Source organism: Wyeomyia smithii, chromosome 2 (genome assembly GCF_029784165.1).
Source record: "Wyeomyia smithii strain HCP4-BCI-WySm-NY-G18 chromosome 2, ASM2978416v1, whole genome shotgun sequence".
NCBI classification, from domain to species: domain Eukaryota; kingdom Metazoa; phylum Arthropoda; class Insecta; order Diptera; family Culicidae; genus Wyeomyia; species Wyeomyia smithii.
This window is the reverse complement of record NC_073695.1, coordinates 64380357-64442131: the sequence shown is the minus strand read 5'-3', so window position 1 is coordinate 64442131 and position 61775 is coordinate 64380357. Positions and strand designations below refer to the sequence as shown.

At 38.4% G+C, this 61775-nt stretch overlaps 4 protein-coding genes across 4 annotated transcripts in view; 2 read left to right on the top strand and 2 right to left on the bottom strand.

Moving 5' to 3' along the window:
* Positions 1–1132: 1132 nt before the first annotated feature.
* LOC129719460 (transportin-1) lies at positions 1133–19007 on the bottom strand. Its single transcript, XM_055670789.1, has 9 exons — positions 18847–19007; positions 18249–18661; positions 16968–17816; positions 15781–16911; positions 15554–15725; positions 15399–15494; positions 6058–6133; positions 5626–5800; positions 1133–5565 (listed from the first exon to the last, which is right to left on the bottom strand). The coding sequence occupies exons 2-9, from the start codon at positions 18345–18347 to the stop codon at positions 5458–5460; spliced, it is 2706 nt and encodes a 901-aa protein (XP_055526764.1). The 5' UTR covers positions 18348–18661; positions 18847–19007; the 3' UTR covers positions 1133–5457.
* A 9174-nt stretch (positions 19008–28181) lies between these two features.
* On the top strand, positions 28182–29486 carry LOC129719463 (vesicle transport protein USE1). The gene is made up of 4 exons (XM_055670793.1): positions 28182–28565; positions 28633–29026; positions 29089–29230; positions 29299–29486. Exons 1-4 carry the CDS (start codon positions 28423–28425, stop codon positions 29340–29342), a joined length of 723 nt encoding a protein of 240 aa, XP_055526768.1. The 5' UTR covers positions 28182–28422; the 3' UTR covers positions 29343–29486.
* Positions 29385–32230, bottom strand: LOC129719462 (electron transfer flavoprotein-ubiquinone oxidoreductase, mitochondrial). The gene is made up of 4 exons (XM_055670792.1): positions 31832–32230; positions 31410–31523; positions 30216–31350; positions 29385–30162 (listed from the first exon to the last, which is right to left on the bottom strand). Exons 1-4 carry the CDS (start codon positions 31860–31862, stop codon positions 29625–29627), a joined length of 1818 nt encoding a protein of 605 aa, XP_055526767.1. The 5' UTR covers positions 31863–32230; the 3' UTR covers positions 29385–29624.
* A 13921-nt stretch (positions 32231–46151) lies between these two features.
* The window catches only part of LOC129724992 (FMRF-amide neuropeptides), a 70963-nt gene continuing 55339 nt past the window's right edge, over positions 46152–61775 (top strand). Inside the window, exon 1 of the mRNA XM_055680337.1 lies at positions 46152–46410. Coding sequence (XP_055536312.1) covers positions 46377–46410 — 34 coding nt within the window. The 5' untranslated portion in view covers positions 46152–46376. The remainder of the gene's footprint in view (positions 46411–61775) is intronic.

Genomic DNA, 61775 nt, shown 5'->3' with positions numbered 1-61775 from the left:
TGGGCTTTGTGAGTCAAATAACTGAATGTAATGCATCCCGCCGAGATGCGGTATATTTTTCCATATCTGTATCATATTTCCAGTTCGCTCATTTTTCGCTTTCTCTATTGCACACATTGTCTGCTTAATGAACTTGAAGCTGAACCAAGCAATGTAAAATATGCAAAAATAACCCTGCAAAAATAAAAAAAAATAACTGTATGGGAAAATGTGGAAATCGAACAGAATTACAAAAAGTTGAAAGTACAAAAAATCATTTTTTCATAAATCACGTTTGTGCAAACTGAGAACAATTTTTCAGAAAGTCGAAATGCTCTACTAAAACACTATAGATAACATTATCTTTCAGTTTAAGGTTGAGCACCTTGACTCTTTCAAAATCGTTTTTTTTGGGACAACCTAATATAGTTACAATTCCAAACTTATTTTTTGAATTTAGCTTTTGTTGACTCGGTTTAAAACAAAAAAAAAGATGGTTATTTTTTTTAAATACCTTCAATACACAAAAAATACTTGCTGCAATACTTGGTCACGTACACCCGGACGGGTCAGCAAGAAAACGGAAACACTGTCGCTTTCCTTATCCGTTTGCTGGTCTCTGCTTCCGTCAGCCGCTGGCTCTTTTCTGCTTTCGCCATCTACTGCTCTTCATCTTTGCCTAGTTTTGCCACTGGTTGCTCGAAACCGCAAAGAATTCATCCACTGGCTGGTGATAGGAGTCGTCGCCAAATCGTTAACAAGTCGTTGTCGTGTACGCAGTGTCTTATTATTCACCCATTTATCAATTTCTGAAATGCCATTATTTTTCTTGCTACACTAAAACACGTGAATCTGATGATAAACGATCGAGATATAAATGCTCAAAAACTCCCATTTACCATGGTTATATCTCACAATTCCATTTGACATCTATATTTTCCTGCACTCACCAAGAAATGATAATTTATTTGAACTTAAGTATTCGTTTAGGTATAGTTTTTTCCGAATAAACTTAAATAAAGAAAAATGTGTTATGCCGATTCATCCACAAAAATCTTAAATTACGGAGATTGGTTACGCAATAGTTTTTAGAGAATACAATCTTAAAACTGTATTCTGTCATCTGGACCAAAAAAAAATGAATCAACCAAACTATCACTTCTCGTACTACTAATTTTATTGACTTCAATTAAAGCTACATTCCTATCTCAAACCCCAAGCGAAATGTTGAAATACCACGGAGTCCTGCGGAAACGGACTACACACCTGCCAAGCTACACGTTTCAACTAGAATTGAGCTGGATAGAGCTTCTCCTTCTTGTAAGTGGAAAGACATGCAAAAGTGTGGTACAAAAATTGAATTCTTATGTCGTTACTCTACTCCATGCTAACTTGCTCATAGTCTCGAGATGTATATCATCATTACCCACTTAGCAGTTCCAACTAACACTGCGACTATGAGGCGATTATGTGTAAGTGTATATGTTAAAGTTTATGTATAAGCAGCATCCGCCGGACTGTTTTGTCCAGTTTATCTATTGTTTTATGTTCTTCTTCTTCTTCTTCTTCTTTTTCTTCTAATGCTGACAAATGTAAATAAGTTGACTGTTGTTCAGAAGGTGTAATCAATACTATAAAAGAAAATATTGATCTTTGGATTTCTTAGGATATTCGGCGTTCAGAGTTCTGACGGATGGGACCAAAGGATAGGACTTTTGAGACTTCTGTTTGTAATCTTAAACCATTTTGTTCGCAAATGCTGACAACACACCCATTCGACTCAGTCACACTTGTCATACGGTACGGTACTACGGTACTTATACATTGATAATAATATTAACTACATTATAATAGCAATTTATTTCTCGTTTTTAAGTATAGATCGGCCTGTACTACGATAAAGAGTTTGGATTGCTGATGGTACTAAAAACCCAATCGCTGACAGCTTCCTGTGCGGCGGTGACCCCGCACTCCGGTAGCGTCCAATAATTCAGGCTTTCTGTGGCTCACAGCCACTATGCGCTATATTGTAAGTTTTTTTTTCACGTTAGGTGTACTGCTTTTGTTTCTTGTTTTTAGTTGTTTATTAGTAGTTTTGGAACTGTTTTCTTTAAAATACGATCACACGAAAACGCGACGAAAAACGCGACGCGACCAAGTCCCCGGAGACTGGTTTATTTCTTGATTTAAGGTACGTACGATTTTGTTTAGTATTTTTTTCTCTTTTTTCTTTCATTGTATAAACTGTGTAAAGCGATCAATATAAAGTTATCTGTTTTGTATCGTTTGCTATACGTTTGATCCTGAATCAGTAACTAGTGCTTGGTTTGTGTCCTTTTTTGTGTTATTGTAGCCTCACTCTAGATGTGGGGCGAAAATAGCGCAGATGAAAGACGAGAGGAACCCAGTTCTCAAGTAGTGACGTTGTGTTTCATCTTTGATTTAGTTTTTTTTTTGTTTCTTTCGTCTAATCTCAGTATGTGGTTTAATTTACGTGATGATTTTTGTGTGTGGTATGCATGTTGATTGCTGTTGTGATGAAACGATTGATGAGGTTAAAACTGGCTTCTATCATCGAATTGATTTTGGCTAGCTGCATTTTACAGCATTATACAACCCAGATAAACTAAAACGTCTGCTCCAATTAGACTGCACTCGTCAACAAATAGAACAGTGTATTATTTATTAAAATGATCATTTTATGATATATTTATATGTATTCTGAACCTTAAATCAGCTTTATTTTTTTATTAGCACCTTTCATTGTGGCATACGCGGCGGACCAACAACAGGGCTTTCAATACGTATGTTTGACGAACCCGATAGATGACGCGCGATTTCCTAAGATACATAACTCAAAATTTGTTAATTGAAACCTATAAAACAGAAAAAGATATATTATATATAATCTCCTAACAACGAACGAACACGGTTTTTATATCACAACGGTTTTCGGCGGAACGATTTCACGAAAAATACGAGTTTCACATTAGGTTTGTTTTCCCTGCTCCCGAACGCGACACGCGATTTGTTTGCTACAAATTTACGGAACGACCGAACGCGACGAATTCGGATAACGACGACACGATACGCGGCGATACGATTTCTAACGCTTAAAATGAAACGAACAGTTAAACTTTTTCTTTGTATACCACCATCTACGAATTGTATTGAACAGATATTACTGAATAAGCCTTTTCTTTCTAATATCGTTAAACTACTACTTGAAATATATATATCGCAGCTAAAAAAAACACAAATGTAAGTAACAGAGATTTTTGTTTCGATTTGAGGAATATGTTTTTTCTTTCACTTTCTCAGTCTTCGTTTTGTTAACCTAATAATGTTGCTGCACAACGGCGTTTGTTGTCAGTCAAATTTTAGTATTTGCATCTATATTTTTTGACGGTAAGTTTCCAGCTCTTTTAGTCCTTAAATTTGCTTTTTATCTATAATTTTGTATTTGTCTTTGATAAGTTGCAGGCTTCCTCGGGGTTTTGTATTATTTAAAAAACCATATTTGTTATAAGTTTAACTACCTAATGGCACCATTATGTATATATTTTATAGCATCTCTCAGTATGTTTCTTTTGCTTATTTTTGTTTGTTTGATCAATCAGCTGCAGTAAAGGAACTGTTGCAGTACTCCTGTTCAGATAGTATCTGTTCAACTTAAGTTTGGTCTTTTCTCGTTTCACGATTTGAACTAAAAAATAAACCACATTAGAACTAAACAGAAAAAAATAACAGTTAATAACTAAGACGCACACGGAATCCGCGGACCGGAGAACTATGACGACGGCGACGACGACGACCACGATTTTTAACGACGAACACGAACGCGACCCGAAATTCCCGATGGTACAAAATACTTGCTTACTATTACTATAAATGTCATACTAGCTGTCTTCTGATTTTCTTCTTGTTTTGTTTCAGTTTATTTGTATTTAATTTTGTTTCTTTATAGATAGTTTATACACCAAACGTTTTTCTTTTCAACACAATTAGAACGATTAAAAGGCGTAGTATGTTATACTAAAAATATCACGATTTGTACAGTTTCAAGGTAAAGGAGCGTTTCTATTGTTTTCGATTAAAGAATTGAGAATTAGAATTGACTTTTATGCTCCGTTATGAGTCATTTGATTTTAATTGGTTTGTTAGATTTCAGCTTCAGCTACCTATTTCAGACTAAGGCGAAAACTAGCCATAAATCACTACATCAGTAAGGAGAGCGAAAAAAATTCCCCGTTGAAAATCTTAGAAAATTGTACAGAAGTTACAAAGCAAATATACCAAAGAAAACAATTAAACAACTCGTTTCCTTGAAACTGACAGCAATTTACGATAGCGACCAAATTATGTATATGTCATTTCTAGAAATTAGAGGGTAACTTAATCGAACGAGAAATGTGAAAATAGCATGACAATTCTCAAATTTAATTTGTTCTTGCATGTCCATTTTCCTAGCGTTAACATAGGCAGAAAACTATTCACTCGAATTTTAGCACGTTCATTCATTCATCACAGGCGCATTCATTTCTCAGTTACACTGACAATGGTACGAATATACGAAGTGAAAATATTAGTCAAATTGATAGCTGTGCATATTTTTTTTCGTTTTTGTTTCAATATTCTCATCGCAGTTACGGCTGCGACTGCTCTCGCTCACTTCGCAAACCAGAACCAGAAGTCTCCAGCAAGGAGTCGTGTTTCGTTTATATTAATGCACACTGGACGCAGGATCATTTAGAAAGGATTTTGTGAGAATTCATAAAGAAAATTGATCGGTAGGAGTGGGTTGTTTTATCATTACGCAGAAAGACTGCCTTTTTGAGCTAGTCGATAGCCTACACTCATCAAAGGGTAAAGTTTGTTTTTGCAATAAATTCTCAATCGACCTTTGCGTTTAAATATGCGATTACGATAATATTTTGCGCTTACTGTTTACCTACCATTGTGATTAGAGTACATCTTAAAATTTGAAAGTATTTTATTTGTTTTGCGTTTCTTCAACGACGACCTTTCCATCGCCGAAGTATACGAAATACAAGGAGAGCAGGCTCCTTATTTCCGCATCATAAAAGCCCTACTTAGCGACATCGATAGCCTACAAGGCATAGTAAGCCCTACTAAATTTCGAAAAAAAAACATACTTTTTGAATAAAACAATGTTTCCCTACAAATATAAGCGAATTTACAAATTCAAAAATAATCAAAATTTTGCTCTGAAAGCAACCTGTTTTCTTTTTCATCACCATAGATTTTTAGTTGGGATATTTTTTTTTGCAAAAACAAAAGCAGACTTTCGCGTCATTGTTACTTATTTCGAAAGGATTTCTTTGGACCCTGTCTTACTTGTTGTTGCTGATGCATCACCTCCCGAACGCAACCGATCGTTTGCAAATCAATAGAATAAAATAATTTGCTACATACCGTCGAAACCATCAATACATACGTTCGGTTTCTTAGAATCACTTAGATGCTGTACATCACCGCTAGACGCTCGCTCAACTGGGGTGGAAATTGCTCCACGAAACGGGCCCAATTTTCCTCACCAACCTGGGTTTTGAAGCCATGCAGAATCTGTAAAATAAAAAACAAATCAATTGATATACACCGCACGGCAAAACAAAGCAAATAAACCTTTTGCAACATCTCGTGTAGATCGCTTTTTGGATTCATCCAAGATGCTGCCGCATCGCAGAAAAAGATAAAATCGGCCACCACCCCAACGGGGTTTACCGTAATCATCTGACACATTCCACGGAAGGCGGAGTCTTTCTCCTCGTTGTCGCGAATGTTGCGGAGTGAGGAACACCTGCAAAAAGAGAGTTTATCATCTTAAGCCTGCTCATCCGGTGTTCGTCCGAAAATGAAATGTACACACAGAACTTTTCACAGTGTAACGTGGAACGGAAACAACGCCAACATAATATTCACAGTCGGACAATTGAACTGTACAGAGAAGACTGTCTCGCGAAAAACTGTAGATAGCTAAACAACTAAACAACCAAGGTTACACATATGAAAAGAACACTAGAGTATGAAAGAATAGAAAGTAATTTAGTTACACACCACTGTCGCACAAACTGTTGTAACGAGGGAGCCACTTCAAGGGGGCACACAAGACCGAGCCGACCGATTGTTATTGCTATACAGAAAAAATAAACAGAATAAAGAAAGAAGAATACAAACAATTATACGAAACGTGGCTACAGTAAGAGCGCTGCAATGGAATACTATTTTGCAAATTTTGCGAATTGGGTTGCTTCGAAAATCAACGTACCCTTTGAAAAACCAAAATGTTCTTTGGAATAGGTATTAAAGAGATATTTTGTCCTAGTGCTTTTAAAAGGATGTTTACTTAGAGAATTTTTTTATGACTGCAAATATAAGGCAGTTTACAGTGGTTTAAATTAAGGATCAACTTAGGGGAACAAGGGGCAAGATCGCCATACGGGGCAGAATGGGCATATGTTGTTTCTAGGTTTCTGGCAGTAATTTTGGAACTGTTATAAATTTGAATCATTAACATTAATCTGAAGATGTAATTTTATTCAAAATAACTGGAAAAAACAAATTCGCTTTTACACAATATACAATTGTATCATTCATGCACGTCTTGCGTATAATATTATAGCTCACATGCGCGAAAAATAAGGGTTTTTGCATGCGTATATGTCGTTTTGGGCTCGAAAGTTTATTTTCGGTAATCGTTATTGATATTCAAACAGTTTCAATAAATAATGCAGTGTTTTTAAATGAAACATCATCTAAAAACAGCTCTTTTTCATAAGTGTTTCTCATGGGGTAGATTGGGCAGTGCTGGTAGGGGCAGAATTGCCATACCTATGCACGAAAACATAACCTACAAACCAGAAAGTGCTGTCAAAAAAGTAAACATCGTGCTAGCAGCAGTTAATAGTAAAATGGTTCGGAATTACAAACGGTTGTCGGGGCGCAAAAAATGGTCACAGTCATCATTGGCCACTGCTATAGACGCGGTTATTTCTCATCGAATGTTAGTGAACCGAGCGGTTATTGCACACGGCATTCCACGGCAAACGTTAAGCCGACATTTAAGGCTGCGTCGAACAGATTCGTTTGTTGACAATCATTAAAATAAAGTTACCTAAATTTAAATTTTGTCATGTTTTATTATTCCTTCATCCGCACAGTAGTGTTTTATGGACCAAAACCTTATTTTTATATGCGGGCAAATTCATAGATAATTTTCAAATTGAAAAAGGCTAAAAAATTACGCTGTTTTGGAGTATAAATAGTGAAACAGGGAAGGAAAACTTTGTTTCGGTACCTACGATTGTACGTTACATTGATACATTGTTTAATGTTTGCTTGAAATCGAAAAATATGAACATGCCCATTATGCCCCATAGGTATGCCCAATCTACCCCGTACCGCGACCAGCCTCACACTTTTTAGTGGCTTAGGAAATTATTCATAAATATTTAAATAACCTTTTTCTTTAGTTTCCAATGTAGCAACTCTTGAGTATTATTCTTACTCTATGTAGTAAAAATGTATTCAGTAGCTTTTTGCTCACTTTGCCCTAACAATTTGATAAGAAGCTTAAGGTGTTCATCTTGCCCCTTGTCCCCCTAAGTCTTTACAGGATAGACATAATACGATCTAACAAACTTGTTTATAGGGTACCTACTACGTACACAACTTCCATCTTCAACATCCCCTGTTAATGCTCTTAATCAGCCAATCAAAGCCAAGGTTCAAATGCTTTCGTGACTGTGTCTGCCAGCCCTTCGTTAGTTCATATTGGTTCCTTACGAAAAATCTCAGCTATCACATGGTCCCGCAAAAAGTTGTGCTTTATATCAATGTGCTAGGCACGTTTAAATTCTGTATTCTTAGTCATTGCAACGCATCCGTGGTTGTGCTCATCTAAGGTGAATATTTCGTTAGCTTGCAGTACACCTAGGTCCTCTAAAATACCTTTCAGCCATGATTCTTCGAAGCACTTAAAGTCACGTACTTTGCTTAGCTTGTTAGACATGAACGCCACAGTTTGATATTTTCCGTTTGCCCAACTGACATTGCAACCATAAACTTTAAAAAAGCCGCTTATCTATTTCCGATCTGCATGATTGGAAGCCCAATCTTCATCTGCATACTCTGTCAACGGGTCATGTGTCCGGTGCGCGGTGAAACTTTAGCATAACAAGTATCGGATTGACGCACATGTTGTACATAATGCTACCCAACACTTCACGAAAGGAATGATTTATGTTACAACTTAACCCAGGAAACACAAGACATTTCTCCATAGGATTTAAAACAGGGTTTTACATCATCCCGAATATCGCAAGAAGTTTTCTTAATGACTGCTTCTATCGAAGGTGTCAAGATTCTCTCATCTCGGTTATAACGAATTCGAATGCCGAGAAAATGCATCTAGGGTTCTGCTTGAGTCCGTACAGTGTCTTCTCCAGCTTGTATACCACGTTGATCGGGTCTTTCATTGGAACTGTATACACATACCTTTCTTCAGGTACCTATACAGGAAAAGGGTTTTAACTTCTAGTTGATAAACAGTTAACTTCGAGTTTTCCTTAATACCAGGCTGTTAACGTTTGCGGCAAAAAAGGGACAAAAATTGCCGATTTTTTATGGGAAACTACTCAAACATCATCAATCATAGTAACCCATGAGTTAGCAAAAAAAAATTGACAGCTCTATCAGTCAAACTCTACCTGTGATGGCGAAAAAAGTGAAGCTACTCCGTTCAGAAGTGTGCGCGTTCAAAGAACAGTAACCTGCCGAGTCAAAAACGGACATCGTGCGGCACTTTGTGGACGCCGGGTATGCCCGTTGCGGCATCTACAACATCTTGACACTCTTGGACAACGATCAGAGCATCGAAAGAAAGCCCGGTTCCGGACCGCCAACGACCCTGAGCGACAAGAAGCTTCAAAGGATGCTGAAGAAGAAGACCGAGGGAAAAGTGGCTAAATCGCTGCGTGCACTTGGTCGGGAGGTTGGTGCAAGCGGTTAAACAGTGAAAAAGTATCTGAAGAACAAGGACATACATGTCAGGAAGCGGCAGTCCCGTCCTCTGGTCTCGGAACTGCAGGCAATGACGCAGCGACAGCGGTTGAATAAGAGGGTCAAGTCGATTTTCCCGGCGAATCGCGACGTGGCAGTAGGGATGGACGACGAGACCAATCTCACCCTGGATGGCAACGATTAGCAGGGCACTTCGTATTTTACCTCCCCCACGAAGGAAGTGAGCACCGAGGTAAAGTTTATTTCACAGACCAAGTTCTCCAAGAAGGTGCGGCTGTGGCTGACAATTAGCTAGAAAGGGATGTCAAAGTTGCTGTTCTTTCGCTCCGGGCTGGCCGTGAACGGGGAGATTTATAGTACGAAATGCCTGCCAGAAGTTGCGTCGTTTATCAAGCAATACCATAAAGGCGAAGACACGCTGTTCTGGCCAGATTTGGCGTCGGCCCACTACTCGAAGCGATCGTTGAAGGAAATGGAGCGGCTGAATATCGATGTGGTACCGAAGTCGGCGAATCCGCCTAACGTCCCCCATCTGCGTCCCATCGAGAATTTCTGGGCAAACTTGAAGCGCAAGATCTATTCCAACAATTTTGTCGCGAAAACGGAGGAGAAATTAACAAAAAAAAAAAAACAAAGAAAGAGCTTAAAAACATGCCTTCACGCATGTTTTCGTCCGCCATGGCGAATGTTCCGGTTAACTGCCGGAAGGCCGTACGCAAGGGCGTAGATTTTTTTTGCAAATAAGATAATATAATTACCATTAATGGGAAATTTATCCAACTCAATTATGTCTTAGTTTTTTTTCATCATCATCTGAACAAAGTCCATTTTTTACCGCAAACGTCATAGGCTAGTCGTCCTTATCAACAAAGAAGATGATTGGTTTCTTTGTTCTTTCGAAGGCCATAACATAACTTCCGATTCACGAGATGATCACACTTTTCTTTCTTCCGCTACTTTCAGAACCCATGCCTTACCTTATCTTACCAGTCAGCTCCAAGCCGAGACGTCCCTTGCTGTTCGAAGATGTCTTCGTCTTAGTTTAATTCGGTCCATGGCAGTAGCTCGCCAGCCATGTCGTCTGCGGAGGCCGCGCAGTTCGTCCTCCACTTGATTAATAGCGAATTTCTTTATTTCACCAGCTCACCTCGTTTTGACCTGGAAGCGCACTAACTGCTGTCAAACCCCTTCTTTAGTCTCTCGATTTTGACCCAGTTTTGACCTGCCGTGCTGCCCGAAGCGCACTGTAAAATTTGTCAGCTCCAACCCATCACCGCACGTGCTAAATTCGTTAACAATTATCTGGCATCTCTTTCTTACTTGCGTCTTAAATGGCGATGACATTATATTATTCCTCGGCAGTTTTGCCCGCACACTATAAAGAAATTTGCTATAAGTAACCTTGCTCGCTGCGCACCTCGTCGCCTCGTTTTAGTCGGGTCGTTATCGAGAACCATTTTCACCGGTCCGACATCCTTACGACATGTCCAGTCCACCGCCGTCTCCCATAGCGCCGTTTGAACGAGTGATTCGTCCGCCTTCACCAAGATCCATCTTCCATCTGCAGATGGTACGTAGCACCTTTCATTAGAAATCCCCAAGGACGGGTTGGTCCATGTTATCAACAGTCAACAGTAAACCCAACTACACGAACTTGTCCACCACCTCGATTTCATCACTGCCAATCTAAATTCTTGCTTGAAGGTTTATTCTGTCTTTTATAGAACCTCTTCCGCTAATATACTTAGTTTTCGAAGTATTTATGGCCAGTCCAATTCGTTTGGCTTTAGCCTTCAGTCTGATTCACGTCTTCGTCATCTTCTCAAGGGTTCGTTCGAGGATCTCCTGAATATCGTGCCACTCGTGTCGATACCTGCCCTTCGTGTTACACCTTCCGAAGCGATATTAAATAAAAGGCACGGTAGTCCATCACCTTGCCGTGACGCTCTACGAGATCCGCATGGACTTGAGTCAATCCCCGAAACTCGAACTGCTCTAAACTCGAATTACCCGATTCACCGTCGACTTTATCAACCGTGTCAGTTTATACGGGAAACCGTAAGCGTGCATAATCTGCAATAACTGTTTTTGATAGATTGTCTTGTACGCCGCTTTAAAGTCGATGAAGAGAAAGTGTGTGGACACTTGGGTGGGGAATCGTTATATGGAAAAAACGAAACTTGATAGCAGAAAGCCAGAACCAAGCTTTTTTTTTTGTTCTTTTTGGGGCCCCAAACAATCCTGAATTTATTGGAAGTCGGTTGGTTTTGTCTCCGCTTGGCGCATTGCATTTTAAATTTATATGGAGATTTGTATAGAAAAACCAACTTTTTTGCATTTTCCATTCTAAAGAGCTCAAAATGGCTCAAACCATAGGTTTCATGACATCAAATGGTAGGTTTTTTAATGCCTAACAACTTGGTCGAAGACATTAAATAGCTAAAGTGTGCCAATAAAATACTAGAGCTGTTCAAATTTGAGTATGTCGAAATTTATGTTGCCGGTGTCAGTCAGATTTCCATCAGAAGTAACCTCTGAAACACGTTGTAGATTCTACATACGCCTAGAATATTGACGAAATTTGTTTGCTTGGCCCAGCTGAGTGTATAAACTCGTTACGACAGGTTACTTCTGATGGGAATCCAACTGACGCCGGTATATTAATAATGCTGGCAGAAAACAAGATTTTCTGCATTTAAATCGACCTACTCAAATTTGAACAGCTATAGCTCTTCTTAGGGACATTCTAGCTCTTCAGTGTCTTCTGCAAAGTTGTTAGGCATCTCAAATACTATACATAATGTAGTGCATTAATGTAGTGCATTATTAGAGCATTTTTGAGCTCTCTAGAGAGGTAAATGCAAAAAAGTTGGTTTTCTCATATGAATTTTCATACAAATTTGAAATGCAATGCGCCAAGCGGAGACAAAACCAACCGACTTCCAATAAATTCAGGATTGTTTGGGACCCCAAAAGGAACCAAAAAAACTTGGTTCTGGAAAATCGATCACTTTTCCCCACCCTAGCGGACACGTTATATTCACGGCATTTCTGTAGGACCTGTCCTGTCGTACTGCGTATATTCGATCTGTAGTGTCTCACGAACTTCCTCGCAAACGGTGATAGTCGACGGTACAGAATTTGAGAGAGCAATTTGTAGGCGGCACTTAGCAGCGTGAGTGCACGATAATTGCAGCAATACAACTTTTTGTAAATGTGGCACACGGTACCATCCGTTCACTATTACGGTACTACCTTCTCCACCCAAACTTTGGCAGTAATCCAGTGTAGCGCCTTAGCCAGTGCTTCGCCACCGTGTTTCAACAGCTCGCAGGGAAGTTGGTCAGCTACAGCTGCTTTGTTGTTTTTCGGCCGGCTGATCTGCTCTTTGACCTCTTGGCGGTCAAGGGCTGGAACTTTGTCTTCATCTGCGCCGTGATGGTGCTCGTCGTAGTACTGATTCCTTCTTTCAATCACCTCACACTTCTTCATCAGAAGGTTGCCATCCAGATCCCTGCAAATTTCGGCTTGTAGCACGTAGCCTTTGTGGGAACTGTTCAGTTTCTCGTAGAACTTTTGTGTGTCATTTACACAGTACTGTTCCTCCATCGCCTCACGATCTCGATATTCCTGCTGGCGCTTCTTATTCCGAACGACCGAGTTTTGCCTATTCCGTGCGCGTTGCAGCATTCTCGCTCGTGCTACATTCTTCTCTTCCACTAACGCATGAAGGCCACAGCTTTTCCATCACTCACCACTTGCGACATTCGCTCCAGCGTGGATCTTGCTTCGATAATTCTTGACCATGTGGCCTTTCTTGGTGAGCCGATTTCATTTACCTAAGAACTACAGGAGCTTCCGCCGATGACTAACGGATCGCAGGATTCTGTTAGGGTTACGAAGAGCGCCCTTCTTCTAGCTTCTCCCCGGCTAACTTCAGTTTCCTGATGACCTGGTCGAAAAGCTTTTAATGTTCCTTGACTGATCCATGTTCTGCCATTTTGATTTTCGAGAGCTGCTTGCGTATTTAATCTAAAGTGATGCAGATTTCCTTGGCCGTTTCACTCTCGCGAATCAAAACCGGGAAGTCATCGTGGATGAAGCAAATGATCTCACTTGACTGATATGACACTCATAATAACCCAAATTCCACAGTCCCGTAATAGGATTTTGTTCACTTCACTCTGATTTCACCGTGAAGTGACTCCCGTAATAAGCACCAATGAGTATGTGTGTCCAATCACAAATGGTGACTTCTCAACACTGTTAGTAATTTGTAATTTTAATTGTTAGGATTTGTTTGCTTTCGCAACTAGGACTTATCATTCGTAGGGATTTAAACCTACTATCATTCAATTTTATTGTTTATCTCTGATCACTGATTATAGCTCATAACTATCAAGCAGAAAAAAACGAAAGTTATTGGTGGCAATATAGTTGCCACTGCCTTCTAAAGGGGTAAAACAATTGGGAAAGATCTTGCGTCTTCACAGGACAACAGCTTCCACTTGTTCATGGGATATAACAAACTTGTTACTAGGGTAGTATGACCGCAACTTCCATCTTTAACACTTAACAGTAAGTTTCCAGAATGTACTTGTTCAAGAATTTGGGTTTAAAACTTAACCCTATAGTGCCCAAACCGAGCTTTAGTAAAATCACAATTAATCTTTAATAAATACTCGAAAATGTTTATAAAGATTTATAGTGATTATACTAAAGTCCATCTAAGGTTAAGATTTATTATGTAAGATCGTGTTTAGATGTCGTTTTCTAAATCATGTAAAATCAAACGGCAAAGGCTAAATCATTTAAATTTTTTTTCAAATGCCGAACGCGGATCCTAAATGTTCACTGATGGACAAATCAGTAAAACCACTGACGTGTATTTTAAAACATTAAACCGAGTTGGTCAGTTCTGTTGCGTAACACACAATTATTGCGCACACAAATGGACGAAACGCTTTTTGTTCATGCTTGCTTTGCGCCCACACTTGTAGCCAGCTCGCTACGGCTCAAGTGTGAACGCAAAGGAGTTATCACATTGCGTGCGCTCCATGCTGAACACATTCAAAAGGCAATTGCTTCAAAGGATGCAATGTCGGAATGCCTTTGATTACCGATGTTTTTTCACGAATAGATGAATTGATTTTTTCTCAGTGTCAGCACATTTATTTCCTGATGCAACTAGTGAGCATTGCTCACTGCGACGATAGATGAATTTCGTTAAGCATATTCAATGATAGAACAGTAAAATGAGTATCAAAGGCCTCGTAAATGATTCACTATTTTGAAATGATTTTAATTTTTGACGATCAAAATATCAACACGAGTGTTAAAGTTCATCCGTTCGGTGTTCATCGGTTGTTCGATTTCATGAATATCAACATTCGCACGGGCAGTATGATTATCAATATAAAAAGGCTGACAATCGCTGGTTTTGAATATCATGACAGTGAATATTCTCAGCAGCACTGGTCGGATCTCATCAACCGTTGTTATTAAGAGCCAAATTAGCTATCCCATATGTGTGAGCGCAGATTTAAAAATTCAGGGATTGCATTGCATAAACAGATTTTGGACTGGTCATAGTTCAATCTTCCGAATACACTAAAGAGTCTCTAAAAAGAAGAGTATTACGAACGAATCGGCTTTCGTCAACTTTGTCAATGCAAGAAGAAAAAAAATCCCTATAAAATCTAATGTGCTGTCCTGTCGAATTCTCAAGATACGATGTAGGTCTAACCGCCAATTGTCGTACGTTAAAATTTCAGCTTGGGAGAAACTGTTAGTATCAATAGGAATGTAATAAAAATTAACTTGTTTTTTTTTCTCTCGACTGCATCCGAAATGTATGCTCATGTTATGAGATTTAGCTATTAGAAATGCTACACTTCTGAACAACCGAAATGTATATCGTGATCCTACGACTACTGAATCAATAAGTAAAAACATCAGAATATTCAGGGCGAGGAAATCTTCCTCTGAATAAATACAAAATCTTCCGAAAGATCGCCAGGTTTGTACGAACATATTAAGGCACGAAGCATCGCAGCACTGTAAATAATTGCTCTAGACTCACTGCAATACGTAGTCAACTGACCAATATGCTTTGCATCATTTCTTACGCGGTTTGCTTTAAATTTCTCTCGCAGCTTAACAAAAGCTGCATGCCAGTACTAATATTTCACTATTTCCTTGGCAGTAATTGTCCTTCATATTATCTTTCAAACACGACAAGCACTATAATTTCATCATATTTAACCCAACACTTAAAATCAACACTTTAAATTAACTAACAAATAACAATTATTGACAAAAATCAAAGAACATTTGGCGATCAAAACTAAATGATGAGCCTTGGGCCCATGACTTACCGGTATTTTCCAGCAGCGTTTTCGGTGTGTTTGGATTGTTGATTATTTCGATCAGCTGTGCCAACACCAGCGGAATGTATGGCTTGGTGTCTTCGCCTAAAAAAACAATTCTTATTTAATAAAAACTCTCTCGGTCAATACTGAAATGAACTAACGCAGCTTAATACTAATTTCTCCGATCGCCCAAGTAGCATTGTTGCAAACGGAAATATGCTCTGGATTGAGATTCTGACCTAAGATGGGCAGAAAATCTCCGATAAAAGGATGAACATGCACAAAGCATGCTTTCGTCAAATCACCCAGCAGTGCAAATGAAGATTGTCGAACCTGTAAAAAATAGAATTAATCAACTGTCCTAGCTTCCATTGTAGTAGGTTCCAACCTCCGGCATCGAATCCTGCATACATTGATACAGCAGTTGCATTATGTTACTGCTCACCACCAGTGACTCGATTTGTCCGTCCAAGCCTTCCGCTAATCCAGACAGCAAGTCCAGGGCGACAATCATAAAATCCTTATCTGGCAGCTCGTACTGGCCAGGACTAGCCGTACTGGCAAGATCTTGGTTTAGCGTTTGCTGGATCAGTGAAATGCAACGCCTGTAAACTGGTTCACAGTACGGCAAAAATCCGGATTGCAGTGCAGTCGCCACACTGGACAAGCATTCCAGCAGCGGGAACAGATCCTTATCTTCATCTTTTAGCATGTTCCACTTCTGAATCAACGGTGGCATCAGCATGTTTATGTACTCTGGTTTGTTCAAATGATGCCCAACCGAATCCGCCAGTGTTCCAATGGCATCATACAGTATCAACAGGTTTTTGTGCTGATATTTACCAAAAGCGAATACTAAAGTTTTCAGAATAAAACCTAAATATGGAACCAATTCGGTACAAGCCTCCTCTTCGAGTGTGGCAAAAGCAGAGCAAGCTGCCTCCTGAACACGCTTATTAGCGTCGAGAATCCGCTTCAGTAACTCTTCCATCAATGGTTTTAAATATTGATCATGTGGCTGACTAACAACCCAGTGAGCATAACGAGACAACGTCCAGCAGGTTATCGCCCGCACTAGCGCTTTCTTATCCGACAAGCAAGAAATCAAAAACGGAATCAACTCCGGCAAATGGGGGATCATTCCATTCATACACCCTTCGGCAATAGCTCCCAGCGCCAAAATGCCACTCTCCTTGATTTGCCAATCCGAGTGGAATAGTGTTTCCTTTAGAATGGGAAGCAGAATCGGAAGGAAGTCGTCCTTGAAAACGTTCGCCAGCACATCGAGGGCAGCAGCGCTACATTTGCGCAAATTCCAATCGGACAGATTACTGTCATCGTCCATATCGTCGTAGGGATCATCCATATCTTCCTCCTCATCGTTCCCTTCCATCGCACGCGCTCCAACCTCTTGTGCGCCCATAATGCCCGCCTTTTGCGTGTGGGTGCGAGACTTATGAAACCGTGGTTTGATGTCTTCTTCCCGATCGGGAATCATTTCGTCCTCTTCCACGTCGCCCTGCAAAAATAAAAAATGATTAATATGCCATCAGGGTTTTCAAAATATTAGCTTACCTTTAGAATAATGATATCAATATCAGAGTACCGCATACCTCGAACCAGCACCGGGGCTAGTCGTGGCAAATGTGGCGTCAGTACCTCCTTGCAAACGGTCTGCTCGGCAAGTGACAACCAAAATTCACACGCTTCTAGTGCCGTTTCGTCGGGATCCTGAGTTCGAATCAACATGTACTCGATGATATTATTCATGTGTGGCATCAACCGATCCATTCGGACCTCCAGCAGCATCACTAGCCCGCGACAAACATTCTTGCGAACCTCTCGATCTTCATCCGACGAAAGATGGAACAGATTTTCTATGAACGTATCAATATGCAACATTAGTGCCTGTGTTCGGTTGATGATAAATTGATTGATGCAGGCAATCGCGTGTGAACGGATCTTTGGACTGGAGTGGCGGAAGAATTGTAGGAATTTCGGAATCATTATGTTCAGTGGACGGTTGAGTGCAGCGCTGTCCAGCGTGTCTGCCGAGTCCTCGCAGATCTTTTGCAATGCACCGAAAGCACCTTCGCACACACTGTATTCCTGTGAATCTAGCATATCACATAGCGTCGGTAGCAACTCCGGCCAGCTCTGCAGGCTGCCCTTATTCGCGATAGTTGTGATTAAAATACCGACCGTGGCCCGAATCAATGGCGAAGGATCGCCTAGTGCCATCAGGCATTCCTGTTTGATGTACTCGATGATCTCCGGCTGCAGCTGCGTACCGTGAATGCGAATGTTATTCTTCAGGATCAGTCCGGACAGCGAGCGTGTTGGTTCATCTTGGCTTTTCAGCTTTGTTAGTACATATATTAGGTAGTTGTTGAAATCTGGATACTGATTTAATTCTTCCAGTTTCTGAAAGAGAAATTAATTAATTAATCCTTCTACAGATTAGAGTCAGATGGCGGATATTATAGAAAAAAAAATGCGGTTCCTCAACTTGCATTCATTCTATCGAAGATTCTAAGATTGAACCAACAGCATAGCGCACATGAAAAGATGCTACTGTTATTAGTTTACCTGAGTCTCTTCCATTGCAAAAACCATTCACAAGCAGAACAAAATTAAATTTGCTCGTAGAAGAACTCAAACACACCTCTAAAATTTAATCTAATTTCGAAAAAAAAAACAAAGCTTTGAAATTAATAATAAACAGCAAATATTTTACCATTAACCGACTTTCACGTGCAAAATCTCAAAACAATGGGTACAAGTGGTGCCAAGCTTGCACTCTTTGCCCTAGTATTCTAATGGAACATATTAATTAATTACAATAACAATACATACCATTTGCACTGCACGCTGAATTGCATTGTCCGTGGATTGCGATTGTTTGAGCAGTGTAATAATTTGGTTCAGTCCTTCTTGCTGCGGTTCCCACGTCATTTTAGCTTTCTCTCAGTATTTCCGCCAGGTACCGTTAACTGTGATATTGTCCAGGGCTAGCTAGTGTTTGCGCTAAACAGGCGATTTAGATATCTTTCGCTGCACCGCTTCAAATCAGCAGAGCGCGAAACTGATTTGTTCGTCCTCTCCACTAGTGGACGCACCCTTGCAGGACGTTGGCAAATTTATCTTTTCGCAAAACTAGTTTTTACCCTTTTTATAGAGCAAAATATGGTGGGGAACTAACTTCTTTGTCTTCTCCTCTCCAACCAGTTTTGTCGGCAAAACACGCGTCCAATAGTTTTTTTGTTAACCTGTAATGAAAAAAAAAAAAAAACATTATTATACCCACTATTTAAATTCTGGTAAGCCATTTCTGGCCAAAAATATTTGCCAATATTGTGAAAAGCGTTCGGTAGGAAAAAATGAAAATGTCTCCTTGACAAAAGTCGAAAACGCCTCTCTTCGCGAACGGACCAAGTAGAAAATGCATTCTCACCTCTGCTGGCGACGCAATCCTGTGACACTAATTATTATTCGCTGCCGGTAATAAGTATGAACAATTTGCACTACTACTGCAAGCGATTTTCGTTATAAAATGTATGTAAAATGAGAAAATAATTTGCAAATCCAACGCTGCGTGTCGACTCGGGATGACTTTTTTTGCTTGAAGGAAGAGAGTTTTCGGAGGTTCAACGGTCAGTGTTGCTAGTCGGTTTATAAGACAGCAAAGTTTCACTAGCCCGCCTGACTAACGAGGGGTATTTCGAACGTGAATTAACGAAAAAGCGTAAGGAACCATTCAAATATTACATAACGCGGAATTTGGCAATTTTCAATACCCACCCACCCCCATGTAACGCAATTTTACATGTTTGCCACATGCAATATAACGCTCCGCCGAATACCCCCCCACCCCCTAGAGCGTTATGTATTATTTGAATGATCCCTAACTGCAAAATCCACCGGATTAATTTTTTTTCTCTGCCCGAAAAAAAATAACATTATTAAAACATTAAAAAAACCTTACAAATTGCTGTAATTGTACATAGTTATACCATAATTTAACTATGTTTTTCATTGTAGATACATCTATTTTACATAAAATATCATTGTCCAGAACAATAAAAACATCGTTTTTGCCATTTTTACAATGAAAAAGGGGGGTCGTTATGTATCTTAACAGCATTTTTTCAGGCATTTTTCCCATACATTTAGAAGTCACTGACAATGTTTTTCATGGTAAAATTATTGTCGGTGGTAGATTCAACAACAAAAAACGTTGTTAAAACATGGTAATGACAACAAACGTTTACAAGCTTACAGTAAAAATACCGTGTTTTTTATGGCTCATCAAAAACACGGTATTTTTACTGTATGAGCTTGTAAACGATTGTTGTCATTACCATGTTTTAACAACGTTTTTTGTTGTTGAATCTACCACCGACAATGATTTTACCAAGGAAAACATTGTCAGTGATTTCTAAATGTATGGGAAAAATGCCTGAAAAAATGCTGTTAAGATACATAACGACCCCCCTTTTTCATTGTAAAAATGACAAAAACGCTGTTTTTTATTGTTCTGGACAATGATATTTAATGTAAAATTGATGTATCTACAAGGAAAAACATAGTTAAATTATGGTATAACTATGTACAATTATAGCAATTTTTAAGGTTTTTTTTAATGTTTTGTTAATGTTATTTTTTTTCGGGTGTTCCGAAGAAAGCCGATGCCAGGAAGATTTGGCTGCATCGATTAACGGCATTTACGTCGAAAACCCTTTGCCATAGCTCTTGAAGCCCTGAAGAACCTAAAAAAGTTTTTTTGCACCTGAATAATGCCACTACTCTTTATTCCGTACTAAAACAAATGACATTTCGCTTCATAGCAGTATTCACTTCAAAAGCATTTTGTTGTCACTTCCGGTTCACGCTGTCTGTTTAGCTACGTACCTCTCGTGAGAAAAACATTCATTGCCTGAATCAGTTCCTATACATATTACATGGGATTTAGAAGGAAAAGAAATTCCTTTTCAACTGCATACAGCGCTTCACAAATAGAATTATATTATGATGAGCATGACAAGATAATCACCCGAAAAAAATAACATTAAAAAAACCATAATAAAAAAATGAATGAAGATAAATCAGAATGATACACATTAGCATTTACTTCCTTGAAAAAAAAATCGTCTTTCCGTTCTCATTGAAAGTTGGAGTGGAATATTATATTCTAATAGGACTGTCATTCGTTTGAGGGGAATTCTTGCGGAGGGGAAAATATTCGTTCATGTGATTCCGATAATGCAGCAAGCGGAGAATGCTATATAAGCGTGTGTTAGCCCTACTGGTGTTCATTCTTTGACGCGTAGACTGCAGGAGGGTTTGGATGTTTTGTCCGACTATTTCAACAGCTGGAAGATCTGCATCAATGTAGCTATATATAGCATCAATAACCCAGGCTATTGTATTCCCACATTCAAAATCAACTCGACTTGTGCCAATGTGAGAATCCATCTCAATAACACTCCCATCGAATGGTCGAATGAGGTTGTCTAGCTTGGTCTCTCCCTGGACCTAAAGCTTCTATTTTATTCACACGTAGAGAAAACTGTTACCAAGTGCAACATACTGACCAAATCCATCTATCCTCTCATTAATGGGAAATTCACCCTTTCCCTCACCAACAAGCTTGCCGTTCACAAGCAAATAATTTTACCGGTCATAGAGTACGCTTTGCCTGTCTGGGAGGGCTGCGCTAAAGCCCACCATCTTAAACTTCGGATTGTTCAGAATATAGTATTACGTATGATCCTAAACACCCCTCCGAGGATACGAAACTCTGAGTTGCATCGCCTGGCTGGTCTTCAGGTGCTGGAGGAACGGAGAACAACATCGTTGACTAGGTTCAGAAAGTCCTGCGCCAGGTCATCTCACCAGATCATTCGTGAGCTGATACCTTAGTTTTGAGTTAGTTTTAAGTTAGTTATTCGTATTTAAGTAGGTTATAAAAATTGATTGTTCAATTAAAAACAAGTCTTATAAAGGACGAACTGTAAAATTCTACACAAATAAAGTTAATCTATAGAATTAAGTAACCAGCAAACCTCAAAACAAAGATGCAGAGCCTTCAAAGGCTGAACAATAATTAAGCAAATCATATGTAACCATATAAAAATATAAATAAATATACACTAAGGTCGCTTTTTACGCGATTTTTTTTTACGCGGATTCCGGAATTTACGCGGTTTTTTTACGCGGATTCCGGAATTTACGCGGTTTTTTTTTACTCGGATTCCGGAATTCACGCGGTTTTATTTCACGCGGCACGTATCTCCCGCGTAAAAAGCGACTTTAGTGTACTTTGTGTCAAAAAAAAAGAGTTTTACTGGTGCTCATTCTTGTGATGAATTTCAACGGCAGCACACCATGGAGAAGGACCTATGACGATCTTTGGCGATGAGCAATGGAGCGAAGCTTTGGCCAGGTAGGGCCTACGACACCAAAGCCCGAAGTCACAATCGGTTCACGACACCCTCCTCCTTCAAAAATGTTAAAAATTGCAAGAGGAAAAAAGTGCAAGCCGTTTTTTTAATAATATTGGTTTTTTTTACAGCGTATATGTTCAATTTAGCAACGAACAAGTCCAGTGACAGTGACAGTATCGCCAAAAGGCAAGCCAAACAACTAATAACAATGAAAATATGTCATTTTTCAACATTCATTTGAATGCAAGTTACAAACGTCGTAACTGGCATACGAATTTTATTCAATGTACTCCGTTTTTTCCTTCTCGATGTTATTTATTTGCTCGTTTCACGTTAAATGAACATTTTTTAACAGTTTCGGTCTACACCGCATGTTCACAGCAAATAACTTTTTGTAAGGCACCTTACGCAAAACCTTCATAATGCTCAGGATTCGGTTTTATTTTATTTTGGTCATGGGTGCAACTAAGGAAAATTCTAGGGGGGAACTATTTTTTATACATTTTATTTAAAAAAAGGAAAAAAAATAGAATTAAAATAGTGTCGTAACAGCAGAAAAAATCACTTAAATCAGAATTAAACCTCCGAAGAAATGTATGGAATATTTTCACCACACCGTGAACGCCAATTTCTTTCAGTAACGCTGATTCGATATTAAGAAGAGCTAGGTTTGAGAATCGAACCTGGGTGCTGACCGTACAATCATCGCATTGCTGAGAAGCTTCTTTCCGCACTTGTCGAGCTCACGGGACTCGTCAACTGAATCAGTAGCATTCCAGAAAGGTTTTGAAATTATTTCTGGTAAATAAGAATGAGAAAGCTGAATATTAATTTTAGAGTTTGCTTAATACTTGAACAATGACAAAAAACATTAGAACACAAATATTATTCCTGTCGGTATAATCTATGATAAATTCCGCATCTCAATCTGTTTTAGGTTTCAGTGATCGAAGATATTTTTTTGAACTCGCATTTCTGATTCTAAATCAACAATATTGATGCCCAATTTTGGAGCGTAAATGTTCACGCATGAATGGTTTTATTCCCTCTAGGTTAAGCTTTTGAAAATTGTCAACAGCTCAAATCTCATAGGAAGGATGAACAAGAAGAGCAGTTTATTTAGTTTTATTGAATATAATCTTTCTCTGGAAAATTCTGGGGGGGGGACTACGCCCTTCGTAGTTACGCCCATAATTTTAGTCTTTTTTAAGAATTTCTTTTACCGCTAGTTGTAACGTAAGTTCCGCACAACGCTCTCTTGGAGATTAGGCTCAATTAGATCCAATACACATACACATACTCGTTATCGCGATTTTCCGAATAATTCTGCCCTTAATCATCTTCTTCATTCTCGTAGTTATTTGCGTCGTCTAACAACTGAGAGCCATTTAGTAAAAAACTAGTCATCATCAAATGGTATATTGTGGCAGGCACGTTTTGAGCAATGTCAATCGTAACCGTTAGTAAACGTTGAATGTCGATTTCATACAGTTCCAAGCTTCTGAGTAGGGGTAAGCGGGGTAAGACCGCCCCCTTAAGCATTTCTGTTTATAGAAAATAAAGTTGCGGCTCCAATTTCATTTTTTCTTCGCTAAGAGGTTCTTCTATTCAATACCCGCATTTGAAAAATAAGAACTAAAATATTTTTGTTTATTTTCCAGCCTTTTTTTCAATTTTAAAAATTTATGTGCAGATCTTTTTCATGCGGGGTAAACCCGCGCACCAGCGGGGTAAGATCGCCCACTATTTTTTGAGGATAACAAATATTTTTAGGGCCAAAGCGGATGATTTTCTCGGTATAATGTCTTTGACAAAGTTGTAGATGGTATTTTTTTTCTATTTTAATAAAATATACACTGTGAATAATCTGAAAAAAATATTTTTTTTCTAAGTTTTAACTTTTTTCGTTTTTTTGATTATCCAAGTTCAAATCAATGTTTAGGTAACTTTTTGTGGTTCTCAATATAAATAGATTTTCCAGAATTGGGGTTTTTCAAAATATTCAATTTATAATAAACCTGTCTTTAAGCTAAAAATAGAAACTCAGTAATCCTGTCTGATTTTTTTTGAAGACTTATTATGTATGGAGTAATATTAATAATTATAAATTTAAAAATATTTTCATATTTGCAATTTTTTTATGTTTTTTTTTTTGAGGAACAAAATTACCAACGATTCTATACATCAAACAAACCGCCCAAAAAATTCTTCGCAAAATTTGAGCCGTTAATATTTCTATTACTCCATGATATAACAACCATCAAATTTTAGCTTACCTTTTGCAGATTTTGCAGGCAAAAACATGATTTTTTTTAAATAAATTTAAAAAAAAATTTAATTCTATTTTTATATCTTTTCTTTGAATTTTTTTACAGTGTATACTTTTTTCGGAAGTAAAAAAACTGCTATTTTCAACTCTGCTGGAGACGTCATATCGATCAAAAAAATCGTCCTGGCTCTAAAATTATTTTTGTTCATTAATACCATTTTTACACAAGTTTACTTTTTTCAAAAATTTGTCGCGTTAAAAAAATATTACTAGAAAAGCTTCAACCAAATCGAAAGTGGTCGATTAACATCGATGTCTTATGTGGCTTGAAATTGCTTTACTGATCCTGCATATATTCCCTTTGTAGTGTCGAGGCATTTGGGTTTTGAAGTAAAATAACAAGCAGTTGTACACGTGGCGGTTTTACCCCATGTATAGTGGGCGACGTTACCCCCAGTGGAACATTTTCATTTTCCATCGAAAAAGTAGTCAAAATTACAAGATCACTTACGGCCTTCGACATTTCCGAAAGAAGACAGATTCAGGCAAGCGGTTAAACGTATATTCACGAATAAAACAATAAATTTTTAGACAGAAAAACCTTAAGTCCCGTTGCCGCAAAACAATAGCGCATTGACTGGTTGCCAGCTGAAAGGTTGTTTTTGATTATTTCTGTGACTGTTCGCGCACTATCATTAAAGAAAGGGGTGCAAAATGTTATGTAATTATACTGTAATAGACATGTTAAAGAAATTTTTCAATTATTATATAGCTTGGTGGTAAAACTACGGGGGGCGGTCTGACCTCGCTGGGCGGTCATACCCTGTTTACCCCTACTCCTTAGGTCAGATTTGTTGCGGTGTGTCTTGTCGTGATTGCCGGTAATAATTTGTTTATCTATTGACCACATTGTAGTCATGTGCATATTTTGTAGATGCTGACAGAACGTTCTTAGCCCACGTATATGGGATAATCTTTTTCTGGAAATAACTCTTTCATACAAAGGAAAGCCTTCGAAGGTATATTTTATTTGGGGATACTTTATAAGTACGTGTCTGTCGTAGAGCTCAATTATTTTAGGAGTGCGAATTTCAAAATTCTCCCGAATATGACTTGCCACCATGGAATGCACCTCGCGAATCAAATCCGGGTCGGAATGTTACTTCAATTTCAGTTCCTCCTTGATGGGCTTTGCAATGTTTCGATTGCAGGATATATTGACATGTTGAGCTTTTTTTTTTGTTCATCCGAACTTTAATCTTTGGAGTTTTTCTCACCTTGCTCCTCTTCATAATTTAAAAGCCCCCGTCTGTTGAAATAACACTCACAATATGCACTATTTCCGTGGTCTACCACCATACTTGTGAGGTTAACTATTCTGGTAAACAATTCTCTCTTAAGTCGTTCCATCAATAGCAATAGAGACAAATCAAGTGTGGTAATAAAGTGGTTAAACTTATTCACGAAGATTAGTGGATAACTGAGAAGATAAGAAGATAAGTAGCTCAATGACAAATATATTAACAAAGATGTTGATTGCAATATAAAATGATGTGATTTCCTGTTGATTTTATCATTCTATGCATTGGTTTATTTCGAAAGATTTTCTTTCCACTTTGAAATGTTTGACAAGTAGTGCGAATTCAACAGTAAATCACTTCACTTCGACGTGAATTTTTTATGGTGTACAAAGTATTCATCGTTGCATGTCCAAGCAGTAGTCTACCTATAACACAAATCCTTGACAGCACAATATTGTCAAAGTCTGTCGGAGTATTATGAATCCGACAGATAAACGATAAATATCAAAATATAGCCACCAATATCGTATAATATTACCGAAATATTACCTCTATTGATATAAGATTATTTCGTCCCTAGATAAGAAATGTCGCTGGCATCGCTGGATTTTTACAGGTTATGTATAGAGAGGAGTATCCGACGGGTGAAATTGAAAAAGTCATATGAAATACTCGATGCACTAATAATTCACATTAAATAATATAATTCGCTATGCACACTTGTAAAAAAATATCATCAATGAAAAATGTTGCATTTATATTTTCAGTGATAGTTGTCGATAATTTACAACATGAATTCAAGCGCATATGTCAAAGAAAATCATCCATGACAGCCCCATCAACTCATTGCCGGCGGGTGATGACGTATGGCATCACCCCAAGCAGCAAAATATGTTTCGATTATAAACTTTGTGCATCACAGCAACAAATTTTTATGCGAAACTAAGTTGCAGCTACATCTCAGTTTCATATACAATGACAAAAAAGCGCAGGAGATGGAGCCAATTGCAACATTTTCGTTGTTTCAACACAAGTTTCAAGAATGAAACCGCAATGTGTATGAAGTTATGCATGGAATTTAATAACAACTTGGTAAATACTGCATGATAAAATTTCAGCTACGAAGATGCATCAAACTAGTGCGCAATAGAAACTACATGGCAAATGGTCAGATTGGAAAAAGATTGTCTGTATAGCGATTTACCTTTGATTATTTCCAGAAATTTGATGAGGATTTAACTCCAGCTATCAATTTCTGTTCAATTTTCTCGTTTTTACTATTTACGTCATTTGCTGTAGAAACATTTTCAAGTTTATGGCTCTGTTTCAAATTTTGCTTCATTATATCAGTTTTTAATTTCGCTTCTTCAATTCATCAGCACCTCAGCGTGGTAATGAAATTCAAAGCAATTCATCTCATTTTGTTTTAGAGACCCACACTTTTTGGACGACTTCTAGTCCAAGTACGCAAAAGTTACAACGCAGAAAAAAACCTCATCTCAAAAACAAATATAAGGCGGACGATCGGGCAAAAGTTGCTGTTACATGGCTTCAGAACATGACAGCAACTTTTAGAAGCATTTTTGTGTGTTTGTTTTGTGTATCTCGCAAGCATCACGTTGGCAACCCATATGCTCCACCCACTAGATCTATTCAGTGAAGGTTGGGTTTTCGAATGCCGTTTACACGTTTCAACAACAAATCTAACCACGCGAATGACGTTGTTGGTGTTAAGTTTTTTGAAGCAGCGATGCAACTTTAGTTGTTGCTTGTTTCTTTACAATTTCATCGTAGTAACAAAAAATGTTTCTTAAAACCTTGGAATTTCATTAGTGCAACAAATGATCACAATTTATTTTTCTATTATGTTTCAGTTGTTGCTTGGGACCTGACATCTGAACTTGGATTACAAATTAACAATTAAACTTGATATTTTGATCGATTAAACTTGAGATCGAACGATTAAACAGATCAATCTACAATACGCAACCCATGTTTGTGTTAATTGTTCGCGTAGTTGCTGAGTAATAAGAGTTTTAAGGTCATTTTTCGAAGTAAAATCTGATTACTCTCCGCCGGGAATGGGTTAGGGGAATCATATACAAACATGAACTGTTTTACGATTCAGTTTCACACCGTTTCACTTTCGATGCGCTCATCCATAATCTTTCCCATAGTAAATAACAATCATTTTAACTGTTAGTGTTACCCTTATTTGTTTGAACTGCGCAAGCAAAAGGTGATAATCAGTTCTAAAATGATATACAATCGTTAAAAGCTAAAGTCAAGCAATGATAACACATTTATGTGCGAGCAATTTGGTTCAGTGTAATCTGCTTTTTCTTTTGGCAGTTTTCGCACATAACAAGGCTCAAAATAGGAGTAGGTCTACTAGATCATGATTCTCAAAGCAGTTTTCAAGTCGAATCGCGACAAATTGACTCAAGTGCTTGAGATCTTTTGTGCAACATGATTTGCCTCGAATACAATGGGCACACTAGCGACATTTCTTATCTAGGGGCTAAATAATCTTATCTATTGATCCTTCAATATTTATCTGCGAAATTTGGGAAATAATCGACTACTTCCCGTATCAAAAGTTCAAACGTGCTCTTGAATTCTACTCCGCTAGACTAGTCAATACAGTAACTATAACCGAAAGGCGGGCACAGGCGAGATAAAACCCCTGCAAGAAAGTGTTGTTGTTTTGTTCTGCGAACTGTCACCGCTTGGTTGCCATTGCACTACTACAACGAAGAATCGGTGTGCTGTCCATAGTGGATGATAGACAAAAGACAACGCAACAGAACAGACGAGGGCGACAACGCAAACACTTTTCTCCTCTTTCGGTTTATGCTTGCTTCGCATCTAATTGACTATTCCACCCGCGAGCTGAAGCAACCAGCGGAATTTTCACTTTTATATGGTCCAGATTCGCGAGGGAGCGAGAGATTTCACCAATAAATCACGGAAAATAGAAATCAGTGCCCGAGTGCAGTGAGCAGTCAGCAACAATGACGTCAAAACTGGAGATCAATGTGCGGAGTCTAATCGCACAGTGCGAGGAAATTGTTTCGGCCGATAAGCAAGACTGGAGGCTGAAGAAGTACATCCGATCGCTGGATACGATGATTCTAGAGCTGGAAGAACAGTTTGAGTGAGTGGTCAATTGATTGATTGATTCTAATGATCAGAATTATATCATGATTATTTCGTTCTCGTAGAAAACCGGAGGAAAAATTGATAACGGAATATCGTAATCGATGCGCCGAGCTGAAAAAAGTTTCCAATTATGTCGAGCCATCCCTTAACGCAGAACAGCGCAGCAGATTGAAAACGAAATCAAAAGGAACCAACGATTCCGGCGGAGATGTGATGCGAGAGATTCGCCAGATACACGACCAAAAGTTTCAGAAGGAATTACGCAGTGAACTGTTTAACGGCAACTTCTCCACTATTCGACGGCGGGCCGGTCAGAAGGTGGCCGAGAATCTAGAGCATACGGTTAAGCAGTTCTCAGACGAGCAGGAAAAGATAGCGGAGGATATGCTGATGTTGACGAGAAACCTAAAAGAGCAAACTGAAACTGCCAGCAAGATTATCAAGAAAGATACAGAGGTAAGTTTTGGGGAAATTGCTGTCGCGGATACTGTTAAACTCTTCTTCTTTTTGTGCTGTAGATTGTTACCAAGTCATCGAAACTGACCGATCAGAACGTTTCCTCGCTATCAGCAGAATCAACAAAGTTACAGGATAGTTCAAAAAAAGCGTGGAAATGTTGGATGTGGCTCATGATAGGTCTGGTTATGATGATTTTCATCTGTGAGTGAATTAACACTTTGTGATAATGTAATATCCAACTGTTGCTAACTTTCTTTTACCTGTTCTAGTTATGGTACTGTTCATGAAGATAATGAAAAAGAAAACCTACTGATGGCCTCACCGGGAACCTTTCGGAGTCTCGCTTTAAGTGTGCTTGTAACTATAAACATCTGTTTTATTCCCTTTGCATTTCTTGTTATTTTGTTTTAAAACGAAGAAAAAAACGAAAAAAAAAATAAATTTTACAGTATTTAAACCGCGGCTCTTTGATGGTATAAATCAAAAGTTACGCTAGTACAGATAAATTCATGGAAAAAAAACCTTTTCTTGGTTGCAATTTTATATAATCTAGAAAAAGATACAACACGCATTTAAATGCAGGAGATCGGACCTATTACATGCCATTGTAGGCCGGACCGCCGCCACCCTCCGGAACGACCCAGTTGATGTTTTGCGTTACATCCTTGATGTCGCAGGTTTTGCAGTGGATGCAATTTTGTGCGTTTATTTGCAGCTTCATATTACCGCCTTCATCATTCGACACGAATTCGTAAACACCGGCAGGACAAAACCGTGCTTCCGGACCGTCGTAGATTTCCAGATTATTTTTCACCGGTACGGTGTCATCCTTGAGGGTGAGATGGGCCGGCTGATCGCCTTCGTGATTCGTTCCGGTAAGCGCCACCGAAGAAAGCAGATCGAAGCTTATTTTGCCATCCGGTTTGGGATATTCGATTGGCTTAAATTCCTTGGCAGGTTTCAGGCGGGTGTGATCCGGCGCACCATGACTGAGTGTCCACGGTTCACGTCCACCCAGCAGTAGTGTAAATCCACTATACGCTACACCTCCATACAGTCCAAAGACATTGTGGAAGCTAGGCCGCGCGTTGCGGACCTTGTACAAATCTTTCCAGATATAAGATTCCTTAATCCTGTCAAAAATAAATCGTCAATATAAAAATGATTAAGGGCTTGAAACCATTACCTATCTGGGTAATCTTTCGGTTCTAGTCCAACCTTCTCCTGGGTTTGGCCGGAAAGGATGGCTTCGCAGGCACTCTCAGCAGCAAGCATTCCGCTCTTCATGGCATAGTGACTGCCTTTCACGCGGGGAACATTCATAAAACCGGCTGCACAACCAACCAGGCAACCACCGGGGAAAGTAAGCTTGGGAATACTTTGGTAACCACCTTCGTTCAACGCCCGTGCACCGTAAGCAATCCGATTACCGCCTTCAAAAACATCACGCACTTTAGGATGGGTTTTGAAACGTTGGAACTCCTGGAAAGGGCTAATATACGGATTGGCGTAATCAAGTCCAACAACTAGCCCAACGGCAATCAGCGGGGTCGGTTCGTTTAAGTGGTACAGAAACGATCCACCGTACGTGCTCTTATCCAACGGCCATCCGATGGTGTGCTCTACAAGACCGGGTTTGTGGTGTTCTGGTTTAATTTCCCACACCTCCTTCAACCCGATTCCATAAGTTTGTGGTTCATTCTCCGCGTTTAGGCCAAACTTGGCCATCAACTGTTTGGATAAATGACCCCGGCAGCCTTCAGCAAAAATTGTTGTTTTTGCGTGCAACTCCATACCGCGCGCAAAAGTGTCCTTGGGAGCACCACTTTTCGATATACCAACATCACCGGTTGCAATGCCTTTCACCGATCCGTCTTCGTGAAAGAGCACTTCTGCTGCAGCAGTGCCAGGATAAATCTCCACCCCAAGGGCTTCAGCTTGTTGACCGAGCCAAGCAACAACATGTCCCAATCGGACCACGTAGTTCCCCCGGTTATCCATGGGCCAACCCGGAAAGATGGGAATAGGATATTTTCCACTCTTGGATAGCCAGAAAAATTTGTCGTGTGTTACAGGCGTAGTGAGTGGCGCGTCCTTCTCTTTCCAGTCCGGTATCAGTTCATTGAGGGCTACCGGATCCAAACAGGCTCCCGACAGAATGTGTCCACCCACTTCGGAGGCTTTTTCAACCAGACACACTCGCAGTTCTTGGCCCTTCTCGGCGGCTATTTCTTTGGCACGAATGGCTGCTGAGAAACCGGCTGGTCCTCCACCGACAATCAGCAAGTCCGCTTCGTCTACGAAGCGTTCCATGTCGACTTCTGTAATTGAAAATCTCTACTGATTAACACAGACACATCGTGATGAAGCGAAATTTTACCTGCCCATCTGGAGTCCTTATCTCGAGGATGGACCGTGTAGTGGGTTGTTATTTTTGGAAATTGGGCCGATGCTTCCGAATAGCTTCGATGGGTACTCAGAAGGATTCTGGGATCTGAGGTAATTTAATGTTATTAGAACAGCATTATTATGCTATCACAGATGAGTAACTCGCGGCTTGTGTATCTATCTATACGACAATTATAAATGGCATAACGTATTAAGTGAGATCAAAGTCCAGTTTCATGCAAATGTTTTTATCCGAAGACTTTGATCTGTTTACTCACTTGAAAACACACAAAAAAAAACGTAAACGGATTCAACACAAGCTAAGCGGTGTTAATTGTATGATAGAATTTGCCTATCTTAATATAAATTTAATTTGCGATAACCAAACCAAATTACTCCGGTTGCAAGACTTACTTTTTGATAACTGTAGAATATTCCTTGCCATGATAGGTATCTTATCACTAATCTTCGGAAAATTATATAATATTTTAGTCTTACATTCAATGTTGTACTGAACTCAATTCCACATATGTAACAAAGACGTAGAGATAATCTTTGAACCCAAACAGACACAGCAGAAACAATTTGTGAAAACCTGTTCAGGTAGGTAGTTATTCACGACCAATTTGTTTTTCAGTAGTTCTATTCTAGCGTAAATTGAACTTAATAAAAGAAATTCTGTTTCTATCACAATAGATCAACATAAAAAAAGCAAAATAAACTCAAATCACTTCTGTACTAGCCTAAAAGCCACTTTAACAGGGAATAACAACTGACTACGAGGAAACCCTCTTAGGAAATATTTAGACTTTACTTACTGTTGTGTGCATCGTACACGAGATAATGATAGTGACCGAGCAGTGGTGCCAAGTTTAAGCTTTCTTTCCTAATAATGCAATAATTTATTAACTGAATAAGAAGACATTAATTCAAATATCAAACATTATTTAATTATTTTAGTACATGATGATTGATTTAAGATGAAACTAATAATTGCAAGAAAATTGGAGGACCTGTAAATTTTTTCTGCAGTGTTTCAGACAACCTAGCATATTTATACGTGCTCCCAATCAGGAACACAACTTTAAACGTAGATTACAGGGTGGAGCAAAAAAATATTAAATAGATCCACAAAAATTAATTATATAGGCAACTTTCTAGAAGAGCGTAAGTATGTCAGCATACACTTTATTTGAAACATTTTAGCTCAAAATTCTTTGGCTCCATAAAAAACTTTTAAGAATCGTGCTGTAGGAAATTTATAATACATCCTAAAAATACACTGAATTTTACAAAACAAGAGTTCATTTTTCGAACTGAATTTCTATTTTTAACAACGGCTTTTTCCCGTTAACACACAAGTTGATTAAGCAGACAGTATGAGCAGTAGAGAGAGCGAAAAATAAGCGGACTGGAAATATGATACAGATTTGGAAATCCAAATGGAAAATCTGTATCATATTTCCAGTCCGCTCATTTTTCGCTCTCTCTACTGCTCATACTGTCTGCTTAATGAAGAGCTCATTTTCTCATTAAAACTTGATGTTGATTCGTCTAAAACTTGGAGAAAAATTTCCCTGTGGTAAAAGTTTCTTAAAAGTTAAGTTCTAGAGCATTTTTACTTCAATTTCATATTTCTATTTCAATGATGAAGCTCATCCTACTTTTCAAAGCATCCCGTTACGAGATGTTTTGAAATTAGGGTTTAAAACGGGTGCTATAGAAAGTTAATCGATAGCAGCTTTTTGGTTGTAAATAACTGCTAAAATCGGTTGGCAAATGGCTGGACACGTGTAACTTGAGACCCTAATGTGGCCATTCACCTCTGTCCAGCAACCAACCTCCGGTGGAAACTATGGTCGTATGCTGACTGGGAAGGGGATCGTACGCGGCTGTATCCCCATAGGGGCGGCGTACAACAGCGTCTGACCCGGAGTGGGCGGCTGAATTATGGAATGGTGTATCCTCGCCAGCTACACCTAAGATGGCAGCCCCATCAGCAGGATGTAGGAATCGCGACCCTGGTAAGGTAGCTTACCGAAACCTTTCTACAACCACGAACAACGAATTTAGAAATACGGAACGGATCAATCGGCAACGACCTAGGCTACGAACACGGAAAAAGATTAAGGTAAACGATTGGAAATTGGGTACTTGGTACGTCCGATCCCTCAATGAACCGGCGCGGGCTGGCTTGCTTGATCGAGAACTATAGCGGCAGGGAGTCGAAATCGCAGCGATTCAGGAGGTTCGGTGGCCAAATTCCGGAGAAAGGTAATTCCGTGCAGTAGACCCTATTGCACGCACTTCTTTCAAGTACCACATCTACTACAGTGGCGGTAAAGCAGCGGAACGGGGCGTCGGTTTCGTAGTCCTGGGAAATCAGAAAACAAGAGCCATCCGGTGGAGGCCCGTAGATGACCGTATGTACATTAGACTGGGACACGGTTATATGAAAAAAAAAAAAGCGATGGTGTTTTTTTTCGCTCCCATGCACTTTTCGTGTTCCTTATCTCATCTTTGACTTCATCGGATTTGTCGTTTATCGGTGCGTAGGTGTTGATTAAACTGTAGTTGAAGAATTTGCCCTTAATCCTCAACACGCATATACATTAGGGTGGGACAAAAATAAATGTTAGCTCCCATGCACTTTTCGTGTTCCTTATGGGTCCCATAACAACTGTGTAATTTTTCAGATCGATCGGTGAAACGCCCGATTTGCGCCCGATTTTTAAAGTTTCCATACGATTTTATATGGGAAAATTCACTTTTTCAAAACTTATTCTCTATCAATTCCCAGTTAGGTCCTAAAAATATATCGATACATGATAGTTGTAGGAATTTTTCCTGCGAAAAACTCTTTTGAAGACCGTAAGGCGCTACGATGCTTGTAGAAACAGCTATTCACCCCAAACTGATTGAATGACTGACGGACGGCTCACCATTGAATTTTACTAGCAATACTGCTGCAGCATGCTGCTGTTGCAAATTCAACCATGTGATGAGAAATGATATCGCTTAAATTTATCTTGGAGGCTTCCCCAAAGATACTATGAGCAAAAATCACACTTTGAAAATTAATTCCACGCGAAATTATTTCTCATACTTAAGCAAGTTTCCAATAGCAGCATGCAGTAGCAGTGTTGCTGGAAAATTTCAATTGTGAGCCGTCCGTCAGACATTCAATTAGTTTGAGGTTATAGCTGTTTCTACAAGCATCGTAGCGCCTTACGGTCTTCAGAAGAGTTTTTCCCAGGAAAATTTCCTAAAACTATCATGTATCGATATATTTTTAGGACCTAACTGGGGATTTATAGAGAATAAGTTTTGAAAAAGTGAATTTTCCCATATAAAATCGTATGGAAACTTTAAAAATCGGGCGCAAATCGGGCGTTTCACCGACCGATTTGAAAAGTTACACAATTGTTATGGGACCCATAAGGAACACGAAAAGTGCATGGGAGCTAGCATTTATTTTTTGTCCCACCCTAATGTATATGCGTGTTGAGGATTAAGGGCAAATTCTTCAACTACTGTTTAATCAACACCTACGCACCGACAAACGACAAATCCGATGAAGTCAAAGATGAGTTCTATGACAAGCTTGAGCGAATCTATGACGAGTGCCCAAAACACGACGTAAAAGTCGTCATCGGAGACGCAAACGTACAGGTTGGGAGGGAGGAATTCTTCCATCCGGTCATTGGAAGGCATAGCCTCCACTCGTCAACCAATGAAAACGGCTTGAGGCTGATAAACTTTGCAGCGGCCAGAGGAATGGCCATATGTAGCTCCTATTTTCCACGTTTGAATATTCGGAAACTCACCTGGAGGCATCCAAATGGAGAAGCCTGCTCCCAGATCGATCACGTACTGATTGACGTTCGGCACTTTTCGGATGTTACTGATGTTAGGTCTTTTCGGGGACCAAACATTGACTCTGACCATTATCTCGTCGTTTGTAAGATCCGCGCACGGTTGTCGAACGTGCTGAAATCTCGCACAGAGAGGACGATGCGTTTCAACATTCAGCGGTTGAAAGCTGATGGCGTGGCAGCAGAATACGCCAGAGAGCTGGATCAACGGATCGCAGAAGAGCAGGAGGAAGGAGTGGAAGACATAAATGGGCTGTGGAGCAGTATCCACGGCGCCTTCGAAACGATTGCGAGAGAGGTGGTAGGTACGACGCGTGGAAGACAGCCTAATGGCTGGTTTGATGCAGAGTGCCAGAGAACGACAGATGAGAAGAACCGTGCCAGGAGCCGCATGCTCACTGCGGTTACGCGTCAGAACAGAGAGATGTACAGGGTGGCAAGAGCTGCCGAAAATAGAAGCACGTGCACGACGTGCGGAGATTCTATAGAACTGTCAACAAAGTCAGAAGCAGGAATTTCCCTGTGCCGGTCATGTGTAATGACAACGACGGCAACCTGCTTACTGATAAACCGACGGTTGCAGCCAGGTGGAAGGAGCATTTTCAGGCGCTATTGAACTGTGAGGAGCCGGATGAGCATTGCAGGAACAGAATGACGATTATGAGTGACGAACAAGCTGTGGAGCCACCAACACAGGAGGAGGTGAAAAAGGCGATTAGTGAGCTGAAAAACGGCAAGGCCGCTGGGAAGGACGGTATCCTGGCCGAACTTCTAAAAACAGGAAGCGAGCGGCTGTACTATGCGGTCCACCAGATAATACTAAGGATCTGGGCGGACGAACAAATGCCGAACGACTGGTTGGAAGGCCTCATATGCCCTATCTATAAGAAGGGCCATCGATTGGATTGTGGCAACTATCGAGGGATAATGTTGCACGAATCCGCATATAAAGTGCTCTCCCGTATCCTGTTCATCAGATTGCGACCGTTAACAAAATCCTTTGTTGGAGAATACCAGGCTGGTTTTCGACAGGGGCGTTCCACGACGGATCAAATCTTCACCCTGCGACAGATCCTCGATAAGTTCTGGGAGTACAACTTACCGACTCACCATCGTGGAAAGAAACGGTACGATCATCACGAAATTTCACATGCTTCTTGGCTTTGCGGACGACATCGATATCATCGGTATCAACCGTAAGGCCGTGGAGGAGGCCTTCGTCCCTTTTAAGAGAGAAGCAGCGAGATTGGGACTTTTCATTAACTCTGCCAAAACGAAGTACATGGTAGCTGGCAGAGAGCGTGGGAGTCCCCGTGGTGTTGGTGCTGAGGTTGAGATAGATGGGGAACGATTCGAAGTGGTTGACGAATTCGTTTATCTTGGTACGCTTGTGACATGTGACAACGATATGAGCCGTGAAGTGAAACGACGAGTTGCAGCTGCGAACAGGGCTTTCTACGGACTGCGTAACCAGCTAAGGTCCCGTAGTTTGCAAACTCGCACAAAACTAGCGCTGTATAGGACGCTGGTACTCCCGGTGGCCCTTTACGGACATGAAGCTAGACACTGAAGGAAGCTGAACGACGAGTGCTCGGAGTTTTTGAGCGTAAAGTTCTGCAATCGATACTTGGCGGTAAACTGGAAGATGGAGTGTGGCGCAGACGCATGAATCACGAGTTGTACCAGGTATACAAACATGCTGATATAGTGAAGGTAATACAGCGGGGCATGCTGCAGTGGGCTGGACATGTAGCCAGGATGCCTGACGAGAGAGCCGCCAAAACTATCTTCAGTAGAGAACCAGGAAGAGGCCGTCGACTCCGTGGTAGGCCTCGCACGCGGTGGAAGAAGATGCACGATCTGCTGGTGTACGGGGAGACTGGCGAACGGCTGCCCAAGACAGAAGAAGCTGGACATCTCTAATTCGTTCGGCCCTAGACCGGTGAACGGCCGTTAGCCAACAAAGTAAAGTAAAGTAAGTGAGAAGATAGAATTAAATAAACATCCGTTGCAAAAATTTACAATTCTTGTTGAGTAATTAATGGTAATCACATGTACGAACAAAAGTGTACCACTGCAATACGAATAGTACCGCTGCAGTACGAATAGAAGTGTACCGCTGAAATGTACGAATAGAAGAGTACCGTTGCAATCATAGACGACGAGAGACTTGTGGTTTTTTACTCTACTGGTACTGTTGCTATTACAGGCATGTTTTCCTCCAAGACGTTAGTTTTTATTAGGTTCTGAAAGCAGGTTTAGAAACTTTTCAAGAATGGGGATTGTTTCAAACTTTTCGGAAAACTTTTACCTTCGAGACATCATATTAGTCTAAGCTCATGGAAGCAAAAATAAATTAACCTATTGGGACGGGGAGACTCTGTCAATTTTTATTTTGATATTCATACAGAGAATATCATAGGGAACGGATGGTGTCCATTCACGTCACCTGTGCTAGGAATGCTCGCATGTAATTGGTTCATTATTCACGTAAATTTGTTATTGAAACTTTTTATTAATTTTACCGCTTGGCAATGAAATTAGAGTGATAGCTAGCATATTACAAAATTGTTATACATTTTATCTATTCAACAACATATTGGTTATTGTTATCCATCATGTGGTTATGCTGTTATTATCGTTTGAAAACTGATGCAGCATTTGCCAGTTTCATTACCAATTTTACAAAATGCATCCCAGTATAGTAAACAAAGACGTAGCCCACGTCAAAATAAAAATTTACCAAGTTCTCAATTGATACTTGCTAAAGTCATTTGTTTCAATTCATCACCGCTCAAATAGTCAACGGAAGTCTTTTTCCAACAGAATCAGGAATAATTCCTTGCTCCTGATGACGCTTTCGGCAATCTGAACGTACTTCCCACGCATGTACTTCGATATTTCAAAAATAAAATTAAATATTCATCAGTCTTCGTAATAAAAATAAACCATTGTTTCATTCGCTTTAAACTTGATAATTGAGCTGCAAAACCGCTGCGTGCCTACTTTATTGATAACAAGAACCATTATCCGATTTTAGTCAAAAATTAGCGTATTTCGCTGAAAATAAATGTTTGAACTAATTTAGAAGTTTTGTAGAAATTAAAATTATTCATTAACTATTAAATTATAGATTTGTTTGTCCTGATAAGGACAGTTTTTGCATTGAAGCAATTACCCCCATGTCTATACTGCTTTTATGCATGAAATGGATCTTCAGACTATGTTCCCCAACCAACATTGCACTTTAAATTTGACGCTCGTTTTTCTTTTCTCGCCAGCAGCAGTACCGAAATATCTTCCGAGAAATGATGCATATGCAGCACATACAGCTGTACAGCTTTTGCAAGTTCCGTCATTCTCGCTTTTACGTTTACGAAGCTGGTCGTTTTCATTGCCTTAAAGAAGAAACAAGACGCAGTTGTATTCACTACAAATTTTCGGGCAATGGTGAATTGAAATAAGACCAACAATATTTGGCGACAAAAATAATTTACACTGTACAAATCATAACAAATTGTTGAATCATGTGACTCCGTAAAAACTATATGCACGTGTAGTATCAAGTTCACCAGTAAGAATTAGAAACAAATATTCTGTAGTATACAAATATTTTGTAGTGACGGTAAATTTGACAAAAATAAGAGCGAGGAGATGAATATAGGAGCGATTGCCCTATATTCTTTGCGGGGTAACATGGGCATTTTTACAATAAGCAGGGGAATCACTATTAAATAATACTGGTCGACGAAAGTGAAAAAAGTATAGGTACGCCCTAGAGTTGAAACTGGAAAAAACCAATGATTTTAGCTCTTCAACCGTAACTGTAAATTCTTGTAAACGTTGGTGCCCCTAGCCAGCTTGGAACAGCGTCCAAGGGCCGCAAAGTAATTGCTCACCGGGTTCGTCACTTCTATGTTTGATTAAGGGAGGGGGGCCCTATTCATAGGGATACCATCCGTCCTGATTTAGCAGGACATGTTCTGATTTTGAAGTCCTATTTGGGCGTCCTGATTTATTTTTTATATTTTTGCATTTGTCCTGATTTTCTTGAGATATTTAACTTTGTTGTGTGGCAATAAGCAGAATTTTTCAGAATTGCTCAATAAGTGTTTTCGATTCCAGGTCGCAACCAAGGTTGTTAATTCGATAAATTATCGTCGATAGTCGTCATCGCCGATATCGATAACGTCTGATATCGTTATTACCGATGGCGATAGCGTCTTTAAACATTAACGTCATCGGCGATGACGATAGTCACCAAACGTTATCAGCTCGCTAACGTCTTTTGTATGTTTTGTCTGCTGTGGTTGCAATTCGGTTTATTCGAGTTGAAAGAAGGCTGTTCGCACCTACGTGAACTCTCGTATGTAATTGTCAAAATGTGCGTGAAGACAAAAGCAAAAATATTTCCTTCCTTCTTTTTCGCACGTAGAAACCAAACAAATATCAGCAACACCGTCAACGCGAATTGGATCAAAAAGTAGGCACTGGGTGAGGAAGCGTTTTTTCACTTCGAGGGGTGGAGACGAAGCATCACTAGGCAACAGGAAAAAACTTTTCCTCGTTTGTTTATGTTTCGTTTCTCATCATGATAAGGAATGCCTCAGTTTTAATTGTTTCAAATTGTGAAATGCTTTTTGAAGCACGAATATGAATAGCAATGTATGTGGCGTTGTCAGATTTATGATTCAATTCCATCTGAATGATATATCTGATGATGCGAAAATAAGTATGGCAGTGGTTGTTCATAAACAAACGTTATCGATTTGATACCGTCCAGTAGCTATCGTCCTTGGCAATGACGATAATGTCTGAAGACGTTAGTGCATCGGCGTTTACGATAACTTATCGATTAACAACCTTGGTCGCAACGCTCATTGCGATCGAAATTTTTCATTGGTTGAATCTCACTAGAGTAATAAGACGAATCTCTCACGCGTTGACCGTTACCATTAAGCATCTGGCATTTGTTAAGTTTAAAGCATAGTTTACAGTTCCAAGCGAAGTGAAAATTTTGAATTTTCGCTAGCGAATTCTGTCGTTAAAACCCGGTTGTGGAACACACAAGTATTTCACCGGCCTGCAGTTTACAGTTCATGTGAAGCGAAATTCACGAGCTTACACTTCGAGCGAAGTGAAAATTGCGCAAAACTGACAGGATATGAACGCGCTGAAATGTCAAGATTTCGCTACCTACTTCTTTTTTCACGTGTGTGCATGCGTGAAAAAAGCAAGTCCAAGTGAAAAAGATGCTATCCACCAGAGATGCCAGATGTTTTTGAAAAATGTCTGCAACTGCTCGAAAACCCGGAAAAATCTGCTTGATATCTGAAAAAAATCTCTCCGTGGTTCGAAAAAATTTCGCTCACGCAGGCAAAAGTCTGTAAAAATCTGCATACATTATGAGAAAATCTGCGTAAATACAAGGAGACTCTGACAACAATCTGCAGAAACTATTGTAAAACTGCAAATATCTGCGAATCAATAAAAATCTGCACACGAACTCTAAAAATCTGCGTTTTGCAGACAAATCTGCACATCTGGTTTCCCTGCAATCCACAAGCTTTGATTTCGCTGGATCGAGTTTGTTTACAGTTCTAAGCGAAGTGAAATATCGATAACTTGCGTTTTGACGTAGAATACGTCTTACGGCAACAATTACAGGGACCTAATTTCAATACAGGGATCCAATTTCAAAACCGAAAACATCGAGAGCGTCACAAAAATTGTCCAATTTCAAACGCTTTAAACCCAGTCAGTTTCCAACCGATTTCTGTCATTTTTGCAGCAATCGATGGGAAAATCATTTAAGCACCCGTCCAAATGCAGAAAATTGTAATCTGATTGTTCAAACTATTGTAATATTGAAAATTGTTGAACATTGTCCAAACGCAAATGTCGACTTTTGATTGGTCGCTTGCTGCCTTTCCCTAAAAAGGACGACAGAATGGAGCACCTAGTTAGCCGGGAATGCACTCTTCGGGCTATATAAGAGACTGTTTCTCCTCAAGCAAATCAGTTTACTAGCAGCAGGCAACAGCAGCGGACATCAACACCGATGGCAGTAGGTGAAGTGGATCAGCATCGAGCAACAGCGGCGGTGGTAGTGGTTAGCTGCAGTTCTTACCTATTTCAGTTCGGCTTGCCTTAGATCTGAGTTGGACCCCACCAGCGGTAATCCAATTCAGATATCGTTGGGTGAATACAACCCGAAAGTTAAAGGGACTCGCACCGTCAGGTGGTTTGAGAAGCGAGTGTATGTTTATAGCGTGAATGTGCATCTCTATAGCTTGTGTGGCTTGCTATATAGCGTACGTGGCTTGCTATATAGCGTGTGTGGCTTGCTATATAACGTGCGGCTAGCGTGCGTGGCTTGCTATATATGCTATATACAGTAAGCTTCCGTTTTTGGCAACAAAATTTTAAATTTCACTTGCCAAAACTGGAACCGTGCCAAAAACGGAAACTTTTTTTGCCATTAATAAATTCCATTTGAGACTTCAAAATTATCATGAAAATTTATTTATTTATGTGATTCAATAGGGTTTCAACAATATCCGTCATATACCTATAGCGTACAGTAATAACAAATTTCAAATCGCATTACTTGTACAACAGCGTCTGTGAAGTCAAACTCTCTGTTCCATTTGAAAGCAAGTGGGTAGAAACGACGGCTGGTTTTCGTTTGCCAGACCTGTTATCTACGACAATGCGTTGTTTACAGTTGAAGTCAAATACGCTAAAGTCGTTTTAACGCGGTTGATAAGTACCGCGTAAAAGGAATCCGCGTAAAAGAGAGCCGTGTAAATTTCGGAATCCGCGTAAAAAAACCGCGTAAATTCCGGAACTCGCGTCAAAAAAACCGCGTAAATAAAAGGAATCCGCGCGCATATGCCGGCGCCACGTAAAAAACCGCGTAAAAAGCGACCTTAGTGTACACGTTAAATTTAAATTACCCATTAATGAGAGAAATTTCACCCATATTTGAAAGTGTTGCACGACTTTTTATTGAGAATTTTTTTACCCATTTGATGAGTAACAGCTACCAATAAGTCTTTCGATGAATTTTCAATTAAATTTCAAAATTTGAATTTAGCGCTTTGTGATATACAGAGGATAGTCAAAATAAGTAGGATAGGCAAAATTTTGATGAAATTTGAAATGCTGTAGCTTTGCCAAATATTAATCGATTTTAATAATTCGAACACCATTGAACTGGAAAACTTTAAAAGTTTCATTTACATTTTACATTTTTTGATGAACCATTCGCTTCAGAAATGGTTTTGTCATCTATGCCAATGATGCAAATAACTATTTCTATCAGGTAACCCAATACCAAATTCATCCAAAAATTAGCAGGTTTGACATGCCTACCGGAACTAAAGAATATTTTCTACATCCGGTGACCTAGGTCACATTTGTGGTCAGAAAATAAAACTTTAGAAGTTTTCCAGTTCAATGGGGTTCGAATTCTTGAAATCGAATAATGTTTGGCAAAGCTACAGCATTTCAAATTTCATTAAAATCTTGCCTATCCTACTTATCATTGTAGGGAAACTGCATTTAATCACGCTGAACAAATCCACAAACAAACGGGCAACCAACTTAATAGACCATTTGTTATTTGGCTGAAACTTTGCATAGATGTTTTTATAGGTGAAAGATGGCTTTTTGTGCTTATTTGTTTAATTTTTTGGAACACGACTCATTTTTGAGAAGCTATTGAAAAATGCCGTTTTGGAATGATATTAGTGATTACAAATATTTTTAGGTTACACAACATTTTTTTTAGAGTATATTTTATTCGGAAAGACAAAATTGTTATATAAAACTTTACCGAAGACGTCATGCAGATCAAACAAACCGTTTTAGCCCTAAAAATATTTGTAACTATGTACTATAAAATCTTGCCAAAAACGGAACCCTTTTGGTGCCAAAATCGGAGTGTGCCAACAACGGAGCATGCCAAAAACGGAACATGCCAAAAACGGAAACCTACTGTAGTTTATAGCATGTGTGGCTTGCTATATAGCGTGTGTGGCTAGCAGTATAGCGATTGAAATTTTCATTTATGCATAATTGCTAATAATTCACCTCATGTAGAATTAAATTATCACTGTAAATCATCCAAAACTAAATAAAAAATTTGCCATGTTGAAAAAAAATTCTCTTGTTAATAAATGGCATTGACAAACACAATTAACCTCGAAGTTTATCTGAAGAATTTCTGAGCTAGTGAGCCTGAATCACATAATTTTTCGCGCAAGTTATACTAATTGCAGTATTCAGTTGTAAAATTATCTACGCTATCGCAGAAAATTGTTATTTGAACTGAACTATTCAATAGATGGAGAATGCACTATTTGCCCTTGTCTATAGCCTCTTCGTAGCCACTGCCTAAATTAAGATATCAACTTGATACAAAAGACAGCCACAAAACAATTAAATTTCATTCTTGTTTTGGATACGGCAGCAAGTGAAACCGCGGTGCCGGCTACAGAGGTAAACGTCATCTGAAGCAAAGATACTATTAAATTAATTAACCCCAATTGAGTGTATTCCCAAACCTACGCTAAGAAAGACATTGACACAAGACAGGCTGTCGTATTCTACGTTACCTTTGCGGTCGTGTCTTATAAACAACCTCTTCCGCTTTTTCACGTGCGTGAAAAAATGCACATTTTGTATGAGATTTTCACTTCGCTTGGAACTCTAAACAGGTCTTAAGTTGAAACAGTTTACGTGTGTTGAATTTTTAAAGTATCTACTAAAACCCTATTTGGAGTTCCAAGCGAAGTGAAAATCTCATACAAAATGTTCATTTTTTTACGCTCGTGAAAAATGCAACCTGCAAAAATTTCACTACGCTTGAAACTGTAAACAAATACGATCCAGCGAAATCGAAGGTTGTGGATCTCATATTTTTCACTTGGGTTTATTTTTTTCACGCATGCAAACGCTAGTGAAAAAAGCAGCTGCAAGCGAAAACTTGCGTGCGTTTATATTCTGTCAATTGCAGCCAATTTTCACTTCGCTCGGAGTGTAAATTCGTGAATTTCGCTCCACCTAAACTGTTAACTGCAGGCTGGTGAAATACCTGCGTATTCCACAAACGGGTTTTCACGACAGATTTCGCAAGCGAAAATTTACGTTTTTTCACCTGTCAAATTTTTTACTTCGCTTGGAACTGTAAACTATGCTTAATGCGTAATAATTCAAAGTGGTTTGATGAAAGTGAATCGTCAGATATACACTCAGATTTTTTACTAGGTATTTTTGTATACAGTTTTTCGAATTAACGGTTTTCTCACGCGGATTTTTAAATCGAAGGATTTTTAAATTACGCGTTTGTATACGCGGATTTTTTTTATTAACTCGTTTTTCAGCGAGATACGTATCCCCGCGTAAAAAAAACTGAGTAAATAAAATATTACGTCGCAGACAGACGTCCAAGCTGAGTTCCAAACTTGTGTAAAGTTTTTTATAGTAACAATTCGTAACTAGAAAGCGATAGTACAAGTGATTTATGTGATAGTACAAGTGATTTATAACGCAACTCTCTTAATGAATAACTTAGTCAAATTGTACCAAGAAAAAATGTCCTGATTTCTAACTTCGACCAGATGGTATCCCTACCTATTCAGGAAGCTCGAAAAATTAAGAATTTTCGTGATTTTTTTTTTCGGATGTTATATAAAACAAAATCAAATACCCGAACACTTCACTTTACTCTTAACATCACGAAAATTCATTATTTTCCGACTTTCCAGAATAGGGTCCCCTCTTAAGGGAAAACTTCATTTAAATCTCTGAAGATTTTACGCACTTCATACTTGGCTAGGAGCACCAACATTCACAGGAACGGGTGAAATAATTTTTTCTTTAATTTTTTCGAGTTTGAGCTCGATTTTCAATAGTTTTGAATAATGCTGTGTTAGTGTAGACTAGACTAGACTAGACTAGATTTTAAATAGTTTTGAATAAAAGTTCAAGCAATTTCCTAGATGTCACGCATTGACACTTTCAAAACTCAGTCCTTTTTAAATGCTATCTAGCTTAATTTTTGAAAAACCAAGTATGCAAAATAGCTTAGCTTAGTAAGGCTTACTGTAGTTGCTGATTCTGAACAAGTTTACCGATGTAAAAATAGTGTATTGAATAAATGTCCTTCAAAATTCAACCGTTTTAAAAGTACGGCAGTTGATCTAAAGTAGTTTTCCATCAATCGGACAGAAGAGCACAACACTAGTCCACATGAGCCAGCGACGATGTGATAAAACGAAGCTGTCTATTATTTTTATGTACCCCAACACTTCCGCCCACAGTATTCTTTTAATCATTAATCATCCGAAGCAGTCAAAATACGTATCTATTCAGCGCCGCGGATGAAGTCATCCTTCTTCAGTCCAGAGGGTCAGTTGGCTGATCTACGCGCGCGCGCCGGTTTCTTCCATGACATCAGGGGGGTGGAAAACATGTGAAATGAGGGCTTTCATGAAAATAAGGATTTAAATTTCATCTCCCATCATGTGCGTTTTAATTCTGGCCAGTGGACGGGAGCTGTTAATAAACATGGTGTGAAGCTAATAATCATAATCTGTAATAGTGATACCCACCGCAACAGCAACATCGTGCGAGTCAAGCGACGAACAACGCGCGTAAGAAGTCTCAGTTTTTCGCCCGCTTCCCACCACAGCCCTTTCGGTAGAATGGTTCAGCGACCGGAAGAAGTGTAGTGCGTTATCGGGTGGCGGCGCGGTTTGCTGTACTGGCAGGTCCTTACTCAACGCCTAGCAGCACATGTTCCAACTTCACATTCCGACCGGCCGTGTGTTATAAAACCGATGCGATCTTGGGCGCTACGGTTAGAAGATAAAAACTGCTGGCGAACGCTGGAGCATCGGATGCTGCTGCAACACGGATAAGGCGAATGCAGAGACCACAGGTGATGCCGCTCGGAAAAGGCTTCGCGCTTTCGCAACGATGAATGACGTTCGTCCGATTGAATTGTAGTGTGTGTTTTTGTATGAACTTAGTTTAGTTTTGGATTTGGTATAAGATAGTGGATCTGCCCAAGAAAGATGATTATACTGATGGAACGAAACTTTAAAATTGGTGAGTGTTGAATTGTGTTAAGTAGGGTGGTTTTAAGGATTACAGTGCGGGTTTCCCAAAATCAGCTCTCCAACTTTCGTGCATAGATTGACATTTTTTGGAATCGCTTAAATTGAGAGCATCGGTAAAAGTTCCATATAATGTTTTATACCGAATCACTTTTTTAATAGAAGAACGCAGGGATGCTGAAAAAGTGGTATAACTTCTAGTCACGATCGGAGGGTCAAGTTTTGCAAAGTTGTTTCTCTTAGCACTTTTTTTTATCTGAGCAACGCGAGTGCTAACACATCCTCACCATATCTTAAACTCTAGAAGTAAAACTTACTGTGAAAAAGTAATCCAGCTTGAAATAGGCAGCACATACATTTGAACAGTGCAATGTTTGTACTTTTTATTTGTCATAAAAATTTGGAACACTGTATTTAACTTATGAATAATTATACTTTACAGTCGGATGAAATTATTACTATATCATTATAAAACCCATATCAATCCATCTGGTGGTGGACCCAGCCTTTCTCATTCGAACTTATTATTTGTTCAAATAGAACTACACAACACTCCCATTTAAAATAAAATACAAAAATATATAAAATATAAATTCCGATAACAGTGTAATTGAATAGGATTTTATTGCGCCACTAGACCTTTTATTTGAGACTAATTTAGTGAAAACCGGTCCAACTATACTAAAAAATTTAGTGAGCTTAAGCAGTCTTTGGAATATGTTTCTTTTCAAAACGTGATTTCCTTCTTTTATACATATCTTTTATACATAATTATGAACCACATGTTTAATAATTAGTTTGAATTGGTTGTTTAATTTCTGAGATAATGAAATTTCATGATTTTCACATTTTAATACACGGTGCCTAAACTAAAAATCCGATTACAATGAAGTTCAGTTCACTAGACCTTTCATTTCAACTAATTTCGTTAAAACCGGTCTAGCCATTTCTGAGAAATGTTAGTGAGGTTAAGCAGTCTTTGGTATATGCTTCGCTTTTATAACGTGATTTGACATTTTTATAAATAAGGGACAAAGTTACTAACCAATTACAATGAAATTCAATACCAACCTATGGGACCTATGGGAACCGGTTCAGCCATCTCTGAGAAAAGTGAGTGAGTTTAACCAGCCTCTGGAAAACATTTCTTTACATAACTTTTGAACTATATGTTTAATCTTTATGAAATTTTTAAGTTAAGAGTTCTGAAAATAGCCCGTTCATTTGACATCAGTTTTGTTGAAATCAGTTGTGTAGTTTCTGAGATATTGATGTTTCGTGATTTTCACATTTTGATACATAACCTCTTAACCAAAAATCCGATTACAATCAAATTCAATAGCAACCTATGGCGCAGCTAGACCTTTCATTTGCAATTGATTCCACGAAAATCGGTCCAGCCATCTCTGAGAAAAGTGAGTGAGAAAAAAAAGTTGCAAATACACACACACGCACACACACACATACACACATACATACATGCATACAGAAAATGCTCAGCTCGTCGAATTAAGTCGAGTAATATACGACATTCAGCCCTCTGGAGCACTTTCATACCTTTAGTTTTTTCAGTGATTGCTATACCTTTTTAGGAGCAAGGCAAAAAAGTTTTTTTATAGAGTTTATCTAAACCGGTCTGGTTTTGTTGCTTGTGTCAATTAAACTGATATACTAATATATTGAAACTAGCCGATCCCCGGCCCACGTTGCTACTCCTTCTAGTCTGCGAAAATTACCATGTATCTCAAAAATGTGTTATAACTTCAGAAAAATGTTGAAGAGAGATAGTTATGGGGTTGTTCCCATCTTCCCGACAACGGACTTTTCGGACTTTTCGGATATTTGCTCGAAACAAGAAGAAGAAGAAGAAGACAATGCAAACGGCATTTCGATTGCGTTCCAGATCGCAAAACGACACCTACGGGTTAACCCAACACGCCTCACTGTGCGTCGACAGCGGCAATGTAGTCTTTACTTGGCTTGGCTGTACACTAGGGTGCCAATCATCGTACGGAAAAAAGTGACCAGAAAATTTCAAAAAGAAACCCCATACAAAATGTTCAGCTGCTCGAAAAAACACCCTGTGCAAAATTTCAGCTCAATCGGACTTTATTTTTTATTTTTTTTTATTTTTTTTTTAAAGGGGGGGATTTGTTAGTAGCTAAAGTATTTATGATAAATATTAGTGAATAATGAGTATATGTGTCCAATCACAAATGGTGACTTCTCAACACTGTTAGAAATTTGTAATTTTAATTGTTAGGATTTGTTTGCTTTCGCAATTAGGACTTATCATTCGTAGGGATTTAAACCTATTTGTCAGAAAATGGGGAAGAAACTTGCAACTAACTTAATTGCTAACTTATTGGCTATAAAGAGAGCTTATCGTAGCAATTGAGGATTGCGACAATTTTTGTTGGAAATTGTTAATAATTTTATTTGACATAGCTTCTAATGGTTCAACACCAGTAAGTCTATGTAATTCGAGTGTACCAAGGAGGACGCTTCAAAATCATTTTCAGAATTTTATTCTGAATCCTTTCGAGCGTTTTCTTCCTTGTTGAACAGCAACTTGACCAGATCGGTACAGCATAAAGCATTGCTGGTCTAAAAATTTGTTTGTAAATCAAAAGTTTGTTCTTTAAACAAAGTTTAGAATTCCTGTTAATGAGAGGATATAAACATCTCGTATATTTGATGCACTTGGCTTGTATACTCTCAATGTGCTCTTTGAAAATAAGTTTTTTATCATAAATTAGTCCCAAGTACTTAACCTTGTCGGACCAACTTAAAATAACCCCATTCATCTTGACAACGTGATTATTGTTTGGCTTGAGGAAAGAAGCCCTAGGCTTATGCGGAAAAATTATCATTTGAGTTTTAGAAGCATTGGGAGAGATTTTCCACTTTTGCAGGGAGGAAGAAAAAATATCTAAACTTTTCTGCAATCGACTGCATATGACACGAAGACTTTTTCCTTTCGCGGAAATGCTTGTGTCATCGCAGAACAATGACTTTGTGCATCCTGGAGGCAAATCAGGAAGATCTGAAGTGAATATGTTGTGAACTATTTGTCAGAAAAGGGGAAGTAAACTTGCAACTAACTTAATTGCTAACTTATTGGCTATAAAGAGAGCTTATCGTAGCAATTGAGGATTGCGACAATTTTTGTTGGAAATTGTTAATAATTTTATTTGACATAGCTTCTAATGGTTCAACACCAGTAAGTCTATGTAATTCGAGTGTACCAAGGAGGACGCTTCAAAATCATTTTCAGAATTTTATTCTGGTGCAAAGCGATTGAAGTTTGGCCTTTCGAAAACCGAAAAATCACCCAAGGGGGAGGGGGTACGTGAAATTTCGGTTGTCGATTTTTTTTTTGATGCCAAATGACTTAAAAACGCATGAAATGTCGAGAATTGCTGTCATCTAAAAATTTTTTATATAGCAAAAATCGACTCTCTGGGACTTAGTCGTTTTTTCAATTGTGGAAGGCTGAGTTTAAAACATTTAGTATTGATTCAATGAAATTGAACGCTAGTCTCTCGAAATAGCCTGTTTAATGATTTACACTATAACTAGCATCGAATACATTATGTTTCATTGGGGTGGTTCATTTATTCGACATAGGGTGGTTCAAAATATTGTGTAAAAATGAGTATAAAATGAAAAAAAAATCACTTTTCACTGAATACCAATAGAAAAATTCCTGAAAATATAGCAAAGCAAAGCCTTGATGCTACATTCCGATTCGGAACTTGACCTTCTGTTTACTATACACAGACTTCGCAGCCAACCGTTAGAAGTGTACAGGACAATTGCGGGGCTAGCGCTACGATCCTACTGACACTAACAGTCTCTCCCGAGACAAGACTCGAACCTACGACGGCTGGCTTGTTAGGTCAGCATCGTACCTCGAGACCAGCTGGGGAGGCCTGAAAATATAATATTTGTTATATAATTGTCGTTGGGGTGGCAATGTTGAATTGGAAAAAATACCATGTAAAATGGCAAGATATTACAAAACAAATTTACAAAATGTTTCAAAAAACTACTCTGTGCAAAAAAAAAATCTCTCAACCAAAATTAAGATTGTGTCTCGCGGAAAATGTTGAATGCTTTCATGTCATTTGCAAAATCACAAACGGGTGGTACATGGAATTTGAATATTTGGAAAATGTTTTCTATTCCAAGTGTCTTAAAAGTACAAGAAACGATGAAAACTAATGGAATATGTTTTTTTTAAATTTTGTTTGAAAAATCTACTCTCTAGGACACTTGTACTTGTTCTTTCGAATGTTGTATCAGACAATTTATTCGTTTTATTTACCACAATAATGTCCTTTGCCAACACTTGATCGATAACACAGTGCTCTAGCTTATACAATCGGACAATAGACTGTATCGATGTTATTCGGTGATAATGAGAGTATTAGGATCTCAATCAGATACACAACACAATTGACTCGTTGTTTCTGGGTTTGCATCGTTTTGACAGTTCGACCATACATTTTCTGTCAAGTTTACGTCATTAGAACGTGAACGTGCTCATTGGCTGAAAAATTGCATAGACGTTTTTATAGGCAAAAGATGCCATCTTGTGCTATTGGTTTAATTTTTTGAAGCACAACTCATTTTTGAAAAGCTATTGTAAAATGCTATTTCGGATAGGTATTGACGATTACAAATATTTTTAGAGCCAACACGGTTCGTTCGAGCAGTGTGACGTCTTTGGTAAAGTAGTAGATAATAATTTTGTCTTAAAAAAATATATACACTCTAAAAACAAATTATGAAATTTTTGAAAAAAAATTAAAAGAAAGCTAAAAATTAATTATCCAAAACAGCCCATTTAAAAAAACTGTTTTTTTTTTTTAAAACTAAGAAAAAAGTTATTATTCACAACTTTGCCAGATACACTATGCCAATCAAATAAACCGTTTTGACTGTAAAAAATATTCTTGTTTCCTCATAGAGTGCTCTATTGGAAATTAAAAATATGTCTACAGTCGAAACGGTTTGTTTGATTGGCATAGTGTCTGCGGCAAAGTTGTAGATAATATTTTGTCCTTCCAAAAGAAAAATATGCCTTTAAAAATAAATACCTAATTGGAAAAATATTTTTTTTTTCAAAAAAGTTTTTATTTTTCAAAAAATGATAACTTTTTTTTCTTGATTTCTGAATGATCGGATTGGTTTCATTGTTTTGGTAATCTTTTGTAGGTTTTATTAAAAAAATCAGATTTTTGAAAAAATAGCTGTTTTGAATAATCAATTTTTAATTTTTCTTCTATCTTTTTTTTTGATTAAATAATTTTTTTAAGTGTAATTTTTTTTGGAAAGACAGAATTATTATCTACAACTTTGTCGAAGACGTCACACCAATCAAACGAACCGAAGTGCTTTTTTATTTTATACCAATTTTTCACAATATTATGAACCGCCCTATGCCGAATAAATCTACGAAACATAATGTATTACACTAACGAAACATAATGTATTCGATGCTAGTTATAGTCATTATACAGGCTATTTCAAGAAATTAGTGATCAATTACAAAAGATAAATTCTAAACATTTTGAACTCCGCCGAAAAAACGATTCCGTCTCAGAGAGTCGATTTTGCAAAAAAAATTTTGCATTTTTGGCCAGCCAAAACATAAAAATCTCGCTTCAGCTATGAGACGGAATCATCGCATCTTCGATAAAATCAAATGCGACCCCCTCCCCGCAAAAAGGCGAGAATCATGTGATGCCAAATAGTTATTGTATCTTTGAGTATCCCTTACACTCTTGATATTAAATTAAACAGATTTCAAATAAGTTATTTAACGTCGAGATAAACTCAATTCAATATTGTAGGGGAATTGGGGCAAAATCGACATGTTGCTGACATTTTACGTAGATCAGACACCTGCCAATCGATTTCTGAGACTTTTTTACTCAATATAAGATATAATTTGACTACCACTTTTAGATATTAGCGCATTACCATTAATGCTAAGACATACTCGATAATAATTTGCTCTGTTAAATATACAAAAACCATTTATGTGAAGAAAAATATACTAAAACCATGCCAAAACCGGTTTCGTAGAATCACCGTTTTGAGCTCAGTTTTTGTCCGATTTAAGATCTGTTTTTTAGAAGATGGGTAAGAAGATGCTAATATGTGGACAAAATCATAGAGTTTTGATATTTGATCTTATAACAAAATGGCGTCGAGAAAACATCGAACATGATATTTGATCTTATAACAAAATGGCGTCGAAAAAACATCGAAGATGGCCGATGATCGATCGATACTTAGATCACTTTCAAACTATCCGTCTTGCTCGAAATGAACCCAGTCGATGAATGTTAAGAGGAAGATTAAAAGGAGATAACTGCTGATAACGAATACACCGCTTGGAACAATGCAAATTGATGGTTGAAGAGTAACCCCTGATTTCAGCTCTGAAAGAGTTTCCGTTTTGAAATTTGAATGCGAAAAAGAAGAGAGTGGCGCTATATAAGCGATTGGAAAGCGTCGTCAGTATTTTTGGAGAAAACAAGAGTCTCAAGTTGGCGAATGCAGAAGCATAGCCAATCAAGTAAACAAAGAAATATATTTTTTGAAAGTCTGTGTAACGTTAAAAGGGAGAAGTGTATCTCAAATAAAAATTTGATAGTAAGGTGTAAAGTGACTGAATATCAAATTTAAACCAACATCTAAAGGCAGTGTATCCCACAGCACGGGAGGCTTTGGTATTATTGCTGGAGTCGAGCGTCGTCGCTGCGATCACGGTGAGTCAAGCTTGATGCGAATAGTGTGTGCACATGCTGCGACAAGGGAAATCGATGCAGAAGAAGATCCGCGAATTGTACAAATTGTAAATAGTGTAAATAGTAGCCTTAGGAATTAGAAATTATAGAAATTAGGAATTAGAATTCTCATTCTCGTAACCCTATAACCTTTTGGGACGGGGAGATTCTGTTAAGTTTTTATTTTCCACTGCCATACAGGAAATTACAGCAGGCAGCTGGTGTCTACTCATGAAGTCTGTGTCAGGTGTGCTCGAATGTGACTGGTATATTGTTCGTGAAAATTCAACCTTGAAACTTTCATGAAATTTTCACTGTTTAACAATGAAGTTACAATGATAACTGAAGTATCACAAAATTGTCCATCATTTTATTAATCCAACGACATATTGATTATTGTGATCGATCGTGTGGTTACATCAGTATTACCGTTTGAAATCTTTCATTCCAACGTTACACCTTGGTTTTAGTTTCTGCAGAATGTATCTCAATATAGTGCGGTTAGACGTAGTCCTACGTCAGAAAAATCTAAATTAATATGACTGATATGATATTTTTATTTATATCAAAATACATTATATCAAAAGTGTGACAACTTTGAACCTTTTTTTAACTTTTCTGATTATGAACAGAGAAGCTTCATGTCAGTTAACAAGAGTATCCATGACGTGACTTGATACTATATAACTTAACTAGATGTGATGCATAACATGTTGTGATATAACGAAAAATGACATGATATGACATGACATTGAACAGGGCATAGGTGATGAGTTTTGAATCTATTGAGAGCACAGGAGGTACCTTCCTTAATACAACCACTCTGCTGAGGAACAGCGAAGCTAATTTGAATATATTTCTGTAAGATAGAGCAAAACTGATTTCACAGTACAGCTCTCGAGTGCACATTTTTACAATGATTAGCACCTTTAACAAAGTTTGGTATTGCATAAATTTCCCAAATGTCGAAAGAAAAGTGATTAAAGCTATTCCAGAATGAAGCATTTTTCAAGATTCAGTATTTATTACAGGAGCCTGTATTTTTAGTTTTGTAACGGTACATCCTGCGTGAAAATGACAATTAAAATCAGTGTACGCGGTACACAGCGTTCTATACTGCCTGTGATCGCATAATTGTAACATCCGACATAATCCGACATAATTGTCACACCTCTTAACTTTTTCAACTTTTTTGTCAAGAAAGCTTCCATCCAAATCCACATCTACATCCTTTGGAACTCGGAAGTTATTCTGGTCCGATAACCAACCACCGGTGATCCGTTAATGATGTTCAGCTCATGCTTGTTGGATACAAGAAAAACTTCATTCCGAAAGTAGTGACGGCATAAAAGTACCATTGCAAAAATTCAACCGATTCGACTTCAAAAGTAATGTTTTATGTATACATAGTGTAAAGTAATGCTTTTTTCATGATACTAAGTTTAGTTGAACTATCTATTTGCAAGAATATAATGGGAACAATGCATTTAAGTCAAAATATTAAAGTTTCATTTGCTCGAACAACCAATTTTGCAAATGTTACAATTAGGCGGTTATAGGCAGTATATACAGTCGAACCTCTATATAATGTACATTTCGAATTTTAACCCTGGAAAGATAGTCTGCGTCAATTTGACTCCTCGCTTTCAGTAATTTTCTTTTTTTTAACAGTGCGTCGGTCTTTTCTCGTTTTTTTCTTAATCAATAAAGAAATATTAAAATCCAAGTTCTGGGGTTTGTTATTTATAGATATGTTAGTACAGTAATGACCATTCATCGATAATTTATGAAGTAAATGAAGTATTTTCAATTATTCAAAAGTCGGGAGTCAATTTGACGCATGATTATCCTTTTCCGCAGAACAAAATATGATTATCTTTTCAGGGTTTATATTGAATTGCACCTTATGAATCATGAAACATGTTTAGCAGTATAGTTTCAAATACTTTATTTCGTAGTATTTTGTCTACATATAGTTCATTTTGGAAACAGAATCCAATTACAAGTGTGAAACATCTTATTTTATTGACCATTTCAAATAATCATTTTTTTGGGGCCTTATTATGGGGAACTTCTGGTCTCCTGAGACAGTTCGTCTCCAACAAGTAGATCATCTAGTAAACACGAAAGGATCAAATAGTGCCTCGAAATTTGATAACTATGAACAGGGGAATCTAGTCAGGTTTTTTAACATGAGGAAGCCCGTATAAATTATGAAGTTTTCGTTGGTGAATGTCTAAGATTCATATATTTTTTTTTGGAATAGGGTAGGGAACATATTCTAAGCAGCTTCAGGAATCGCCTGTGTATTGAGACGAAATAATCGAAATGTGTTGGTTGAAATTCAAACAGGAGTATATCAATCTGTTCTCTATCTTTTTCTCTGTCAGAACTTGTTTTCAGATTGTAAAACTAAATTAGCAAACTTTAACAATAAACAACTAAAGTTACAAACCGAGGGACACTATTCCAATCACCCCTAACCTATTTTAAGCAGTTTCCATCTGTTTTGCAGGCGTTTCATTTTCAGCACCCGAAGTGGCTCCTGAATGGCTGCAATGTAGGTCGATTTGTTTCGAATGGTGATTATTCACAGATTTCTTTGTGATTAACGGTATTACTTAAATTCGTAAGACAGCTAGACAATCGAAGCTTTCGTTTCCATCATTGAAATTGTCGATTTTGATCAAAACTCAGGAGTTTAAGGCTTGCTTTCTTCGACTGATTGAAATAGGCGCCACTGCTTAAGCCGTTCCCTACCCTATATATAAACTAGTCCTCGTGGAATATGGCTTATGCAATTGGGTTGTTAAGCTTTTCATGGATTTCTTAATTTTATATATCTGCCTCAAAAGTGTAATTTCCTGAGCAAAACGTGATATTTTAAAATTTTATATCATTGTCCTTCGATTTTTAAATAAAGAAAAAAAAATCGCACTAAATCGCTTAAATGACAGTTGGTACATGGGCGAACACTAGGGCGCCAATCATCGTATGGAAAAAAAGTGACCAGAAAATTTCAAAAAAAAAACCCTATACAAAATGTTCACCTGCTCGAAAAAACACCCTGTGCGAAATTTTAGCTCAATCGGACTTAAAATGGGGTGGCGCAAAGCGATTGAAGTTTGGCCTTTTGAAAACCGAAAAATCACCCAAGGGCCCCCCGTACGTGAAATTTCGGTTTTCGAAATTTTTTTTTGATGCCAAATGACTTAAAAACGCATGAAACGTCGAGAATTGGTGTCATCTGAAAAAATTTTTTTTTTGCAAAAATTTACTCTCTGGGACTTAGTCGTTTTTTCAATTGTGGAAGGCGGAGTTCAAAAGGTTTAGAATTTATCTTTTGAAATTGATCACTAGTCTCTCGAAATAGCTTGTATAATGATATACACTATAACCAGCATCGAATACATGAGGTTTCATTAGGGTGGTTCATTTATTCGACATAGGGTGGTTCATAATAATGTGTAAGTCCCAGAGAGTAAATTTTTGCAAAAAAATTTTTTTTCAGATGACACCAATTCTCGACGTTTCATGCGTTTTTAAGTCATTTGGCATCAAAAAAAAATTTTCGAAAACCGAAATTTCACGGTGATTTTTCGGTTTTCAAAAAAGCCAAACTTCAGTCGCTTTGCGCCATCCCATTTTAGGTCCGATTGATCTGAAATTTTGCACAGGGTGTTTTTTCGAGCAGGTCAACATTTTGTATAGGTTTTTTTTTGAAATTCGATATGACCATTTTGCCTGGCACCCTAGCGAACACTCATTGTAGCGATTTCGAGCAGAGTTCGAGTAATTTTAATTCCTAATTTAAAAACCGAAAGATAACGATAGAAAGCTTTTGAAAATCACGTTTTGTTTAGAAAATGCAGCTCTGTTGGTAAGAAAAAAATATGTAATAGGTTGTGGAGATTATTGAGACTCAACATTGCCTTTGAATAAGAAATTTTCACAAAAACGAAACAAAAATATTAATGAAAATCGTTGTTATAACATTTTTTCTTTTTGTGAACTAACCTGGGAACAAAATAAAAAATCTTAACGTATAGCAGCTTCTTGTTTTGAATCTGCTTGAACCGATTATTTGAAGGCAAGCAAAATCGCTAAAAATATACTTTATTTTCAATTATTATTTTAGCATGAAAAACACTCTTTTAATAGCAATAAACGCGCTCTTATCATAAATTCAAAAAAGAGGTACAGTGATCAAAGTCACCCAGGCTTACGGTACCATGAAATTAGTCTTATGCAAAAACCTGCCAAAGAAAACCACTGCCAAAGACGTTCTATACCTTATATCGTCAGTTGAATTCAATACTGGCACAACTCAAAATGCGGCAAAAATTTCGTTTTTCATTTTCGTGGAAAATTCTAATTATATGACTTCCCATTTTTATTGAACTTGTTCGGGTTTATCATGTGCATGCAATAAGCAAGTTATGTGAGTTGTAACCTCATTTTTGCGTCTTTTTAGGGATATTTTAGATTTGAGCAATAAAGGCACATCTACTTTTATTTCTGGAATTATTGTGAATTTTGAAACGGGTCTTTGTGAGATGAAACTGTATAGTATTTGGCATCGTTTGCCATCAATAACTCAAAACTGCAAAATTTTGAGTTGTGCCAGTATTGAATTCAACTGACGATATAATGTATATTGCAATCAGGGCTCTACATTTCGAAACAAAACAATGAAACTGATATATTCGCGCTGTAATTTCGATTCGAACAGTTTCATTTTCCCTTGATTCCTTTCGACTACTATCAACGAATCACTTCTTTCTCTCTTTCCCTCTTTCTTATTTCGGATCTTTTCAACTGAAACTAATGACTATTTCAATCGACGTAGAGAGTGACAGGGGGAGAGACTCTTTCCTTTCCTTAAGCGTCTCAATTGAAATTAGCACCGCATCGCGTCGTTTGATGGTGGTTTTCTAATACCGCAGGCCGTAGTTAGAACGGCAATGGCATCCAATAAATACGTTACGCAAGTTCCGATCAATATTTCATTCTTCTTGCTTACACTGTATGGAAGCCTCCTGTCTCCGTCAGCGCTCATTGCCATTTTCAATTGAGATTCGTCATGTGAGTGATAGTGTTAATCTCCGCTTTCAATTGAAAAGCGTTTGTTTCAATTCCAAGCCCTTCAGTTGTCAGAATCACAGCAAGAGCTTTCGACTGTGTGTCATGTGACTCACGAAGTGCTCAAAATGATACAAAAGCTTTTCAATTGAAAGCGACGGGTCAAAGCGTCACTATAACCTGATAATTGTCAATTTAAAATGACTTTGTCAGGCTCTGATTGCAATAAAATTGATCCTTTTGAAAGTTCGAAATTTTTCGAAGATTACAATCAATCTTTTTCATTACATCGTTCACGTAATAAAATTTTCTGAACATCCAACCAAATGATCTCCACCGTTCCTTTGTTAAAGCGAAATCCAAAATAGTTTCTACATATTCCGAGTTTTATATTTCATGACATTTACAATTGATGGAAAAGTTTATTTAACGTTTTCGGTTTTTCGATCAATCCACCTAACAGTTAATTAAAAAGAATATTTTTCTAATTTCCAATATACCAGATAGCTTTCTTCAGCAAAGTTGTGAAAAAACTTAAAAGGACGGCTGAATACTGCGATGTTCCATCTCTACGTTGGACACGACAAAAAAGAGTTTTTTTTTGGAATACCTCTCCTTAAAATCAGTTTTTTGTCTACAATTTTGTCTGTAACGGTCAAGTGAAAATGAAACGACAGCGCGAGATATTCAGTTTTATTCTTTTGTTTCGAAAATGTAGAGCCCTGGTAAAAATTATTTTAGAAATTATTTCATAAGATGGTGGTTGAAAAACGTACTTTACAGTAAGTGTTTCGTTGTTTTTATATCACTTTTTTGTACTTTACGACCTTCAAAAGAGCATTACTCAAAAATGTACCGTACGACGATTTTGATATTTCGACCAGGGATTCAGGACGTCATAACGAATCGAATGGTGTACTCAGATCCTTCGGTGCATTTTTTTTATACAAACAGTCTGTGGGAGCACCGTGAATCGTTAATTCTTTAGTGCGTGTAATTAAGTTGCAAAACTACGCTAACAGTATTATTTTTAAAATATTTTTTGAAGTAGAATACTTCCCTCAGGAAGTTCGGCTACATAGGGATGTGAAATGAAAATCTAAAACTGGAAAAAGTGAGAAATATGTCCAATTTCAAATGCTAATAAATCGGTTAGTTTTCGATGGATTTCCTTCGTTTTTGCAGCAATCGATTAGAAAATCATCTAAGATTCCTACCAAATGCATGAAATTGCAATTTTATTATTCGAACTATTGTACTATTGAAAATTCTTAAGCCTTGTCAAAAAACAAAATTCGAGCTCTGATTGGTCGTTACACGATTGCTTTCCCAAGCACAGTCGGCATAGTTATGGACCTAGTAAATTGGGGATTCATCATTTGGCCTATATAAGAGCTTCATCAGATAATAAACAGACAATTCATTTGATATTTAATTTTTTTTTTCTTCATCTATAGTTTATTTGACACGGCACAAATACAATTCAATGTTTAACGGCGCCAATTATATCTGGTAGCTTACTTTCTAAAGTATCTTAATAACTAAAAGCAAATTTTTTATCCTCGCTGCCGACTACGAGCTGAAACTAAATCTAACTTAAAGCTAGAATATTTTGCATTAAAAGCACAGGTTTGCTGTTTGATGGTTTTCATTGCCATAGGTAAGCAGCATATTAAATTTGTTCCGCTGCTGGGCCAAGATATTACGGACTGGCATATTGGGTTGTTTCCATCGGGCCTTGAGAGTATCGTGCGGGTCTGATTGCTGTTTCCGGATCCGGGGTCCTAACGTGTTCTTGTCGTTTGGTTGGATGTAGGCGGAAGGGGATAGGACTAAACTGGGGCGTGGATGGATTTCAGGAAAACGTATATAAGGGACATGTAGGATAGGTCACGGCTCGCCATCGTAAAAGGTGATTCTATCGCGTCGTGGCCCGGAGACGCATCGCGAACAATGTTTTGCTCAGGAACAGAGTCCGGACATACTTTCCTGGCAAAATCAAATATCCACCGACTTGAAGACTCCTCGCTTTCGTTGACCGTTACGCGATTCCGCATTCGTCGGGCTGTGTTCCAAAGAGTGCTCATCGATGTCTCCCTCGACGTCTCGTTCACGAACCGACGCCAATATCCGCGTTTATTTGCTTTAGCCAGGCTTTTAAGCTCCGAATACCGTATATAGTCGTCGGGTATACCTCCCTTCTGGAAGGCCAAAAACGCGTCGGATCTTTGCGTGTAGACATCGGAGCACTCTTGGTCCCACCACGGAGTGGGAGGCCGTTCTTTGATCGTTACGCCGGGATATTTCTTCGTTTGGGCTTGCAACGCGGCGTCGAGAATCAAGCCCGCGAAGAGGTTGTATTCTTCAAGTGGTGGATGATGTTGAATCGACTCGACCACTTTTGAAATCATTTCCTCGTATAACTTCCAATCGACATTCCGTGTGAGGTCATACGGAATGTCAATTGGTCGCATGCAAGTTGACCCGTTTGTAATTGAAATAAGAATAGGCAGATGGTCGCTACCGTGAGGATCGAGGATTACCTTCCATCTGCAATCCAACCATAGCGACGTCGAACATAAGGATAGATCCAAAGCGCTTGGGCGCGCTGGAGGTTTCGGGATACGTGTCATTTCACCGTTGTTCAAAATAGTCATGTCGAAGTCATAGATTAAAGAGGAGCGGTTATCATTGTAGGGGGAACCCCAAGCCACACCATGAGAGTTGAAGTCTCCCAAAATCAAACGTGGCAAGGGAAGAAGTTCCATTAAATCAAAGAGCAACCGTTGCCCAACATGTGCTCTGGGAGGAATATATATTGAGGCAATACAAAGCTCTTTACCTTGTATTGTCATTTGACATGCGACAACTTCGATGCCTGGAATCGAGGGGAGGTTAATACGATAGAAAGAATAGCACTTTTTAATCCCTAAAAGTACTCCTCCATATGGGGTGTCTCGATCAAGGCGAATAATATTAAAATCATGGAAGTTGAGATCAATATTTGAAGTAAGCCAAGTTTCACAAAGGGAAAATGCATCGCATTTGTTTTTATTTATCAAAACTTTAAACGAATCAATTTTTGGTAAAATACTTCTACAATTCCACTGTAAGACAGAGATAGAATCCTTCATATACGCAGTTGAATTCGGCATCGAAGGATACAATCGCTGCAAGGAGGGTCCATTGGGCAGTCAACTGCTTCAAAAATGATCTAACCGGTGGGGAGGAATGCTGTAAAAAAATTTTTAATTGGATCGGGTACATTGAAATTTTCACAAATCCAGAGTTTGTTCCATCAACTGGATGTGCAAAAGGAACAACTGGGGTTTTAGATGTTCCTGGCAGTGCTGGGAACTCCTTCTGGGACTTTAAATTTGCAAGCCCAGGAGGAGTTTGCTTCGGTTTTTCCGCAGCACTGTTTGGATTGTTCGTTCCTTTCATTACACTTTGGGAAATCTTAGGACCTTTA

Excerpts from the sequence above, each read along its gene's own strand:
- LOC129719460 (XM_055670789.1), bottom strand. The coding sequence starts at position 18,347 with ATGACGTGGGAACCGCAGCAAGAAGGACTGAACCAAATTATTACACTG. Across the intron at positions 15,726-15,780 it reads TGCAGGATTCGATGCCGGAG|GTTCGACAATCTTCATTTGC; the intron begins GTTGGAACCTAC and ends TATTTTTTACAG. Across the intron at positions 5,801-6,057 it reads CAACAGTTTGTGCGACAGTG|GTGTTCCTCACTCCGCAACA; the intron begins GTGTGTAACTAA and ends CTCTTTTTGCAG.
- LOC129719463 (XM_055670793.1), top strand. The coding sequence starts at position 28,423 with ATGACGTCAAAACTGGAGATCAATGTGCGGAGTCTAATCGCACAGTGC. Across the intron at positions 28,566-28,632 it reads GAGCTGGAAGAACAGTTTGA|AAAACCGGAGGAAAAATTGA; the intron begins GTGAGTGGTCAA and ends TCGTTCTCGTAG. Across the intron at positions 29,027-29,088 it reads TTATCAAGAAAGATACAGAG|ATTGTTACCAAGTCATCGAA; the intron begins GTAAGTTTTGGG and ends TTTGTGCTGTAG.
- LOC129719462 (XM_055670792.1), bottom strand. The coding sequence starts at position 31,862 with ATGGCAAGGAATATTCTACAGTTATCAAAAA. Across the intron at positions 31,524-31,831 it reads TATTCTACAGTTATCAAAAA|ATCCCAGAATCCTTCTGAGT; the intron begins GTAAGTCTTGCA and ends AAATTACCTCAG. Across the intron at positions 31,351-31,409 it reads TAAGGACTCCAGATGGGCAG|AAGTCGACATGGAACGCTTC; the intron begins GTAAAATTTCGC and ends TTTCAATTACAG.